Source organism: Helianthus annuus, chromosome 1 (assembly GCF_002127325.2).
Source record: "Helianthus annuus cultivar XRQ/B chromosome 1, HanXRQr2.0-SUNRISE, whole genome shotgun sequence".
NCBI classification, from domain to species: Eukaryota; Viridiplantae; Streptophyta; class Magnoliopsida; order Asterales; family Asteraceae; genus Helianthus; species Helianthus annuus.
In genome coordinates, this window is record NC_035433.2 from 130,239,342 (window position 1) to 130,311,430 (window position 72,089).

The 72,089-nt window shown below is 38.5% G+C and overlaps 5 protein-coding genes across 7 annotated transcripts in view; 3 read left to right on the forward strand and 2 right to left on the reverse strand.

Moving 5' to 3' along the window:
• Positions 1 to 1,069: 1,069 nt before the first annotated feature.
• LOC118491425 (glutathione S-transferase T3-like) lies at positions 1,070 to 2,414 on the forward strand. The gene is made up of 2 exons (XM_035989206.1): positions 1,070 to 1,516; positions 1,639 to 2,414. The coding sequence occupies exons 1-2, from the start codon at positions 1,135 to 1,137 to the stop codon at positions 2,412 to 2,414; spliced, it is 1,158 nt and encodes a 385-aa protein (XP_035845099.1). The 5' UTR covers positions 1,070 to 1,134.
• Positions 2,415 to 14,478: 12,064 nt separating this feature from the next.
• On the reverse strand, positions 14,479 to 31,427 carry LOC110931392. Its single transcript, XM_022174791.1, has 2 exons — positions 31,197 to 31,427; positions 14,479 to 15,609 (listed from the first exon to the last, which is right to left on the reverse strand). The coding sequence occupies exons 1-2, from the start codon at positions 31,425 to 31,427 to the stop codon at positions 14,479 to 14,481; spliced, it is 1,362 nt and encodes a 453-aa protein (XP_022030483.1).
• A 1,062-nt stretch (positions 31,428 to 32,489) lies between these two features.
• On the forward strand, positions 32,490 to 35,900 carry LOC110878019. 2 transcript variants are annotated; one of them, XM_022126272.2, is made up of 6 exons: positions 32,490 to 33,004; positions 34,589 to 34,761; positions 35,039 to 35,120; positions 35,237 to 35,308; positions 35,407 to 35,579; positions 35,686 to 35,900. In XM_022126272.2, exons 1-6 carry the CDS (start codon positions 32,753 to 32,755, stop codon positions 35,756 to 35,758), a joined length of 825 nt encoding a protein of 274 aa, XP_021981964.1. In that variant the 5' UTR covers positions 32,490 to 32,752; the 3' UTR covers positions 35,759 to 35,900. The 2 variants fall into 2 exon arrangements, with proteins under 2 accessions (XP_021981964.1, XP_021981973.1); XM_022126281.2 differs by lacking the exon at positions 35,237 to 35,308 and having other exon boundaries at positions 32,500 to 33,004.
• Positions 35,880 to 39,212, reverse strand: LOC110878005 (nuclear transport factor 2). 2 transcript variants are annotated; one of them, XM_022126265.2, is made up of 10 exons: positions 39,101 to 39,212; positions 38,912 to 38,999; positions 38,653 to 38,787; positions 38,117 to 38,423; positions 37,755 to 38,014; positions 37,490 to 37,655; positions 37,273 to 37,394; positions 37,126 to 37,191; positions 36,395 to 36,470; positions 35,880 to 36,318 (listed from the first exon to the last, which is right to left on the reverse strand). In XM_022126265.2, exons 2-10 carry the CDS (start codon positions 38,948 to 38,950, stop codon positions 36,092 to 36,094), a joined length of 1,398 nt encoding a protein of 465 aa, XP_021981957.1. In that variant the 5' UTR covers positions 38,951 to 38,999; positions 39,101 to 39,212; the 3' UTR covers positions 35,880 to 36,091. The 2 variants fall into 2 exon arrangements, with proteins under 2 accessions (XP_021981957.1, XP_021981951.1); XM_022126259.2 differs by having other exon boundaries at positions 36,389 to 36,470.
• Positions 39,213 to 71,377: 32,165 nt separating this feature from the next.
• The window catches only part of LOC110877997 (oxidation resistance protein 1), a 4,942-nt gene continuing 4,230 nt past the window's right edge, over positions 71,378 to 72,089 (forward strand). Inside the window, exon 1 of the mRNA XM_022126247.2 lies at positions 71,378 to 71,602. Within this exon, the coding sequence (XP_021981939.1) occupies positions 71,504 to 71,602 (99 nt within the window). The 5' untranslated portion in view covers positions 71,378 to 71,503. The remainder of the gene's footprint in view (positions 71,603 to 72,089) is intronic.

Sequence of the window (72,089 nt, forward strand, 5' to 3'; positions counted from 1 at the left end):
GTCTGCTGTTGGTACCAGGAGTGTAAGTCCACGCCTGGTGGGAGCACAGTTGGGGCCTGTGATAAATCGTGTCCGAATGCAAAGGATGGGATCCTTTGGGTGGACGTGCCAATGTGTCCGGGTTGGGGGGTCGAAGGGTGGACCCCTGTTGGGACCGGGGGATTTGGATTATCCGCATTGGTGTTTTGGTTATCAGTCATGATCTTGAGAGGGAGAGGGATGGATTAAAAAGTGCTAAGAGTAGCGGTGGGCGCCAATGATGAAACAATGGTTAACCGGGCAGGGTTAACACACTGGTCTCGTCAAGAAGGGTTAATCCCTTCCTCTCGGAGATCGCTGGCTGGGTCGCCGGTGGATGATCTCCTGCACAAGGAAACAAGCCGTGACTCGTAACAAGGAGGATGGGGTGGGGGGTGCTCCTTGTTACCACTCTCCGGCGTGAGAATCAGTAGTTTGCCCTTGGGAAGCAAAGTAAGATAGTAGTAGTAGTGAGAGAGTTGTGAAGAGATACCTCAAACCTGGTTTGGGGTCGGTATTTATAGCCGAGGAGTGAAGGAGGAGATTGATGGATGGGCTGACGACGAGCTGCACCGTTGCAGGTGTGTCAGTCTCGCCGGCCGTGGGGGTTACGCCACGTCAGCCCATTGCTTTAATAGCTCTGACAGGGGACTGTCGCCGGCGCCACTTGCCTCGTGGTGTCAGCCACTTGCATGGCGTGTCAGTCCACTTGTTGGATATGCAGGATGCGGTGCGAGCCGCATCGCTGCATGCGGTAACGTCTGAAGTTACCGCGTCTCCTACTTGTGATCAAGAAATACGCGAGATGCGGTGTTGGCCGCGTCATCGCATGTGGAGACTATTTGCTCGCTTCCCTTGTCGTGACGAAAATGGCCATATGATGCGGTGCCAGCCGCATCGATATGTTCATCTTCTTTTGTACTTAGGTCAAGCTATTCATCTTCGGACCGAATGGGTTCGAAGGATGTGACCGCGTGGGTGCGGTTTGCTTACTGGTAGGGGTTTGTTTGATGCGGGTAATGGTCGTTTTGGGACCATACCCCTTCAAACCCCAACCCGAATAATCCCAATCCGAACCAACCTAATTTTTTTTCGAGTCCCGCTTACACTCCGACTATGGATCCTTCGTGGGGGACTTCGCAATTTCCGTTTTCGGGTTTCCAACAAGTTCAACAAACACCCAACGCCTTCTCACAAATGTCTCAACTTCAACAACTTCAACAATATCAAGCGCTCCAACAATTCATGCAACGCAACACGTTTGAACAACTCCAATCGCAATCGCAACCCCCGGTTCAACTTGAAGATGATGATGAAGAAGTCGTCCCCGAATCACCACCGCAAGAGCTCACGCGTAAAAAAAACAAGGGGAAGGGAAAGAAGGTTGTTGAACCCGAAACCGCGGAAAAACTGAAACGAAGTGGGAGACCTTGGACGAAAGTAGAAGAGGAGGCGCTAGCTATGGCGTATGTTAAGGCTTCTACTTGCCCGATAGTCGGTATAATTTTTTTTATTTTTATTTTCGGTTTCTATTTTTTTATTTTTATTTTCGGTTTATATTTTTTTATTTTTATTTTCGGTTTCTTTTTTTTTACTAATGTACTATTTTTTAAAATTTAGGAAACAACCAATCGGGTACTAGTTTTTGGAGGAAGACAACGGCGAGGTTTAACGCGATTATGGAGCATGGTCCGGCTCGTGATATCGAATCCGTCTCGGCCAAATGGCGAAAAATGATCAAGGTCGTCAACGCCTTTAATCAAATTTATAACCAAATTTACCTTAATCCTCCAAGCGGGAGTAACGAGGCGGACATTCTTAACCTTGCTATCGCCAAGTGGGACTCTGAAAATTCAACGCCTTTCCCGCACTTCCGAGCATGGAAAGTTGTAAGTAAAGAACAAAAATGGAAGCCGATTCCAAATGAGGTCGCAACGGCCAAACGCACTAAAACTTCCGAGTCCGGAAGTTATAGTGCGGGAGGCTCCACCGCTCGATGTCAAATCGACATAAACGACGACCCGGAAGATGACGAGGATGTCTTGCCCGTTCACGAGTCGGAACGTCCCCCCGGGAGGGACAAAGCAAAAAAAGAAGCGGCCGCAAAGCGAAAAGTGGCCGGCTCGAGTGGAGGTGGCGGCTCGAGTGGAGGTGGCGGCTCGAGTGGAGGTAGGGGCGAAAAGGCATCGTCAAAAATGGACGACTTGATAAGCGAATTCCGTTCGTTCAAACAGTTCGCGGCCGAAAAGTATTCTCACAAGAAAAACGTGTCGTCCGACTATGCTCGAGCGGAAGATTTTAGGATTATGCGATTGGATCTCGACTCGGTTCCGGAGGATGAACGCGAGGTTTATCGGAGGATGAAAGAAGAGGTGAAAAAAAAATGGACGTCGTAGATTTTATTGTTTATTTTTTATATTCGGTTTCTTTTTTTTTTTTAGGAAATGTAATTTTTTTTATTTTTTTATTTTCGGTTTCTTTTTTTTAGGGAATGTAATTTTTTTTTATGTTATGAAATGAAATTATTTATGTTTTTTTATGTTGTGTTTTTTAAATTTTATAAAGTTTATTAACTTGGTTATTAAATTAAACAATAAAAAATATGTGGTGGGGCCCCATCCTCCATCCCCCTCCATCTTCATTTTGGCTCATCCCATGCTAGCCGCCTACGTGGCGCCTACGTGGAGGCTCATCCCCGTGGGGATGAGCCAAACCATACCTTCCAGCCTAATAATAACACATGACTAACTATGTGTATAAAATCAGTGATGGATCCATAAATTATTTTCTAGGGTGCAAACGAGGGGTTCAATAAAATTTTCAAGGGTATTGGCCTTACAAAACAATCTGAAAAGAAAAAAAATAAAAAAAAAAAGATTCAGGATGCATAATTTTTAGCTATTTAACGACATAAATAAACCAATACATAATAATTTGAGTTATATTTTTATTTATATTAACCTTGTTTCTATTTATATTAACTTTCTAAGAATATTTTTTTAATATTATTAAATTATGTTTTTTTAATTATCACTTATATTAACTTTCTAAGAATATTTTTTTAATATTATTAAATTATGTTTTTTAATTATCACTTAGACGGATAATGTGTGTATATTTTTTCAATAATATTATAATTTAAGAAAAATCAAAGGAAAGCAGTTATAATTTATTATCTTTTGTCCAGCGTTCACAATACATTCGCCATAAAACAATGCCTGGGAAAGTAGACTCCTACTCATTTAATAACAGCTGTCTCAATCGATAACCTCGTTTGTATGCTCCACCAACCTATTTACATAAATTTATTAATGGAAAATGTAACTAAAATTTTTACAATTTGATAATTTAAGATTAAATTAAAAAAAAAAACTTTAGATTTTATAAATGAAGGTGATTTGTGAATGACAAAATTAGTCTATAAATTTATAAAACGCGAGTTTGTTATTTATAATTTTATTTGTTGTATAATTTTTCAGAAAAAGAAATGAGGATATTTGTTGAGGGGAAGTTAAAGATGATACATTATAGAATAAATTGCGTTTATTGTAAATAGGGGCGTGAATTTCTGACACGACCCGAAAACCCGACACGAACCTAACACGAAATTTGCGGGTTTAGGTTTAGTCTAAACGGGTTTGGGTCAGTTTCAGGTTGAACCCGCGAACTCGTTTAGGCTAACGGGTCGGGTTCGGGTCAACCTGGTCGGGTTGGCGGGTTGACCCATTTAACACATTTATACTATATTATATTTTTTACAATATATTTTATGTCATAAATTAAATGGGATGTGTATTTTATGCAATGATTATAACTTAAAAATAGAAATTAACATAGATTTTATAATTTAAATATGATATTATACATTTGTGTTTTTTAAGTAAATTTTAATTTCAATATATTAATTTCAGAAAAAAATAAAAAAATTCGGGTTGAACGGGTCGTGTTCGGGTCAACCCACGAAACTTCGGGTCGTGTTCGGGTTCTTATGTATGATACGATTTTCGGGTTCGGGTCGGGTTCGGGTTTGTGTAAAATTTTCGGGTTCGGGTCGGGTTGAACCCGCCAACCTGCGAACACGACCCGTTTAGCACCCCTAATTGTAAATGGTTTTAGATATTTATACCTAATAAATAAGTAAGTAACTGTGTCATGTATATCAATTATGTGATTCTAACATTATTCTTTTCGCTTCTTACTTCACCCCTTCGTATTAAAAATTAGAAATTTAAACAAAACTCAACTAAAAAAAGCAAGGACGTGACCCGGAAACCCAACTCAACAAAGCTAAGACCAATAACAATCGCAACAAGTAACAAAGAGAAAAGACATAAACTACAAACGAGAAGCCGAAAGCCAGAAGCTCCCGGCAGGAAGTTGATACATCAATAGCTGACGACCAGAAGCTAAAGTTACCGTACACGTTTGAACTTGAACTCAACGGATCAAAAGTGACAGGACTTTGCCCAAAAGCACATAAAGGTGACCTCGAGACACACAAACCTGAACATTACCCAAAGAGGCAAGGCTAATCTGCAAGCAGCATCAAATAAGAATAAGCTTTACCAAGTCAGGAAGATATGAGCTGGCACAGGCTTCCTTGGGCAGAACACTCTGTCTATAAAAGGAGAGTCTTGTCTAGCTCCAAGTAAATTCTCTCATTCTACTCACTTATTATCCTTTACCATTTCGCTTAGACTCTCAAAGATATATCGACTGATTCTCACGTTGGAGTCCAAACGCGGGAGACCATCTCTCGCGTTAAGACTAACGGTGTTCTTTGATTGCAGATCACAGCCAAGGAGCTGTCTTTTGAAGTTGATCCTAAACCTTTCACTGCCATACTCTTGTTGCTTTAACAGGTAATAAAACATATAATATATTAATTTATTGGTTATTAACTTATATGAGATACTAGGTTAGAATCTCGTGTATTACACGGGTTGAATAAATGTAATTTATATATTAAATAATAAAAAGTTATATTTTTATAAACCCTGTATATTGTACGGGTTAAATAAATGTAATTTTATATATCAAATAATAAAAAAAAGTTATATCTTTAAAAACCATGTGTATCACACAGATTAAATAAATGTAATTTTGTATACTAGATGCTAAAAACGTCGTATATTTAAAAAAACCCCGTGTATAATCGGGTTGAATAAATCTACAAAATAATAAAAAATTACATCCTTAAAAACCCCGTATGTTACACGTGTTGAATAGATCTGAAAAAGAGTTATATCTTTAAAAACCATGTGTATTACACATATTAAATAAATGTAATTTTGTATATTAAATACTAAAAACGTCGTATCTTTAAAAAACTCGTGTATAGTTGGGTTGAAGAATCAAACAAATAATAAAAGAATTATATTCTTAAAAACCCTGTGTATTACACGTGTTAAATAAATCTAATTTTACATAGCAAATGATAAAAAAGTTATATCTTTAAAAACTTCGTGTATTACACGGGTTATAGAAATGTAACTTTATATAGTATAGATAATAAAAGAAGTTATATTTTTCAAAACCCCGCATTTTACACGAGTTGAATAAATATAATTTTGTATACCAAATAATAAAAAACGTTATATTTTTAATAAATTAGGATAACATTTAATATTAGTTTATTATTTATATGTATATTTAATATAAGATAAGTAGGAGAGAGAAGTATTTGTTTTAAAAATATATTAAATTAATAATTTAGATTTGAGGATAATATTTTATTAAAGTATGATAAGATTTAATATAATTTATTTTTTATTTAGTTAATATAAGATAAATATCGGTTTGAGGATACCTTCAATAGATGGCACATATATTTAAGTTTTGAATTAATATTTATCCGCTTAGTTTAATTGTTCCATTAGTACACATAAAAATATACGCTTAGTGTGATCATATTTACTAAGCTCTATTTATCGATTATATTCTATTTAATTAATATATTGTGCATACTTATCTAATTTGCCCTGGAAATATCTTTGAATTTTCAGCAGTTAAAAAAAACTTACATTAAAAAAATACTAACAAATACTTGATATGAACTTTAATTTAAAAATTTGGTATTGTTTCAGAAACGATATTTAATCAAGATCATGTTCCGTGTATTTGTAACTTTCTCCACATCTATAATAAGCTAATTAGTATGGAGATAATTATGTAATTTTTCAAATTTCAAATCAAAATTAAATCCATAAATTATAGATTAGATTTAAAACACATTTTAGACTTTAGATTTACAATCAAAATAAAATTCAAATATAATATTTATTTGAGTTAATTACATAGTTAGTCCCTGTGGTTTGCACAAAATAATATACTTAGGTACTAATAGTTTAAAATTACCTTCTAGGGTATTAACTTTTCATTTTGCAACGTTTGGGGGTATTAAGTTCTTGGGTATTAACATAGTTAGTCCCTATGGTTTGCACAAAATAACATATTTAGATACTAATAGAATGTGATTTTAAGCCTACAAATAACGTTAATACCTCCAAACGTTAAAAAATGAAAAGTTAATACCCTAGAATGTGATTTTAAACTATTAATACCTAAGTATGTTACTTTGTGCAAACCACGAGGACTAACTATGTAATTAACTCTAATTTACTCTTCTTTTTAATTTAAAATTTAAAATTTATCTATAAATTATTGATGCCCTCATTGAATGATATGTGTCCCAAATCAGGTTTCTTTTATTATATAGTATAGATAGATTTTTGACTTCCAATATATTACTTTTTTATTATTTGACTTTATTTTATAATTCCTAAATCTTTATTACTAAGTACTAACTGTTTAATATTTTTCTTTATTCAGTCCGTCCGTGTAATACACATGTATATAATACAGTGATACAATAATGGTGAAATATATACTTCTAGTTAATTTTGCAAATAGAATGGTATTTTTTATAAATTTATAAAAGGTATTAAATTTTTTTGAAGACTACATAAACAAAACTGTGTTATATGTCATTTATGATGATACCCACAAAATATCCATGTTGAGAAAAAGTGAAACTCCTCTTACACTTATCATTTTTTGGTGAGTGTAACCTAACCAAGAAAAAGACTATTGGGTTAAATTTGATGCTATGAGACTTTGATCATTAGATATTGGAGAGATAAATTTCAAGAGTAAGGAAGGTTTGATAAGGCATATTTAGGGGTTGATGCTTTGATTTTTTGGTATAAGATGTGAGCAGACATTTTTTTGATAGTATGTAAATCATTACTTGCTAATAGGTAATGGACGTGACGCTCGTATCTATCCTAACTAGCATGCTTTCGAGATGTATGCTTCAAGTCTTAACGATGATATCGTCATTTGAAGTCATTCCTTCCCTCTTTCCAGTGTCGCCTTCTGAGTTCTAACCCTTTTTTAGGCATTGAGCCCCATCAGTCATTATCGGGATAGATTCTTCTAAAGCATCAGAAACTTATTCTAAGGAATAATAATCATCGTTCTATATTTAGAATATCGGAAGATGTAAATGTTTAACAATGTATTTTGTAGGGTGATTGGAGGGTTACAAATTAAGATTATACCCTACAGTTATGATGAAATTGGCCCAAGACATGTATGGGTCACTAATCAAAATGTTAGCATGCACTATATTCTTGAAAGCTAATATTATTTTGAGAATGATAGGTGTCACCAAAGGTATGGGGTGCATATAGTTCATTGTTATCATAAGGAAATAGTTGGCGTGGGGCACACGTAATCACCTTGTTATGTTGATTGTTGTACGGTAAATAACTTTTGTATCGAAGAAACTACCTAGCAAATAAATATTATATATTTTCAATATTGTTTATTATTTGATATTGATATTGTGTCGATTTCTTATACTAACCCATAAAACTCACTTTATGAAACACTTTTTAATACTAGGTTATCCCAGTTCGTCGTCTCGTGAAGTAAATGTTCAATCTCTTCCTTCACTCGTCGTTAGCTGAATCTCCCGCAAAACAGAACACCAGTGACTCGCTACAAGGAGGGGAATGGGGGGGGGGTGGGTTCTCCTTTGTGACCACCCTCCAGCGTGAGAATAAGTACTGTTCTGAGGAATATCATTAAACCTGAAAAGTGAGAAAACCGATCCTTAAACCTGAAGGTGGAGTCCTCTATTTATAGCCGGAGAATGAAGGAGGATGAGGAGGAGGCCTGCCAACTAGCCAGTGCTCGCCAGCTGTCCGACCAAGGGGAATATCATTTCTGTCCCCTCTGCCATTGCCAGTCTCGTGGGTGACGTGGCGCGCGCTTACTCGTTCCAGCTGGGCACCTGCTGGTACTGGCTGTCAGCCTGTCCTCCACAGATCTTGGTTTCGTGGCTGTTGTCCATCCATTGGTGCCACGTATTGTCCTTTTTGTCGCCAGGAGCATCTTCTTTGCTGCCATGTGATTCCTTCCAGAAGATTCCAGAAGCTTCTGGAAGCACCTGGATGATGTGGACGCCATGTTGAAAAAGTGGTGTGGTCCCTGTGACATGTGTGCACTGATTTGGGACCATACCTCTTCACTTTACTTGTAGATAAAACATGTATGGTGTGTGTTGTGTGTCCTTAGGGTATACGGGGCGCAATCGGGGAGGGAAGCGGTGAACCATTTCCCCGATCGGGAACACCGCCGCCATCCCCGCGGGGTCCCGAATCGGGGGTGAAGATGGGTGTGAGGTTACCGACGGAGAGAGGGGAAAGGTGGTGGGGCCAGCTTTGTTTCAACCAATCAATGCTTTCCTTTTTTTTTTTTTTTTTTTTTTTAAAAAAAAAAAACCCAATTCACCTAATAGGGGAGTGGCGCCATCAAATGGGGGTGTTAGGGGAGTTTAAGAGGGGAGTTGATGTGGCACACGGGGATTGGTTTGGCGTAAGAGAGTGCACTCACCTATTAGGTGTGCACCCCCTTCACCCTTATGAGTAGGATTGAACTCCATCCAAGCTTAATACTATTCTCACTCGTACTTAACTCGATCCAACTCGTAAACTGACTAGTTTCTTTTTTTTTTTTTTTTTTAATTATGGTTCCCAATTAACAAGCTAACAACAATATGAAGTTATACAAACGTAAGAAAAAGTACGAAACTATCAACAAGGATGAAAATCTATTTGAGTGCTACATTTAGCTTGACCCAACTCAAAAGTATATACGAGCAACATAGCTTGATCCAAATCAGCTCGAGCTAAGTTACGAGTACGTTCATCTTGACCCAGCTTAAAAGTTTATACGGGCAAACATAGCTTGAACCAAATCAGCGAGAGCTAAATTATGAGTGAGTTTTGTTGAAGATGATAACGAGCAACCTGTGAACGCAATAGAAATCACAAGTCAGTTAGAAAACCCAGTGAAGGAAGTCATGTAAAATGAATTGATTTTGAAGATGAGACAAAGAGGGATTTACATATAACTCAGACTAACATAGGGAAATATAGTGGTGCATAAAAAACCAGAACCCGAAAAAAACCCGGATCCGAGCACTAAAAAGCCGGGTATTTTAAACCCAAACCCGAGGTATGGTATTTCAGCCGAGTACCTGAACTTGAACCCGGGTTTTTTTTATACCCGCTTTATACCTGGGTTTTTTGTATACCCGGGTTTTAGGAATACCCGCACCGGGTTTTATGAATACCCGATACTAGGTTTCAGGAATGTATGCACTTTGACTATTCTAGTTCCTAGTAACATGTAATCTTGTTAAATTAAAATTTTATATTATTAAAGTTCATATTCATAAACCAAAAAAGATGTTGGGAGCAAAAAAACTACAAAGAAATAATGAAACAGAAAAAGACCACCAGTGATTTCGTGTTTTTTATACCCAGTCTGGGTTTTTTTTCATACACGAACCTGAAAATAGGGTATTTTAATACTCTGGTATAGAAAACCCGAACCTGAGTATACCAGGTATGGTTTTCCTGGCTAATACCCGAACCTGAACCCGACCCGGGTATTGAAAATACCCAGAAAAACAATACCCGGTTATACCTGTACCTGGGTATATACCCAAACCCGGGCATTAAAAAAACCCGGTTTTATGCACCTCTATAGAATATTCTCGACTAGGACCAGCTGAAAAAACAAAATAAAAAAGTTGAAAATACAAACAAAACTATGTGCACGAGTAAAAAAAACGAAATAAAAAACTTAAAATACAAACAAAACTATACATGGCCCAATCTTTAAATGACGGGCCAGCAGCAGGCTCACCTCGTGGGCCTAACCCATCTTCATGGTCCATATGTGTCATTTTATCACCAACACAATGGAGCCCCATTCCACAAACACTCCCAAAGCACGAAAACAGACCCGGTCCACCGTATACCGCCGCACTTTGACCTGAAGCTACTTGAGCCGCCGAATTTATTGAACCGGTGGGTGGCGGCTGTGGAGGCACAAAGTCAAAGTCAAACTCATGGGTTTAATATTAGCGGTGTAAACGAGCCGGGCCGAGCCCAACCAGGCTCGAGCTCGGCCTGTCATACTTTTATGAAGCTCGAGTTTGTCTCAGTTTGAGCCTACTTATTTGAGTTCTAGCTCTTCAAGTTACTTTGAGAACAACCTCAAATGAGCTAAAAGCTCGGCTCGAGCTCACTCCAACATCGCTTAATGAGACAAAACTCGGTTCACCAATGTTAGCATCAGTATTGTTATTTTATTATATTATATATAAAAAACTAATTTTGTTTAGGCTCGCAAGCCTAAACGTGTTGTTTTGAACGAACAAGAAGGGGAAAATTTCTCTAATGATCTTATTGAATACAGGAAACAAAATATATACAACCCTAAAACAAACTAACGGAAAAGTAACAAAACTAACTAACTAACAAAACGTCGTTAAATAACTATCTACAAATATAACCAACCCCCCCCCCCCCCCCTCAAGTTGGAGGGTATGACAACCCCAACTTGGTAATAAGAGCATGATGATGATGACTGGGAAGACTTTTTGTGAACATATCAGCCGGCTGCTCCTTTGTAGAAATATGAGATAAACTGATAAGACCTTCTTGTAATTTTTCACGGACAAAATGGCAATCTAAATCAATATGTTTCGTCCGTTCATGATAAACTGGGTTCTTAGCAATGTGAATAGCAACTTGACTATCACATTTTAAAGAAATTGGTGTAATGGAGGACACAGAAAATTCATTCAGTAATCTAGTTAACAAAGTAAGCTCAGCTGTAAGCCTGTAACCCTTCGCATAGATCTATACTCAGCCTCAGCAGAACTTAAAGAAACCGTTGACTGCTTCTTTGACTTCCATGAAATGGGGCTCCCTCCAAGTAAAATGAAATAACCAGATACAGACCGTCTTGTATTAGGACAAGATGCCCAATCCGAATCACAAAAGGCTTCTAAAGTAAAATCTTGAGAATCATTAAAGAATAGCCCTTGATCATATGACCCTTTTACATAACTAAGAGTATGCAAAGCAGCCTCCCAATGAGGAAAATGAGGAGTTTGCATAAACTGGCTAAGGAACTGGACAGCAAAAGAAAGATCCGGTCTTGTGTGAGTCAAGTAGTTTAACTTTCCAACAAGGCGCCTATATTTCAAGGGGTCATAAATAAAAGACCGAGATCAGATTTGAGCTGTAAATTTGCAGGAAGAGGACAAGATTTATTGAGATCAGTATTGAACTCACTAAATTCTTGTATAAGATCTTTGGCAAACTTTCGTTGTGTCATTATTGTACCATTTGGAACTTTCAAAACCTCAATTCCTAAAAAATAGTTGAGATAACCCAGGTCTTGATTTTGAAAGTACTATCCAAAAAAAAATTTAAAGCATCCATTTCCTTGGAATCATTCCCTGTTAGAAGAATATCATCAACATACACTGCAATATGTACAATTGAATCACCCATGTATTTGGAGAAAAAGGAGTGATCATCAGGAGACCGAACATAACCTCTTGATTTCAAAGCATCAGACAGCTTTCCATACCATTGCCTGGATGCTTGTTTAAGGCCATAAAGAGATTTTTGCAGCTTTAAAACTTGAGAAGAATCGGTCAAGATCATACCAGCAGGAGGACACATATAGATTTCTTCATCAAGATCACCGTGAAGAAAAGCACTATTTACATCCAATTGATGTAAAGGCCAATGCTTTTTAGTAGCTACAACAATCAGACTTCTAATGGTTGTCATCTTGACTACTGGAGAAAAAGTTTCAGTATAGTCAATGCCTGCTTTTTGAGTATCTCCTCTAACAACAGCCTTGCTTTAAATCTCTCAACGGTTCCATCAGCTTTGAATTTGACTTTATAAACCCACTTGCATTTTATTGGCTTCTTTCCTTTAGGCAAAGAAGTAACAAGCCAAGTATGATTAGCATGTAGAGCATCAAGTTCCAATTGCATAGCAGCCTGCCATTCAGGAGAAATAACTACCTCTTTATAAGAATTTGGCTCCATTATGATATTCAAATTCTGAAACAAGGTTTTGCTAGAGGTTGAAATATGAGAAGATTGAACATGATTTACTAAAGAAATATCAGTAAGAGTGTGAGGACAGGATGTTGCAGAATTACATTGATAATCATCGAGATAAGAAGGGGGTTTGGAGTGTCTAGATGATTTTCTTAACGGTTGAGGAACATTTGAAGAATGAATTAAACTAGAAGAAGGAGGAACCGGACTAGACGAAGGAATAGAACTGTTAGAAGGATTGAGAATAGGTTCAAGAAAATCAAAAGGGACATCAATGGCGGGAAATAAAACGGAAGAAGAGGAATTAGGAATGGATGGAAATAATGTTTCAAAAAATATAACATCTCTTGAAACCAGAATTTTATTGTTCTTTAAATCATATAGTTTGTATCCTTTCTTACCCATTGGATAACCAATAAACACACAAGGAATGGCTCTAGGTTGAAACTTGTCTCTGCCTTGTTTTAATGTTGAAGCATAACACAAGCAACCAAAGGCTTTGAGATGATTGTAAGAAGGGGCCTTACCAAACAAAACCTCATGAGGTGATTTATCATAAAGAATATCAGTGGGAAACAAATTTATAAGATGAGTGGCAGTTAAAAGACATTCTCCCCAAAATTTAATTGGTAACTTGGATTGAAAAAGAAGAGCTCTAGCAGTTTCTAACAAGTGTTTATGCTTTCTTTCTACGATTCCATTTTGTTGTGGAGTGGCCACACAAGAAGTTTGATGTATAATGCATTTTGAAAGAAGGTATTGAGTATGGGTAGCAGAGGATCCTAACTCAAAGGCATTATCAGTTCTCAAGCATTTTATCTTTGCTTGAAACTGTGTTTCAATCATATTTATGAAACTTTGTAATACATCAAAAGCATTACTTTTAGTAGAAAGAAGATGAGTCCAAGTAACTCTAGTAAAATCATCCACAATGGTCAAAAAGTATCGAAAACCATTATGTGTAGATGCATTGTATGGACCCCACACTTCCACATGAACAAGATCAAAAGGATGAGATGTTTCAGTACTACTAGTAGTGAAAGGAAGTCTGTGTTGTCTGGCCAAAGGACAAATCTCACAACAATCAAGTTGATCATCTTTAGAAAATGAAAATACAGACAACTTTTTCAATTTGTACAAAGGTAAATGGCCAAGTCTGTTATGTCATGTTCTGCCACTAACACTAGCATTACAATATGATTGCCTTATTCTAGAATCAGAAACAACACTAGACTGCTATGCAGTTAATCTCGGCGCTATAGCGTCGATATCTCGGTTATCGGTGGTAGCCCAAAATATCGTTTTGTAATATCGGTATTATATCGGCCAGCGATAATATCGGCGATAAACACTGATATCTCGCTGATATTTTGTATAATCTGTAGCGGTTGTCTCGCCGATATCTCGGCCTGGGTCAAAATTTCGCATTTTTTATACAAATATGCATTTCACAGCAAAAAAAAACAGAAAAAAAAACGAACAGAAGGAGTGTTTTGAATGGTGCAAAAACTGCCTCACACAGGCCCGGTTTTTCGGAGCTGCATTCGCGTCCGCGGGACGTGCGGGCACGCACGAGTTCAACCAAATTCCAGCTCAGAAACTCACATTTTGCACCCCCCCTGAGTGCGGGTAGGACTTGTGATAAAACATGTCATAAAGCTACAATGAAGTAGTAAAGGCTTTACCTTGTAAACAACCACTCACTTTGTTCCCACACCAATGCGGGACAAAGTATTTACCACCTTTTGAGACTTTCATTCACGCACCCAAAACTTCCAACATATATGTCCTAAACTTTTGCTACTAATATTATATAGGTTCTAGACTTCTACCACCTCTTGGTGAACACTTCTTTATTTTGCTATTAATATAATATAGGTTATAGACTTCTAGTATATATATATATATATATATATATATATATATACTCTAGATATGAATATATATCATATAGGGTCTAGATATATATATTTATGCATGATATTATAAATTACCGACATCTCACCGATATCTCACTGCGATAAACGATATCTCAAATATCGGTCCTTGACTGATAACCGATATTTTTCCGCATTAACTGCATAGCTAGACTGTGAAACTATCTCATTAGTTTTGAGAAGATACAATCCGTCAAGCAGTTTACCAAGAACCACTGGCCTCTTCAGAGAAGGGGCCTGCAACATACAAGCTTTGTTAGAAAAGAAAACAAGTCCATTGGTGTCAATACATAATCTGGGTATTGATAACAGATTATTTTTGAACTTTGGAACCAAAAGAACATGTTTAAGAGTAAGATTAGGAAGCAAGTTCATTGTTCCAGATTGTGTAGCTGTTAAAACATCACCGTTAGGAAGAAAAATGGAAACAGGTTTGGAAAGAGTTTTTATATTAGTGAGTAATCTAGGATCATAGCACATGTGATCATTAGCACCTGTGTCTATGATCCATCTGGACTTTGGATTAGAAATAGAATTACATGCCATTATACCTGCGAAATTGGCATATTTGATTTCATTTACAGATTCTTCATCTTGAGTATCAGATTGAGAAAAGGTCTTGAGCTGAGTATTATGAAGGAATTGAATTAGTTGTTGACACTGCTCTGGAGTAAGACAAGAACCAGAACTCATAGCATGAACAGGTGAATCATTAGCACAAGCATTAGCAGCCACATGTTTTGGTTTATTAAACTTGAAGTCTTTAGGAAAACCAATCAACCTATAGCACTTATTCACAGAATGACCAGGTTTCTTGCAATGACTACAAACAGGCTTCTTGGAATCACTTCTTGTCTGAACATTCATTGACGACACATCAGGAAAAGCTTGACTAACAGGATGAATCTCCTTTTGGTTTTCATCTTGAACTAAAAGAGAATAAGCCTTGTTTATTGAAGGGAGAGGCTGCATCATTAGAATATTTGCCCTGACATTATCATAATTATCATAACTGGAATTTAGGCCCATAAGAAATTGAATCAACTTTTCTTCTTCTTCTTTCTTAGCAATTACTGCATAAGCACCACAAGAACAAGCTGGAACCTCCGATAATGAACTAAGTTCATCCCTAATACTTTTGATTTTTGTGAAATAGGTAGCAATGTCACTACTACCTTGTGAAATTTCACAAATACTTTTCTGCAACTGATAGTGTTTTGTGTTGGAAAAATAGTTGAAAATAACATTTTTCACAAATATAGGAAAATGATTTTTTCCTATTTTGGACTAGAAATAAATATAATAAAATGAGCGGGTTTTATATATTTATTTGTGGGTTTGTGTTCTATGTTGCAAGAGCTTCGCAACGAACTAAACCACGTCCAAAACGGAGCTAAGATGAATGAGATATCGATGCTCAAAGTTGGGTGTTTGAAACAATGAATGCTGAAACAAAAGGGAAAATAGCACCTTGTCCCACATCAGAGGATAGATGGAACTTAAATGGGTATTTAAGGTGGAACTCTCCATCTTTATTGTTTCATGGAAGCACACACTAGTGTCCTCGCGAAGGGTGCGGAGCACCCTAACTCGCACTCGCACGCGCGCGCGCGCGCGCACGCGTGGCGTGGGCGATGAGGCGCAATGTGGCGCTTTGATGGCGCACTTTGCACTTCGCCCGCTTGAGAGCCGCCTTTGTATTTTTGACCACGTGCGCGTGGTGGATCATAGAGGCTGCAAGGACCAAGTAGTGAAATGGCGTGCGGGTTCGAAGCGTGTGACGTGGCAGTCCGCGCGCGAGTACACGTGGCATGGAGGCGTGCGGTTGCGCGCATGGTGCTTGGGTCCTGATGTGTCGTGCGCGTCGCACCAGAGTGAGCCAATACGGCGCGACTGTGTGGCGTGCTCGTATAGGCTCACAGGTGACGTGGCGCACGAGCGCATGGACCTGGGATAGTGTGGCGCACGCGCGCATGGCAGTGAGCCAAGAGGACGCACCGCGCATGAGCGTGCAGACCTGCGCGCGCAAGGACGCGCGCGCACCAGTGTGTCTTGCGCGCGCGCGCGCAAAATCTTCCAGCATTGAATGACAATGCAGTTTCACTCCAGCTTCGTAACTGACGAGTTAACAGGCTTTGACTGAGAATTAAATGACGTATTAAATTGCATTGAAGACGTTTAATGCAGTTTAAACCTCTCATTTAATTCGTTTTTGGCTGTTTCAAACCGGGAGCTGTATAAATACAGCTCCATACCTTGCTGTAGAGGATACTACGAAAACCCAGCAATACAACAGCACTTGCAATTCTCTCCACACATCCTACTAATCTTCTTCTTACATTCATCAAGGTAACCTTTGGGTTGTAGGCGAACTCCGGCAGTACTACTGCTCCGGCTGTTGTACCCTGGGAAACAAAACGAGTACTCTTGGGAGACTCGGAATTTGTTTTAAGGGAAGCGTGAGTACACGTGACTCAGCCCCCCTTTCTTGTATTGTCTTTTATTTCAATTGTAATAGTTGTTAGCTTTCTAATTTCTGTATTGTAATCAGTTAATAAAATTTGTTTATTTTATTTATTATTACGCGAACGGTTCATAGAATCTTAAAACAAATTTTTAAAACCGTTCGTGTAATCAAAACCATTATGTTTGTGATTCAAACTAGTTTTGTTTTCACTCAGTTTGTGTTTTAAAAACAGATTTTTTTTGGTTCTCATCTTCAAAGGAGCGACTTTGGTTGAAAACCATTTTGGTTACATTCAGATTGTCCTTAAATTTGCTAAAACTTTCTGATTTGGTCTTCAAAGTTGGACTTAGAAGCCAATCAGTAAGTTCTAATTATTAAAAATTTTCTGTTTTTGGTCTTCAAAGTTGGACTTAGAAGCCTAAACAGTAAATTTGTGGTAAAATTAAAATTTAATAGTTTACTTCTGGTTTTTGCGTAAATCAGATTTTTTGACTAAACTTTAAAATTTTAATTTTCTGCATGTTGAACGAAAACGTCAAAGTTAACAACACGAATGTTGTGACGGGAACCCCCCTCAACGCCACCACTGTGGGAGCGTCCACAGTGGCCAATCACGCTGAACGACCCGAGAAGTTCTCGGGTCTACACTTTAAGAGGTGGCAACAGAAGATGTTCTTCTACCTGACCACCATGAACCTTGCGAGGTTCTTAACGGAAACCGCTCCCCAACCTGCGGAAGGGGAGACCGACACACAAAGATAGTGTGCGGTAGATGCGTGGAAGCATTCAGATTTCGTATGTCGTGGCTATGTGTTAAACGGCTTGTCGGATGCGTTGTATAATGTGTACTACAACGTCAAGACTTCCAAAGACCTTTGGGATGCCTTAGACAAGAAGTACAAAACGGAGGATGCTGGCACAAAGAAATTTGTGGTAGCCCGTTTTTTGGATTTCAAAATGGTTGATTCTAAAACAGTTATGAATCAAGTCTAAGAATTCCAAATTATACTTCATGACATCCCTGCGGAAGGCATGACACTTAGCGAGACATTCCAAGTGGCAGCGATGATTGAAAAGTTACCTCCTAGTTGGGTTGATTTTAAGAATTATCTTAAACACAAACGGAAGGAGATGACTATAGAGGACCTTATTGTTCGTCTTCGGATTGAAGGGGACAACAGAATTGCCCTAAAAGGCAGCCTTGCACAGACTAGTGCTAGCGCAAATTTGGTTGAACATGGGTAATCCTCTAAGGGCGCGAAGGGCAAGGGGAAAAAGGACAAAGGGAAAGCAAAGGCTAGCAACCTTGGACCAAAGAAAGGGGTTGTGAAAAAGAAACCTCAGACGTTCCAAGGGACTTGTTACAACTGTGACGAGCCGGGGTGTCGGGCTAACCAATGCAAGAAACCAAAGCGTGAGCGTGCGCACATGGTGGATGAAGACGGAATGCCTTTGGTGGCAATGATTTCCGAAAAAAGCGCAATGATGGATGAGGTCAATACTGTGACCAACACTCCAAAAGGATGGTGGGTTGATACGGGCGCGACCCGTCATGTTTGCGCAGACAAAAGCCTCTTTACCACCTTCAAGGCGCTTTCTGGAGAAGAGAAGCTGTATATGGGAAATGCAGCCACCACTGACATCATGGGTGAAGGAACGGTGATCTTGAAGTGGACTTCGGGGAAGGAGCTCACTCTAAGCAACGTGTTGTATGTCCCGGACTTGCGCAAGAATCTAGTCTCGGGTTGGTTGCTTAACAAGTTTGGATTTCGTTTAGTTTTTGAGAGCGATCAGTTTGTACTAACTAAACGAGGAATGTATGTGGGTAAGGGCTATGCCCAAAACGGCATGTTCAAATTAAATGTAATGGCTGTCAAGAACATGAATAAAATTGCTACTACTTCTACTTATATGCTTGAGTTTTCTTATTCGAATAAATGGCATGGTAGATTAGGTCACGTAAATTTTAATTCAATACGTCGTTTAATCAATTTAAATTGTATACCTACATTCCATATTGATTCACACTATAAATGTGAAACATGCGTTGAATCCAAACTTACAAGATCATCATCGAAATCGGTTGAACGAATAACCGAACCCCTTGATTTAATTCACACTGATATTTGTGATTTAAAAGCGGTACCCACAAGAGGTGGAAATAAGTACTTCATCACGTTTATTGACGATAGTACTAAATATTGCGATGTATATTTACTAAAAAGTAAAGATGAAGCAATAAGTAAGTTTATCTTGTACAAAAATGAAGTTGAGAATCAACTTCAAAAGAAGATAAAAGCTTTGCGAAGCGATCGAGGAGGCGAATATGTTGCACCTTTTGCCGATTTATGCGCAAAAAGTGGCACTATACATGAGTGTACACCTCCTTATTCTCCACAATCAAATGGCGTGGCAGAACGAAAGAACCGCACATTGAAAGAAATGATGAACGCCATGTTGATAAGTTCTGGGGTGAGCCAGGAAATGTGGGGGGAAGCCATTCTCTCGGCTAATTATCTTTTGAACAAGATACCACTCAAAAAGAGAGACGAAACTCCATATGAGTTATGGAAAAGGAAGAAGCCTTCATACAAATACTTGAAAGTGTGGGGGTGCCTAGCAAAGGTGATTGTACCACCTCCTAAGGCTCTTAGGATAGGACCCAAAACTGTTGATTGCATATTTATTGGGTATGCACATCAGAGTAGTGCACATCGATTTCTTGTACATGAGCCAAGAATCCTGATGTACACGTAAACACTATCATGGAGGTGAATCCTAACGTTGTGTCTTACTTTGAAAATGTGTTTCCTTTGAGAAGACAAACACATGCAATGTCATCAACACCTAATTTTGAAGTAGGTGAAAGTTCATCTACACCAGTTGATGAGGTAGTTCATGATAAGACACATGAACGACCTGAGGTTGAAGAAAGTGATTGTAGGCGAAGTAAAAGGCCAAGGGTAGAAAAATCCTTCGGTCCAGACTTCGTTAGCTATATGGTTGAGGGCGAGCCCAATACATATCGCGAAGCGGTTTCCTCTTCAGAAGGACCTCAATGGAAAGAAGCAATAAGAAATGAAATAGATTCTATATTGCAAAATCATACTTGGGAGTTAGTAGATCTTCCACCTGGTTGCAAACCACTTGGATATCGTTGGATATTCAAAAGGAAGATGAAAACTGATGGAAGTATTGATAAATACAAGGCTAGGTTGGTGATTAAAGGATTTAGACAAAAGGAAGGTCTAGATTACTTTGATACCTACTCGCCTGTGACGCGCATAACCTCGATTAGATTGGTTCTTGCTATAGCGGCTTTAAGAAATTTGGAAGTTCACCAAATGGACGTTAAAACTGCATTTCTAAATGGCGATTTAGAAGAAGAGATTTACATGGAGCAACCTGAAGGTTTCTCCGCCCCAGGTCAAGAGGGTAAAGTATGTAAACTCATCAAGTCTTTGTATGGCTTGAAGCAAGCACCAAAACAGTAGCACCAAAAGTTTGATCATGTCATGATTGACAATGGTTTCAAAATAAATGAGTGCGACAAGTGTGTTTATTTCAAAGACACAAATGAAGATTATGTGATTTTATGCCTTTATATAGACGATATGCTTATCATTGGGAGTAATGATAAAATTATCAAAGCTACTAAAAGCATGTTGAAAGCGAGATTTGACATGAAAGACATGGGTTTAGCGGATGTGATTCTTGGAGTAAAGATCATAAGAACCCAAGATGGTCTTGTGTTAAGTCAATCTCACTATGTGGAAAAATTCTTGAAAAATTCAACTCGGGAGATACGAGTGTAGCTCGAACTCCAGTTGATACCTCCCAACATCTCAAGAAAAATAAAGGAGATGGAGTTGCTCAGTTAGAGTATTCAAGAATTATTGGCAGTCTCATGTATCTAATGACATGTACTAGACCCGACTTGGCTTACGCGGTGAGTAGACTAAGTAGATACACCAGCAATCCGTGCGCGAATCATTGGAAGGCTATCACGAGGGTGCTTAGATACATAAGATACACAAGAGATTATGGACTGCATTATACCCGACAACCAGCAGTGATCGAAGGATACACTGATGCAAACTGGATATCGGATAATAAAGATTCCAAATCAACAAGTGGTTACGTGTTTACACTTGGAGGAGCTGCTATTGCTTGGAAGTCTTCTAAGCAAACGGTAATAGCAAGATCCACAATGGAATCCGAATTTATCGCCTTGGATAAGTCAGGCGAGGAGGCGGAATGGCTGCGTCAATTCGTGGAATATATTCCAAGATGGCCAAAGCCTTTGCCAGCCATATGTGTACATTGTGATAGTCAATCAGCGATTGGTAGAGCTCAAAGCTTGATGTACAATGGCAGATCAAGGCATATGCGACGTAGACATAACACGGTACGACAACTACTCTCAACGGGTGTTATCACAATTGATTATGTGAGATCAAAGGATAACATTGCAGACCCGTTTACAAAAGGCTTAAGCAGAGAGTTAGTAGAAACGTCGTCAAGAGGAATGGGACTAAAGCCCGTGGTAAATGGGAATATGAGGGAAACCTAACTTAGTTGACTGGAGATCCCAAGATCTAAGTTCAATAGGACAACTTAATCATATTACCAAAACGGAGTCACTGTGGGGGAGTACCCCAAACTAAATAAAAGGGAGTTATATATACTTCCTAGTCCATTCCAATCAGTGACATGAAGTGAGGTTAAGCATATTAAGGTTAATGATTTCGGGAAATCAAATAACCATGATGCTTTTAATGATTCATGGGAATCACCTATGTTAGACAGAAGTGGGGTCGCTTCAAATGGATTTGTGGGGTGCGCAAATCCTAGAGCTCTCGCAGAACCAGGCTAGTGTTCTAGGACCATAATAGGACACGACAATGAGGAGTTGGCCAAACCAGGGAGAGTATTGTGTGAAGTGTATTGTCGTTTACACAAATGGGGGTATGTTCAAGGACATCGCTGTCACACCCCAACCAATGGCGGAAACATCGGGATGAGACGAAGTGTGAAGATTGCTCGAGACATCATAACGCTATTTGTGACAATAATTTAATAATCCAAATTTCATTTCCAAAATAAATGTCAAAACATTACAAGAAAAGCAAATAACAACATTGTTCAACCTAACATAAACAAAATTGATACAACACTTTAAACCTAAACGTCTAAGTGAGTATTTAGGCATCTTTGCTATCCGTTTTCATTTCATCATCATCAACCTGTAACATGTTTAAAAATACAATTCAATGCAAAAGCAAAGGCGAGTATACAAGTTTGGTACGTACATAGCATAAGTTAAAAAGTGTGATCAATTCCTCATTGCAAGCATATGATTCAAGATAAACCTTAAATATGGCATGTGTCTAACATATCAAACCAAGAAAACGCAATATGCTCAAGACATAACCTCAAGTTTACGGGCGGGTCGTTAATCCTATAGCGCTACATATGTCAAGGTTTGGCTCGTACGAAGTTAATGATAAGTTCAACACATAAGAATAACCCAAGTTTAAAGTATCAAGTCATCACGTATACAAGCATGTTATAGGAACGTTCATGTGTTTAACAAAGTGTTCATGTGTAAGTTAATAGGTAAACATGTTACACCCCAAAAGTGGTAAAAGTAAAAAGGGGGAAATACGAGTATACTCACGGTTTACAAGTGGTGACTTGAAATTCCGAGAGCAAGTTTGTAGATGAATTAGTTCGGAGCACCTTGTCCTTCTACACAAGGAAACGTAGGTGTGTGAGTTTGGCGTATAACGGAAGATTATAGATTCGGAGTTTTTAATATATAGAAAGTAACATAGGTGAAAATAATCATCTTGTACGCATAACTCTTGTTCTTGACACTATTGAAACTCAAAAGAGTTAGTATGATTTCATGGATTCTAAGATCCATTAGAGTCGTAACAAGGGCATGGTCATAGATGATGTAACGTCCACTTAACAAATAACTATTAAGTCATCATCAAGTCTTAGTTACTTAGATGTATACATATAGAATAACTTAGATATTATATAGTTTACAAGTCTTATGATTCAAGCATGAGGTAGGAGATTAATGTCTCCATTTAGGTACCTCTTTGTGTCATAGAATACATACATGAGGTAGGAAGAACAAGCTTCCATTTAGGCACCTCTATTGTTCACCACTACACTTGTTGTTATAAACAACAAGGAGGGTCATGAACATACAAGTATCAAGGTATTAACAACAACTAATCTATAGCAAAACATCAAGTAATGAGTGGATTCTTATGAAGGATAGCCCAAGCTAATCCAACCATCACACATTCAACAAGTTTCACACTTGAACATTACTTGTGGGTAAAACCCTAATTAAAAACAGAAAGTTTATGAGGTTTTAACCTCTGATTTAGATGTCTCAACCTTGTTTTTAAGCTTAACCAACCATGGGATAAGTTGTAAGCATTAGGACATAGGTATGAGATGTGTTGGACACAAGTTGCATAGATTTAAACAAGTTTTTGATGAACATAAAAACAAACAGAAAGTTTATGGACTATTTCGGGGCATTTCCAGGTCTGATTTCTCCAAGGAGAAGTCTAGGAATCGAACCCCATGATTATACAAGCAAGTAGGAAAAAGAATCGAGTGAATCGGATAAGAATTGAGTGAGTTATGCTCATTTTCGTGAAGGGGTGTCAATCTACTCGAACCCTTGCTTTCAGCTACGGTTTGGTGGATGTTTTGTGAGTTTTTAGGGTTGCAAAAGTGGTAGGGAGGCTGGTTATAAGTGGTATATATAGGGGGAAGGATTAGGGTTTCAATGGGTTGGGCTTTGGAAGTGTTTAGAAGGGGTTACACCTTGAAACTAGCCCACAAAACCCAACTATATGGGGCTGAATTTGGCTGAAATTGGGCTGCCATATTTCTTTATTTTTTTATTTTTTTAAAACATTATAATGAGTAATTTTGTTAGTTAAGTTGTGTAATAATATGCAACAATGTTTCCCCTAACTTGTAACAAGGTGAAATATGAAATAAAACATGATTTAACTAGGTAAAAAGTGTAATGTACAAGTTTTATTTACGAAGCAAGTTCCGTATTTTACAACGATTACGATGAAAGAATGGTTATAAGAACACAAGATTTCCAAAGATAGAATTTCACGTAAGGTTTCTAAATGTAGGATGTTTGAAAATGTAGGGCGTTACAGTCTCCCCTCCTTTAGGAAATTTCGTCCCGAAATTTATTCAAGAGGAAGGCTTGAAAGAGTCTTTGGCATAAAGGTGATCATTAAGAATTGAAATTTGGGAAGTTTGAAAGTTTTGAAAAGTACCAAATTTTGGAGAACGTCAAGGTAGATTTGCAAGGGGAAGTTTTTAAGGATAGTATAAAAAAAATCATACTTTCGTAAAACCTGTTTATTGGGAGGAACGAAAAGGTTTGTTACTTTAAATAAAACAATAGAGGTATACTAAGTATCGTTTCACAAGAATCAAGAATAGGGAGACTATTTTATAGGTAACGAGGTAAGTTAGGACTCAAATGTTTAAACAAGCTGGATTGCGAACGAGTTTTGTATAGAATAATACGAGTATAGAATGAACGAATGACTCTTAAGGAGTACAAGTATGTGAATAGCATAAGTGTTGGATAGATGAACGTAGTGTGTTAAGGATGAAGTCTCGTCATGAATAATCGGATATAATGCGTTTATGAGTTGCGTGAAGTTGTATTAGGTCCAAAAGGTCTGCAACACACTGAATTTCTCATGGCACGTTTTACGAAAGTTTGGTAACATGGTGAAAACACTTATATATAGGAAGTACCAGCGGCGTATCCACCATGTTTTAACCACATTACGTCCGTTTCATTACTCGGGGTCATGTTACGTTCCGTGTCTTACCATACACAGTAGTACACTCTATGGTTCTCATACGCCTATCACTATAATCTCGTGTGCACCCGCGATCATACTGATTGTCGCATGATCCACATAGCTTGTACTAGTTATGTATGAATCAAGGTATACATGAATTTGAAAATAAGAATGTGTACGTAGAAGAATGTCGTATGTAAGCATGTTTATGTTTAAGCATGTATGGGACCCACGTAAGCGAATCCCTCGGATTACGCTCGCGTATAGGTACGAATGTACGAATCATGAGTAAGGATGAAAGTATGAGCATAAGTTTAAGTATGAATACGCATGTATGTATGAGCATAAACGTAAAACGTGTAAGTAGTATGTGTACAAGCAGAAGCGTAAAACGTATAAGTAGTATGTGTATGAGTACAAGCATAAAACGTATGAACATAGGTGTAGTTATAAAAAAATAAATATTGCGTATATAGTGTACGTTGAGGCATTGCGGATTAGAAAGGCTAAGTATGTAGATACGAACGATATAAATGGTGTTATCGCGAGATATCGACTAAAACGTGTATGACGATGTGCATGTATAGTTGTTCCAACAAAACGTTGAGTTTATCGAATCAAAATTAGATTGAGCCTGGTTTGAAAGGTAGAATATAGTTTGTATATGTAAAGGAACATAAAGTACTCGTTGGTTATGCAAAACGTATTTTGTAACAAATAGAAATGCTAATTTTGTTTAAAAGGGTTTACGTAATCCGAAAAAAAATGGTCGGTCCCTATGAAGTCTTCTTGCGCACGTGTTTTGTAAATTGGTGTAGGAAAAAGGTTTTCGTTAAAAAGTAAGTTCGTTTCATCAAAGAAGAAATTATGAATTTAGGAGGTTCTTGTGAAAACTAGGATCCTTAGAAGAGAAATTTAGCAAAAGGACTTAGTGATTAAAAAAATTAACAAATGATTTGTTGATGTTGAAAAGGGTATTTGGTAAAACAATCATATAACTTCTATAAGATCTTATAAGTATTTGAGAAAGGTTGGTTGGATTTTGATTAAAAGTAGAAGGTGAGCATGTTTTAGTGATTAAGTCGAATATGAAGTTCATGGGCAAGAGTTTCATTGAGCCGATTAAATTGATAGGTAGCATTTCGTAAGGTTTTGAAGTTCGAGCAATAAAACGTTTTAAGACATGATTATGAATTTCGCGTATATGAGTTGAGTGAAAATAGATTGTAGAATAAGAAGTACGTTTGATAAAACAATGCATTTTGAAATCGGTATGAGTGGGTATTTTGAATAATCATAAACAATTTGGGTATAAAATATGATCGAGTTTGCATAATAAGATATTTTTGAAGAGATGTTTTGGTAACGATCACCTAGGTAAGGGAATCACCCCTAACTCGTTGGTGAGGTCGTTTTAAGGGAAGAGGGGTGGAGTCAATCGTCAAGGTAAGGAAGTCACTCCAATCTCGATGATACCTCTCCACTAGTTGTTACAAGGAATATGAATTTAAATTATATGAAAATCATGCATATATAAATGTATCGAAAAGGTTCGATATGTTGTGCGTGTGAAAAGAGAAATCAAAGGTAAACTCGAGGTTGAAAGATTGCATCGTATAAAATGAACAATAGAAACACATGTTTGACCAAAGTTTGGAGTGTTCCAAAACGAAACTTTGACTAACCAAAGTGGTCGAAAAGTCTTTTGAATTTGAGGAGCATGTTTTGGCCTAATAGGTAAAATACTCTCGCCGACAAGTCGGTTAACGGTATTTACCCTTCCAGTTACTACATGTCCCAAATCAATCGAAATTTCGAGACTTGGCGGGATTTATGAAAAAATTGCCAAGGAGTGGAACTAGTCGACAAGGTGCGGGTTTCACCCCTAACTTAACGATTTCGTATCCTAAGTGTGGTTGGTACTCGTCGGGTCAAAATTTAATTTCGACGTGTTGACGAGGGTCCACTAGGACTTGAAATTTGAGATTTACCATTAAGATGTGGATTTCACTCCTAGCTTAATCGCGATATCTCGTGTAAAAAAAAGAATAGGTAGATTGAGAGTCGTTCACCAAATTGTGGGTTTCACGCCTATTTTGGTGAATTCGTCTCATTTGTACAATATGAGTGTTGTCGGATTTAGAATAATCGAGTAAAATGCATGAGGGAAGTGTATGTCGAAGGAGATACACAAACAAGTATAAACACATAAGAAAGCATATCAAGGATGATACTTAAATAATGAAATAAAACAAGTATTAACACATAGAGAAATATGTCAAGAATAACACATAAAGAATCGAACAACGAAACAAGTGTTAACACATAATAAAACAAGCATTAATGCGTAAGAATAACATGTCGAATATTACACATGAGTAACATACATGTTTAAAAGAGCATAAATAAGTAACAAATAAAGTATCATGTAGTAGTCCAAGCAAAGCATACGAATAAGGTTCTAAAACTATAGACTAGGCTAAAGCATTCCTACTTTTCCTAATTCCCTATAGTTATGGCTCTGATACCAATCTGTCACACCCCAACCAATGGCGGAAACATCGGGATGAGACGAAGTGTGAAGATTGCTCGAGACATCATAACGCTATTTGTGACAATAATTTAATAATCCAAATTTCATTTCCAAAATAAATGTCAAAACATTACAAGAAAAGCAAATAACAACATTGTTCAACCTAACATAAACAAAATTGATACAACACTTTAAACCTAAACGTCTAAGTGAGTATTTAGGCATCTTTGCTATCCGTTTTCATTTCATCATCATCAACCTGTAACATGTTTAAAAATACAATTCAATGCAAAAGCAAAGGCGAGTATACAAGTTTGGTACGTACATAGCATAAGTTAAAAAGTGTGATCAATTCCTCATTGCAAGCATATGATTCAAGATAAACCTTAAATATGGCATGTGTCTAACATATCAAACCAAGAAAACGCAATATGCTCAAGACATAACCTCAAGTTTACGGGCGGGTCGTTAATCCTATAGCGCTACATATGTCAAGGTTTGGCTCGTACGAAGTTAATGATAAGTTCAACACATAAGAATAACCCAAGTTTAAAGTATCAAGTCATCACGTATACAAGCATGTTATAGGAACGTTCATGTGTTTAACAAAGTGTTCATGTGTAAGTTAATAGGTAAACATGTTACACCCCAAAAGTGGTAAAAGTAAAAAGGGGGAAATACGAGTATACTCACGGTTTACAAGTGGTGACTTGAAATTCCGAGAGCAAGTTTGTAGATGAATTAGTTCGGAGCACCTTGTCCTTCTACACAAGGAAACGTAGGTGTGTGAGTTTGGCGTATAACGGAAGATTATAGATTCGGAGTTTTTAATATATAGAAAGTAACATAGGTGAAAATAATCATCTTGTACGCATAACTCTTGTTCTTGACACTATTGAAACTCAAAAGAGTTAGTATGATTTCATGGATTCTAAGATCCATTAGAGTCGTAACAAGGGCATGGTCATAGATGATGTAACGTCCACTTAACAAATAACTATTAAGTCATCATCAAGTCTTAGTTACTTAGATGTATACATATAGAATAACTTAGATATTATATAGTTTACAAGTCTTATGATTCAAGCATGAGGTAGGAGATTAATGTCTCCATTTAGGTACCTCTTTGTGTCATAGAATACATACATGAGGTAGGAAGAACAAGCTTCCATTTAGGCACCTCTATTGTTCACCACTACACTTGTTGTTATAAACAACAAAGAGGGTCATGAACATACAAGTATCAAGGTATTAACAACAACTAATCTATAGCAAAACATCAAGTAATGAGTGGATTCTTATGAAGGATAGCCCAAGCTAATCCAACCATCACACATTCAACAAGTTTCACACTTGAACATTACTTGTGGGTAAAACCCTAATTAAAAACAGAAAGTTTATGAGGTTTTAACCTCTGATTTAGATGTCTCAACCTTGTTTTTAAGCTTAACCAACCATGGGATAAGTTGTAAGCATTAGGACATAGGTATGAGATGTGTTGGACACAAGTTGCATAGATTTAAACAAGTTTTTGATGAACATAAAAACAAACAGAAAGTTTATGGACTATTTCGGGGCATTTCCAGGTCTGATTTCTCCAAGGAGAAGTCTAGGAATCGAACCCCATGATTATACAAGCAAGTAGGAAAAAGAATCGAGTGAATCGGATAAGAATTGAGTGAGTTATGCTCATTTTCGTGAAGGGGTGTCAATCTACTCGAACCCTTGCTTTCAGCTACGGTTTGGTGGATGTTTTGTGAGTTTTTAGGGTTGCAAAAGTGGTAGGGAGGCTGGTTATAAGTGGTATATATAGGGGGAAGGATTAGGGTTTCAATGGGTTGGGCTTTGGAAGTGTTTAGAAGGGGTTACACCTTGAAACTAGCCCACAAAACCCAACTATATGGGGCTGAATTTGGCTGAAATTGGGCTGCCATATTTCTTTATTTTTTTATTTTTTTAAAACATTATAATGAGTAATTTTGTTAGTTAAGTTGTGTAATAATATGCAACAATGTTTCCCCTAACTTGTAACAAGGTGAAATATGAAATAAAACATGATTTAACTAGGTAAAAAGTGTAATGTACAAGTTTTATTTACGAAGCAAGTTCCGTATTTTACAACGATTACGATGAAAGAATGGTTATAAGAACACAAGATTTCCAAAGATAGAATTTCACGTAAGGTTTCTAAATGTACGATGTTTGAAAATGTAGGGCGTTACAATCGCGTCTACACACCGCTAGTAAGCTAACTACGCTTCACAAAAGAAGGTTCAAAGGTGACAACCTACCTATCTTGCAATACTCAACTGTCGAAGTTTATCGTTGAAAAGTGTAAGGAAAAGATCCATTTCCATACATGTGAGGGGTTGTTGGAAATTTGATGAAAATAGCATTTTTCATGTGGGGGATTGTTGGAAAAATAGGTGAAAATAGCATTTTTCACAAATATAGTAAAATGATTTTTTCCTATTTTGGACTAGAAATAAATATAATAAAATGAGCGGGTTTTATATATTTATTTGTGGGTTTGTGTTCTATGTTGCAAGAGCTTTGCAACGAACTAAACCACGTCCAAAACGGAGCTAAGATGAATGAGATATCGATGCTCAAAGTTGGGTGTTTGAAACATTGAATGCTGAAACAAAAGGGAAAGTAGCACCTTGTCCCACATCGGAGGTGAGATGGAACTTAAATGGGTATTTAAGGTGGAACTCTCCATCCTTATTGTTTCATGGAAGCACACACTAGTGTCCTCGCGAAGGGTGCGGAGCACCCTAACTCGCGCTCGCGCTCGCGCTCGCGTGGCGTGGGCGATGAGGCGCAATGTGGCGCTTTGATGGCGCACTTTGCACTTCGCACGCTCGCATCGCCGCGAGCAACTTGAGAGTCGCCTTTGTATTTTTTACCACCTGCGCGTGGTGGATCACAGAGGCTGCAAGGACCAAGTAGTGAAATGGCGTGCGGGTTCGAAGCGCGTGACGTGGCAGTCCGCGCGCGAGTACACGTGGCATGGAGGCGCGCGGTTGCGCGCATGGTGCTTGGGTCCTGATGTGTCGTGCGCGGCGCACCAGAGTGAGCCAATACGGCGCGACTGTGTGGCGTGCTCGTATAGGCTCACAGGTGACGTGGCGCACGCGCGCATGGACCTGGGACAGTGTGGGGCGCACGCGCGCATGGCAGTGAGCCAAGAGGACGCACCGCGCATGAGCGTGCAGACCTGCGCGCGCACCAGTGTTTTTTGCGCGCGCTCGCGCAGAAGCTTCCAGCATTGAATGACAGTGCAGTTTCAGTCCAGCTTCGTAACTGACGAGTTAACAGGCTTTGACTGAGAATTAAATGACGTATTAAATTGCATTGAAGACGTTTAATGCAATTTAAACCTCTCATTTAATTCGTTTTTGGCTGTTTCAAACCGAGCTGTATAAATACAGCTCCATACCTTGCTGTAGCGGATACTACGAAAACCCAGCAATACAACAGCACTTGCAATTCTCTCCACACATCCTACTAATCTTCTTCTTACATTCATCAAGGTAACCTTCGGGTTGTAGGCGAACTCCGACAGTACTACTGCTCCGGCTGTTGTACCCTGGGAAACAAAACGAGTACTCTTGGGAGACTCGGAATTTATTTTAAGGGAAGCGTGAGTACACATGACTCAGCCCCCCTTTCTTGTATTGTCTTTTATTTCAGTTGTAATTGTAATAGTTGTTAGCTTTCTAATTTCTGTATTGTAATCAGTTAATAAAATTTGTTTATTTTATTTATTATTACGCGAAAGGTTCATACATTTTGCACCATTAATTTGCCCAAATCTATCATTCAATTCTTTCCACAATTGACTAGCTGTTTTAACGTACAAAACACTCTCTCCGATCTTTCTTGATAAAGTGTTAATAATCCATGAGATTACCATGTCGTTACATCGACTCCACAGGCTAGGGTTTGTAGAAATTGTGACAGATCCATCAACAAATCCGAATTTGTTCTTCGCAGATAGTGCAATAGACATCGCTCTTTTCCAAGATCCAAATCCAGTGCCATCGAATTGTTTGGAGACAAGAATCATCCCTGGATGATCAGAGGGATGAAGAAACAGAGGATTCGAAGAATCCATTGGAGGAATCAGTTGAGAATTCGCCATAAGAACAAGACGAACGAATCAAAATAAGAACGAAGATGAAAGGAACGATTGAAGAATGCGGAAACGAAAGAAATGAAGATTCAAGCACAGAATCGAGAGCAAATTTGCTCTGATACCATGTTGTTTTGAACGAACAAGAAGGGGAAAATTTCTCTGATGATCTTATTGAATACAGGAAACAAAATATATACAGCCCTAAAACAGACTAACGGAAAAGTAACAAAACTAACTAACTAACAAAACGTCGTTAAATAACTATCTACAAATATAACCAACAAAATGAGCCTTGTATTCCAGGTTCGAGCTTGGGCTCAATAACTAAACGAGCTCTATTTCAGGCTGGAGCTCGGGCTCGTTAAAGTTCGGATCGTTCGAGCTTTTAACCGAGCCAATCATCTCGAGTAGCACTCGAGTCTCTGAGATTGTTTACACCCCTATTATATATGAATTATTGTTGTTTTTTAAGAAATAAATACTTGAAATATAGAATAAAAAATTAGAATATATCTTAATAAACAGTCATAAATTAAAAACTAAACTTATTTACTGGGCTTGACGTGTTTGTAGGTAGAATCCGATATGAATCCAAAAATCTGACAAGAATACCTTATGTACATTTTCATATTTTTGTAACTAAAAAATAGTCGGTTGGTTTAAGTTATGACAGATCATATTTCTTTTTTTTTTCTATAGAAGTTTATAAAAACAAAAATGAACCGTTAAATAGGTCCATCTATAAACATCACGAACATCAGGGGCGTAGCTTTCAAAGGGCCAGGAGGCGCCCGACCCTCCGAACTTTTTGCTCAATAATGTTATGTATGTATGTTTCGTATAGAATTTTTTAGGTATATACGTTTTCGACCCTCGGTTTTATAAAAAAAATTACTTATATAGAATTTTTAGGTTAAGTGACTTCCGACCCCTGATAGAAATTTTTAAGCTTCGCCACTGAGTAACATGACATGTTATATGGATTTTTTAAGAGAGGCCTAAATTCAAGATTTTGAATTTACACTTTAAAACTTCAATAACTTAAAATAGAAAACTAGTGAAAGTCTCCATTTGTAGCTTTTTTTCTGGATCTCCCATTTCTTTATTTTCTTGGAAATAAAAATTACTTAAAAAATAATCAAAGATCACTTCTCAGAAAGAAGCTCCCAACACCACACACACACACCCTCTTCAGTCTTCTCTAAAAGCCACACCACATATATTTCATTCAAACATAATCTTTTTTCTGGTATCTTGATTAGTTTCTTTCAATCTCACTTTGTGGAACCCAATTTGATTGCTCTCACTTTCTGTCCAATAAATCAAGATTAATGTTGCACACAGAGCCATCATTCTCTGTTTATGCAGATGAAGAGGGGTTGATCAATATTGAGAAAGTGGATTTGAAGGTTGAAAAAGGGAGTGATGAGTTCACTTTTGCAAAGAATTTGAGTGAATTTGACAAGTTGGCTATTATTGTGGGAAAAGAAGAAGATGAAGATGTTGTGGATGATTATAAGAAGATGGTTGATCAAGATCCTTCAAACCCTGTGTTCCTGAAGAACTATGCTCATCTTTTGCAGGTAATAATATTATCACAATTAAAAAAAAACAAAGTTGTCACTTGTTGGTAGGGCCGGCTCAACATTTTTCGGGTTGTAAAATGAATCTTAAAGTTGTGGTTTACAAAAGTAATTATTTTGCTTATAATAATAAGGATAAATTACACTTTTCGTCCTTTATGTTTGTAGCGGGTTGCAATGGACTTAAAATTTAAAATGAGCATCATTACTCGATTTAAAATGAGCATGATCTGCAAGTAAACTTCTCTCATTGGAGTCTTAATTAACTTTACTGTATAGCAACTTGAATATAAATGCGAATTTGAAAATAAGTGAAATTATTGTGTAGCACCTTGAATATAAATGCAAATTGTAAATCAACAAATGGTAGTTATTGCTATTTCAAGAATGAGATAATAATTGTATAATTAAAGTCAGTTTACAATATTAAAACTATAATCCATTTTGCCCATCTAAAACACCCTCTTCAGGGCCTTTTTCAACGTTTTTGGAGGCCCTAAGCGAACTACAAAGTTGGGGCCCTATTGAATTGGTGTAAAGAAAATCAACAATTTACATTTGAGACATTGAATAACCATAGCGATGATTTTTCCTAATGTTCGCCCTAATTTTGCCCAATCCGTAATCAGTTTCACATTGGTTACTCAAAAGACGCCCCAAGTAACGAGGGTTGGTATGTTGCGGCTAGGGCTGGCATAACGGGTTAACCCGATCTGTTAAGACACGAACACACGAACCCGAAATATGTAAACACGAACACGACAAGAAATCTTATCGTGTCAGATTTTCGAAATACGAACACGACCCTGTTAATAAAATAAACAGGTTACACGAAACGACCTGTTAAGACACGAAAAAATTACCAACGTATCATATGATCTGTTTAAGACACGAACACGACCGAATAGGGGAATCTATGAACCAAATTGGGAATGGTGGTGTTTGTGAGAGAGATTTAAAAATTAGGGTTTGGAATTTGGATTGTGGAAAAAGAACCACAAGTGTTTGTGTGTAATTTATCCCATCTCCCACGACGACGGATGACCCTATTTCCACACGCACATATGATATTTTTTATTTTTTAATTATTAACATGTACTTAACAGGTCTTAACAGGTTAACGGGATTTAACTTGTTTAGACACGAAACCTGTTAAGGTCAAACACAAAACATGATAACTTCATGTAGGTTTGTGTCGTGTTATCGTGTTCGTGTCAGAATTGCCGGCCCTAGTTGCGGCGCTGCTTTTGGATTCTGGAATAAAGCGTTCGCAGACAGAGTGGACCCCTGGAGTAAAATCCTAAATTATGGGCCTAGAAACGTTGTTTAAATGGGACAAAAACAAGTCTAAAAATATGAAAGGAAAAAAAATTGGAGGCGCTTGTTTTTTGGTGGCCCTAAGCCTTAGCCTAGGTTGATAAGTCTAACAGGCCGACCCTGACCCTCTTGGAAGCCATGTTTGTTTACAACTGTCAAGATGTTGCATATAAAAGAAGCATATTGGGCTATTGGCCTTTTAGGAGTCATTTTACAGTAAGTTATTCTAGAGTGATTTAAGGCATTTATACTTCATTGTCATGGCAGTCGAACGGAGATCTTGACGGGGCAGAAGAATACTACTTTCGCGCTACACAGGCCGATCCTAAAGATGGTGAAAGTCTTATGCAATATGCTAAGTTGGTATGGGAGCTTCATCATGATCAAGATAGAGCCTTGGGTTATTTTGAGGCTGCTGTTCTTGCTGCCCCGGAAGATTCGTGAGTAGTTTTGTGCAATATGGACTGGTTAGAGGGGTTGGATAACAAATCAAAACGAACAAATCGTTTAGCAACTTTTTATAAACCGTTCAATAGGAAATTTGTTTCTTTTCATGTATTTATTAAATGATCGAACATGAACAAAATTTTATGCACAAGTTGCATACACACACACACATAACTCTAATACTAAATTTATATATGAACAATTATGTATGTTCTAACTATAATATTGTTGAACATGCCTAACATATTGATTCAAACATATTGTTTGCAGGAATATTCATGCAGCATATGCAAGCTTCATGTGGGAAATAGATGAAGACGACAACGAGAACAATGAAACTTCACCCGTCGAGGTACTTTTACACATCTTTCTGTTTTACTGTGTGTATGCAGTGGAACATTTTGTTGAACAGATACTTGTATTCTAGTTTGAATGATGATTTGACATTATAATTGCAATAAACTAAAGGAATCTTTGGAGATGGATGAAAAATGTTGCGACCCGTTGGTTCTTAGAAACCATGCCCAATTTCTTCGACAGGTTATCATCTTTGCATAACTTGATAATTATGAACCAATTTTAGAAAACAAAAGTGCAGATTTCTATAAATTTATTGATCTATATTTGGTTTTCGACAGACCAAGGGAGACCTTGCAGGAGCTGAAGAGTATTACCTGCGTGCATTACAAGCAGACCCCGCAGATGGTGAAGTCGCTTCACAATGCGCACAATTGGCGTGGGAGCTTCATCATGATAAAGACAAAGCATCCGATTACTTTGGGCAAGCACTCGCAGCTGCTCCGACTGATAGGTAACCTTTAAACGGTTCTATTTGTAAAACATTTTGTTTTTAGCCAGTCCATCTTGCCACCTATACAACCGTTCAAGCTTACTGATTGTCGTTTTATTTGTTTCAGTCATGTTCTTGCCGCATACGCCAAGTTTCTTTGGGAAGCAGAAGATGAAGACCAACATCCAGATAAATTGTAACCGCCGTATCTAGTCAATGATGCACACTTTATACATGTGTTTTATTGTATCGAAATATCACATTCAGAACTATGAACATATGACAGTATTTAAAAGTTAAGGGTAAAAGAAGCCAAAGAGCTGCATAAACCATTGTGTCTGATATTTGAATATTATTTCTGTAGGTCAAAAATTTATAACTGAGAATGAAGTCCCGATGTAAATAAATCGGGATGCATACACCCACAGCATAACTGAACTTTAAAAAAAAACACCTCACTACATGTTGCTTTCTTTCAAGACTATATAATGAACCAGTACAGACATAATAACCCAAAAAGGGGGTTCAATACTTCAATCAGATGAGATGTGACCGTTTTTGGAAACATGGTGCGAGTTGGAATGGGGCCGGTTCTCTTGACCTTGACGACGATAATAGCCATTGCCTCTTGGTCGGTTGTAATCATTACCATCATGACCGTGCCCGTTTCCTCGGTTGTTGTAGTTTCTGTTTCCAAAACGCGCTCCTCTTCCATTTCCTTCGTTTTGATACCCACCCCTGCCTCTTCCTCGTCCACCTCCTACATCAATTACATGTGCTTTAGTATCACATATAATGGTCAGTTATTAATAAAAAGTATAGACACGTACTTCCACCTCGATATATATTGATTCTATTTGCTCGCCTTCCTTCGATAGTGACCTGCTGCCCACCGATCTCAACAGTAGATGCCTACACAATTGATGGTATTTTGTCAAGAGATATCAAATATTTAAATAAGGACAATTTCATATATACCCCTGCAAAATATCATATATACCCATGCAAAATTATAATTATCATATATACCCAATTCATTAAAAACAATTTAATAAATGACTATTTACCCTTATTTTTCTAAAACTTTGAAATCTCTTATACTTTAACTTCAAATATTATATTTACTCATTTCTAGCTTAATTTATTTAGCTAAAATATAATATATATGGAGTACACTATTGTTTATGGGTAATAATAAATTCAAGTTAAAAATGTGTTATATAAAAATATGAAGTTAAAAATGAGCATATATGAAAACTTGAAATTAAAAAAATAAGGGTAAAATGATCATTTATTATATTTTTTTAATAAACTGGGTATGTTTGATATTTTAACTACTTTGTAAGGGCATATATGATATTTTTAGATTTGGTTGGTATATCTGAAACTTTTCAAGTTTGTAAGGGTATATATGAAATTAATCCATTTAAATAAACCAACGCAATGTATTAAATAATTCATTTTTCAATAACACAATTGTTGTACACTTAAATAGACAATGCAGAACATTAACTCTACTTTAAAACAAGATTACTATAATCAAATAAAGTAATAAACAGAGTCAAACCTTGATTGCATTGTGAACACCAGTGATGTCTTCAAACTCAACAAACGCATAGCAGACATCTAGATCCTGAGTTGAGATAAATTACTCATCGTTAGTCTTTTAAGGCTAAAAAAACAAGTTACCGATAAAGATGTCAAAAGAACTAACCTTTCGGGTTCTGATTGCAACACCATCTTGTCTGATCTTACCAAATTTCTTAAACTCTTCCTCGATATCAGACGCAGTTGCAGTGGATGGCACGTTTTTCACATAAACAGACTTCACCTCAGCTAAAGAAGTCAATATACACAACTAATAAGAAAATCGACTTTAAAACACATTAAACACCCCATTAAAGAGAAGATAAAAGTTATAAAAAACGTACCTTCATCATCGACAACAGATGGGTCCTCAACCGCCTCCGTTAATGCTGCAGCGGACTGTTGCGCAGGTGACTCAGACACATGGTTTAACTCTGAAACGGATGTACTCTTCTTGAACGACTGTTCTCTAGGTGCCGATGGTGCCGAATGCCCTTTGGCTACTTGCAGCTTCCAGAAACAAAAACAGTGGAAAGTCAGTTTATGAACAACCACACATGGAAAAACGTAAAACGTATTAATTATAGCTTGCGAAAATGAAATGCATACGATGGAAGCATAAGTATGCTTTTGGGGCTCTTCAACAACTTCCTCGACAGGAGTCATATGATTTTGAAGTGCGTTAACTGAGTTTTGAACTGAACCATTTGTCTGCACAGCGTAACTGTCTTCAAGAATACTTTCAGCCACAGGAGCTTGCAACTGTTGCTCTTGAAAACCGTAATTGTTCGCGGTACCGTTTTCCACAACCACAGCAGGCTGCACAAAATCCCTTGCATGGATATCACTGCCCGACATGTAGCTTGACGCTGAATAAATTATATTAATTCGTAAGTTATATAAAATAGTTTCCCTAAAAGAAGATGCACAGTTAATGGTGTATGGTAACGCAACACAATAAGCCACAATACCTTGTTCCCGAAGTGCAGTTGAAGCATTCATTTTGGATACCAAATCGTTCTGCGTCATAAACGCAACAGGATGATGATAATTTGGCTGGTCATCGATAAAGTGAAAGATATCATTCAAAACAAAGTATCCTTTCTCCTGAGGCGCGAGGAAAAACGTCTGCACGAAATTCCTCTTCACGCTAAAATCTTTAACGTGCACAGAACCTGAAACCAACACAAGAACACCTCTATCCCACGACTCGAGCGCGTGCACCGTCTTGATTTCTATTCCCGTATAGTTAAGCGACATAACAAGCGCGTGTATTTGCTGCAATATACGCAACCGTGAAACGCGTGAGCACAAACACAATGTATCACAAATAATCATATCACAAACCGACAACCGCATAACACTAAACGCGTAATTATTATTTACTAAATGCAACACACACACATAAAATAACTCATGAAAAGAGTCTCAAACCTAATAATCAATAAACAAACAAATAATAATCAAGTTATACTGTAACCTAATAATGAATAATCAAACAAATTACCAGCATTGAAGTGGCAGTTTCTCTGTTATGACCATCAACACGAAGCAAGGTGCTCCTGTCACTGTAAAACTGGTGAACATAATCCGGTTGCGTTTGAAGCACCTGATAATAATGTCCAACAAAGTATGTTCCCACCTGTACACACCAAAACCCTAATTAACCCTAATTAACTTCACTCTGTGTATACATACAACATACATATACACACCGATACACTAACAGTATATATATATATATATATATATACAGATATACGTACCTGAGCGGCGGTTACGGGTAAATGAGACGGTGTCGTCATCGGAACTGGAACCCTAGTAAAACCCTAGATCTGCAATGCTGCTGAAGATCTGAAAACAAAATTTTCGAAAACTCCGATTAGGAATAGACAATCAGCAATAATGAAATGATAAATAGAAATGATTGTGTGAGATTATTGAGAGATTTAGACCTGTTGAACCTCTGTTGAGAGGGGGAAGAAGAAGAAGAAGGGTTTTGTGTGTGTGTGTGTCGTTGCGGCTTGATTTAGCCGACACAAATATTTAGGCGTTGCCGCGTCATGTTATCGTATATCGTGTAAACCCACCTTATTCCAGGGCTGTGTCTAAGGTCGACTTCTCGACCGTACCTGTGATGCCCCGAAACCGGATGAAATTCGTAAACCCTCACCCTCCGTCAGGTGCGAATCCGGGATTAAAACCTAGATTCGTTCCTTCACTCAGATGTCCATCTAAATGGTCAGGAATCAAACATGCGTCTCTCTAGTGAGAGGGCAGACATCTTTGCCACTGGACCAAATTCTTAGGAGTGTTGTAATTTTCTTAATTTCTGAATTTCTTGTTTTTCTGGCTTCTTTCTTAAATTGTTTAAACTATCAATATCAATTAATGGTTAAAAAATTGTTGCGAACCAAGCTGATCTTTATAGGAAAAAAAATGATGTGGGTAAATGTGTTGAGTTGAGTCGAGCTCATCTAATCTCAAGTTTGGCTTGTCTAACTTAACATAGATTGAGTTTGAGTTCAATTCGTGAAAGCTTTTTCAAGCAAGAGTCAATTGGTTTACCTTTTGCTACCTTGACCCTTGTAACGTGCTTGATCCTTGTTGTGATGTCCGCTTGAATAGAATATCTTCATATGTTTAGGGATAGGGACGATTCAATCACTTTGAAGGTCTATAGTGATTTGAAATTTAAGAACTCTTAATAAAGTGAATGGTTCAATCGTAAATTTCATTACTTCTTTTAATATTCTTCTATAAATATGCAAGCAATATGTTTCATTACTTTTGTAGTTCTATTTAAAGGGAAACAAAATATATTCAAATAAATCAATGTAAGACATTTGGTTCTTTCTTTTGTTGTGTATTAAGCAAATCATAGTTTGGGCATAAGCAATTATTATGTGAGCAGAATATTCACATATTAGTATTACAACATCTAAGCATCTAATGGAAAAGACATGGCACACCTCAACTAATGACGTAAACATCGGAGTGAAACGAACGAGATTGCTCGAGACTTCATAATACTAATTGTGACAAGTATTTAATAAACAAGTTTCATTTCATTGATAATAGTTGTCTAATGCAATACATGGAAAATTCAAAGTACAACATTTGATAAACGAAATACAACAAATTTAAAGGATCAAAATACAATGACATCATTAATAGTCTAAGTGTGTATTAAGCATATCCTACTAGATTCTATATGCATCAACATCAACAACATGCAACATGTTTAAAAGCATAGTTCAATACGAAATATTGGCGAGTATACAAGTTTGATACATAGCATACATATAAAAATGAATGAAACAAATCCACATGACACACCTAGTTATCAAGATTAACGTCAAACTGGCATGCGAATAACAAATCAACCATCTAATTACCGCAAGTATAAATAAATGAATAACTTAACATGACCTCACGTTCACGAGTGGTGTGTTACTCCTATAGCGTTATACATGTTAAAGGGAGGCTCGTACGAAGTTAATGACAAGGTTATCACATAAGAATCACCCAGAAACACGAATCAGGTATAACGTATTAGTATGCATGTATTGGATTGTTTGTGTGATTACATAAAAGTATAAGTGATTGTGTAAGTTGAATAAGTAAACATATTGCACCCAAAAGTGTAAAATGAAAAAGGGTGTTCGAGTATACTCACGGTTTGTGAAGAAATTTTCACTTAGTGAGTTTGACGAGACTTGAGTTGTTGGAACACCGAAATTACCAATTTTGGTTCTTGAACTTTTTGCCCAAAGTTGAAAATCTTGGAGATTTGAGAGGGTTTGGAAGTAATTTGGATGTGGTGCAAGTGTTTAGAAAGTGTCAGGGTTGGTATTTATAAGAGGGTTAAGTGGTTGGGGTTTAAATGAAGGTGGTTGGGGTTTAAATGAAGGTGGTTGGGAGTTAGGAGTGGTATTAAATGAGTTGGTTGGAGGTTAGACTATGGGATATGGGGCTTGGGTTGGGGCGTGGGTTGGGGGAAAACGCCCAAGACATCACCCCGGGTGGGCTTGGGTTGGGTCGTGGCCCAAGGGGCGGGGGTTTGAAGCCGGGCGTGGGGCGGGTCTAGCAAGGTGACATGGCGGGCTATCAATGGCCAATTAAACTAGTCGTTGGGCTAGCTGTTGGGGGCATGTTTAAAATAAAAATCCTTTATAAATACCTTACCATATTTAACATTTTTCTCACACAATATCAAACACATAAAATACAATCTTGCCATAAGTTCTTCAAGTTCAAGTGTATCGTCATCATCATCTGACGATGGTGCGGAAATATTTCTACAAACGATCGCGGCGGTTGTGAAAGCTATCATGGAAGACGAAGACGATGAGGAAGAGACTTTGCAACCTAAACGGAGGAAAAGGTACATCGCTCGTGAACGACACACCGCTAACAATTTGTTGGTAAGCGATTACTTCTCAGCGGAACCTAAGTATGATGAAAAAATGTTTAGGCGTCGTTTGCGTATGAGTAGAAACTTAATTTTAAGGATATCTAGAGATATTGAGGAGAAGTATGTTTATTTCCAACAAAAACCGGATGTAACCGGGCAATTAGGATTTAGTACGTGGCAAAAGGTCACGGCCGCACTTAGGCAGTTAGCTTACGACAATAGTTCGGACATTATGGATGACTAAATGTCTGCACGTGTAGCTAGAGAAAGTCTTCACAACTTTTGTTCGTGTATTCTAGAACTTTATAGGAAAAGATATTTGAGAAAACCCTCATTTAGTGACATGCAACAAATATTGGAACATCACGCAGATTATCATGGGCTACCCGGGATGCTAGGTTGTTTAGATTGTATGAAATGGCCTTGGGAACTTTGTCCTACCGCATGGCAAGGCACTCACATGAGTGGATTTCACGGGATGCCAGCCATCATGCTTGAAGCGGTTGCATCCCAAGATCTTTGGATATGGCATGCGTTCTTCGGTATGCCAACTTCACATAATGATATTACCATCATAAACCACTCGCCCCTTTTCAATGATCGGGTAAATGGTATAGGACCCAAAGGAACTTTATTTGTAAACGGGGTTGAGTACGTGTATGGGTACTACGTAGTTGATGGGATTTACCCAGAGTGGGGGGTTTTCGTAAAATCGTTCACAAGACACGGTACCACAGATCCAAAGAGATTAAAGTTTAACAGGGTTCAGATGGCTGCACGTAAAGACGTCGAGCGAGCATTCAGTGCTTTGAATAAAAGGTGGCGAATATTGGCAATGCCTTGTTGACTATGGGACAAGGATCAGATTGGAAACGTGATGTACGCATGTATCATTCTTCACAACATGATTTTAGAGGATGAAGGTAGAGCGGTCGTTACCTACTATGATGACTATGACCCCCAACCAGGTAACGTAACAGACGAAGATAAAGCGGCAAATGAATTTTTGATCAAGTCAAGGGATATACATCACAACCTTCGATCTGATTTGGTGGATCATGTTTCAACGATTCCTGGGTTCGAAACCGACGAAGAATGATAGTTTTTTATTTTGATAATTATTTTGTATGTTATGTAGTTTTTAATGGTTATATATATATATATATATATATATTAAAAAAAACCTATGTGGCTTGGCCACGCCAGCCAAGCCACGCCCACCATACCCCATATAAAATGGGTTTGTGAATTGAGTTTTCAAATTACACGTGTCAACCCATGCCCGAAACCCCCGCCCCACCATACCCCACGTTCTTAGAAAGTGAGTTTGGGTATTAAATGAGTTGGTTGGAGGTTATGACATTAAAGAAAATGTTGTTTGGGAAATGAAAATTTTCATTTTTAGTCCTTACACTTGTATTGTTGGTTATTTTATATTATAAAGGTGTATGCAGGTATGTTATAAGTATGATACATGTATGAATGTGATTCTGAGAAAATATAATCTCGATGTATGTCTCGGTTTTAAATTAAAACATGTATTTCGCGACTGATTACATAATATGCATGTATGATTAAGCAAAGCTGATTAAAAATACAATTTCCATTATGATCAAAGTCTCGAGATTACAAGGATTGAAATGAAGTAAGAATACAAGTTTCTAAAAACAAAAATGTGAATACAACTTTCTAAATATGGAAAGTACAGAAAACACGGAGCGTTACAGTCTCCCCTACTTAAGAAATTTTGTCCCGAAATTTATCCAAGAAGAAGACTTTGGGAAAAGGAATTTTGGTTAAAACAGTTGGCTAAAATCGCAATTTTGAAGTTTAAAGTCTACGTGAAGTTCATGTATAAGTGTGTTAAAAATGCATGAAAAATTTGAGGGATGAAAAGGGGTAGTTTTGTAAAAGTAGTCCGTTTGACTAAGGTGATTTAAGGCACCCATCGTAAGTAAAACGTGCATTTGTGTGTAAGAAAGTGAGTTTGACCAAGTTGAATAACTCGATGGGAAAAGTATTTTAAAAGGATGTTACCTAAGAAGAAAAGTTTTCGTATAAAATAGAATAAATTTTGATAAAAAGTGTGGCCCGCACCGTATGTTGTAAGAAAAGTTTTATCGATTTTAAGGCGTATTAGTAGAATCACGTGTTTGTAGAAAAATTGCTTATTTATGGAAAAACTGGAATGGTATGATTTATGTTTCAAAAAGGCTTTGGTGGTAATGGGTCGACTACGTAAAGTTTGGGCGTAATAAAGTATGGAGGGTAGCCTTAAAAGTAGAGAAATGTTTCAAGGGATGGTACGTTAGGCCGATTTATTGTAAATAAGGTTTGGATAAAATAAGGCCGATTTATCACAAACAAGCATCATCAAGGACTCATCATCGATGCATGTTTAAAAATAACTTTGATTCAACTGTCAAAATGTCACACCCCGAATTTCCACGTGTCACCGGTGGGCCCGGTGGGGGATTAACGTGACGTAGTTGATATCATCATAGTCAAACAACACAAATTATAATGCACAGCGGAAGCAAAAGGAATAGATTTATTTCAACCATCAAATGTAATATTTAAGTATCACAAGTAGTCGAAATAGATCCACAGGCGGATCGGAATAAAAGGAGAAAATTGTTCAACAGATAAATGCATCCCAAAGCTTGCGAGACTCTATGATGCTAAGGAGAGACTAGCCTATTTCGTATAGCACCTGCACTTAATCTTTTTGGGGAAAATACGTCAGTTTACACTGGTAAATACAATTTAACTGACTCATTTTGAAAAGGTTTTAAAAATTGATTTAAATGCTCAAGGCACAAAACATTTTTATAACTTGGGAATAATTAATCAAAGTTAAACTTGTAAAAGATTTACATGTTTGTTGTGCGTTCAGTCGCCCGAGTCGTGTCGGGTTTAAGATTAATTGACACACCACTTAGTATAAGTTCGCGGCGGGAAGCCAACGTTTATACCTTAATAATGGACATAATACCGGGTGTACGCCTACACCCGGGTGTCAAGGTCGTGGCCAAAAATGATGCCAAGGATATCCGGGACATGATCAATAAGCTCCCAAAGGCGTAAAAGCAAACAAAACCAAGTTTTCAAACGGGTCACATTGATAATACCCAACTACTAATGAGTTGGGGTCAATTGCCCGACCAAGCGGTATTTTATATACCGTACCCCCAAGCCCGTATAGGGAAAATAAGTTAAAAGTATTTACCTGAGCAAGTATAAACCACAAAAGCAAAAAAAACTGCAAGTGTCTTTTACTGGGCTCCTATTCTGGAACGAAGGTTTATAATAACCTATTAGAATCCTAACGGGTCTTTTAACATAGCCTAAGCTTAGACCGGTTAGTTTCAAAGAATAAATATGGTTTAATCGCGAGGAAGGCGAACAACCGAATAGGAATGTGACTTAGACCCTACAAGCTTGGATACTTGTATTACATGGGTAAACTAAACACATTCTGGATTTAGAGACTAAGATGTTACGGTTTGACCCGCTTCGGCTAACGTGCGTAGACTAGTCACATAAGCCGATCCGAACGCGAAAGTGCGTAACGGGTAACCATATAAGTCATATGCAAGTTTCCTGAGATTATATGCACCAAATGTGTTGTAATATTAGTAAGGCATGTCCCATTATGCCCCGAATGATTTTAAATTCAATTTACGCATTATAAGGGCATTTTGGTCATTTTAAAGGGTATGAAAGAGTTAAACTAAGATTCTGAGTCTTATTTCTGAATAAATCAGTAATTATACTTAGTTTATCATGTTATAACAGTAGGGTATCATATATATGTGAATTTTATTGATTACAACCATCTTATGTACCAAAAGGGCATTTTGGTAATTTCACATAAGCTTAAAGGGTCAAAACTGGGAATCTGAGTTTCTAACTCTGGTTTACTGTTATAATATAAATTTTTATAAAATATATCAGTAGGTATTAGACCTTTTATATAAAAACTAGTTTTGACATATACTATGTCGTAAAAATGCCTAAAAAGGCGATTTGGAGCCATTTCCGGGTTTTAAAAGAAAAGCTGATATTTTTATAATTCCAGAAGGTTCAAAATATTATATTTAACATAATAAATCAGTAGGAAAAAGTTTGGGGTCAAAAGGTTTTGTAAAACTCATTCTATGGCCGAAGAGGGCAAAACCGGCATAAGCCGAATTAAGCTTGAAACCTCTAGTTATGCTCATTCTAAAAATAAATGAAAATCTTTAAAATTCCCAAAATATTATTATATAACAGTGGGTATAAAGTTTTTGTATAAAATCTAAGTTTAAATAGGTTATGCGTTAATTACGCTAATTATTCACTAAGAAGGCTTCTAATTACGCTAATGAGCATAACTCTTAATCTAGACCTCAAACTGATGTCAAATTTTGGGAACAAGTTTATATTTCAGTAACTAACATGTCTACCCTTTTATTTTTCAAAAATCATGATTTTTAGACCTTTGGGCATAATGGTCAACATATGTGCATTTAACGGAATCATGCATATGAACAAGATATCTAATGAACCGAGTTGTATAATCACTGGAGGATATACTAACATGTTATTAGGTTCAAAAGAAGCTCTAAGGCAATCTTAATCTTGACTAAAACGGGTCAGAACTGAAAGTCAAAGCGAAAGTCAAACTATGCGACTTTCGGTTCCGAACCGGGTCTAAATTAAGCATCCTACATTGCTAATTATGTATTAATTTGAAATTAAGCATCCTGTTGACTTTTTATAGTTAGCTTTGATTCGACAATTGACATGCTTAGAGTGGGAATCTGGAAGTACCCTTTTAAGAATTTGTTACCCACTTAATTACCTACTTAGAGGTATCTTTAATTCGTGATTTGACAGAGCACATTATGATTAATCACGAAGTCAAACCTTAACTACGACGGTTTGACTTTTGCTTAATTAACTAAGCTAGAATGGATTAAGGGAGGTTAAGGACACTTACAAGAGTCCTAAGAAGGATTATGGAGCCTAAGAAAACTTGGTGATATCCAGAGAAGCTCCAAGAGTGCCCTTGAGTGAAGTGTGAATGAGCAAGTCCTAAATGGTCACCACTCAAGTCCCTTTTATAGTGAACTAAGAGGCTTTAGATCATGCCAAGATAGTCTAGGATAGTTAGGAGATGATCCCAGGCGTCCCTAGAGAGCTATTTACTGCCTAGCAAGCCCATGGTTTCAAAATTTTACGTTTTAAGTCGGTTAACAGGCTGAACAGGCAGCTGTCCATTTTCTGCTGCCAGCGACCTCCTTACGGACCGTAAGCACAAGGTCTTGCGGTCCGTATGCTCCTCTTACGGACCGTAAGCTTAAACCTTTACGGTCCGTAACCGACCCTTGCGGAACATGCCCAGGTACCCTGCTTACGGACCGTAAGCCAAAGGCCTTGCGGTCCGTATCCGATGACCAGAGACAAAAGTTTGAAAACTTTTAGGTCTTGACCATGCAACCAATAATATCCGAAACATGCTATCTCTTTTCAGTTTGTGGGACCTCTTGCACAGCCATTGCATGGAAGAAGAGCTCTTACATGTCCCCTTTCTCATAGTGGATTCTTGTGGGAGTAATTTGACGGAAAAACCAAGGAAGTTTGAATTTAACAAGATTAATCAATATCTCCCAAATAGATTAGGATTACAATTAGATTTTCTTGTAGTAACATTATTAATAGTCCATTTTCCATATAAAGATGGAAATTTTATTTATTCGGAAATCAACCGGTTAGAACATAAGATGTTTATCAAATGATTTATGGATCTTGGGATTTTTAATTCGGGTCGCTCAGAGGTGCTTTCATAACATGTCACCCTTGGGTCGTTCAGAGGTATTTTAATAACATGACGCCCTCTTTAAAATCCTACCATACATCTTTTTATTTGATCCGGGTTCCTGACACGTGTCTTTATTCTATTGGATAGGAATTTTCGAGGTGTTACATCCTCACCCCCTTAAAAGAAATCTCGATCTCGAGATTTACTGAAACAATTGAGGGTATTTCTCTGTCATCGTGGATTCTAATTCCCACGTATAATCAGGACCTCTGCGGCCCTCCCATTTGACCTTGACAATGGGTATATACTTCCTTCGAAGCTTCTTTACCTGTCGGTCCTCAATCGACACAGGTTTTTCTATAAACTTTAAGCTTTTGTCTATATGCACATCCGTATGCGGTATGACTAGCGATTCATCAGCTAGACATTTCTTCAGATTGTAGATGTGGAACACGTTATGAATACCACTAAGCTCCTCTGGTAAGTTCAACTTGTAAGCCACCGATCCTACACATTCGATGATCTCGAATGGTCCGATATACCTCGGGCTTAACTTACCTTTCTTGCCAAATCTCATTACCCCTTTCCATGGTGATACCTTGAGCAAAACTTTATCGCCAACCTCGAACTTGAGGGATTTTCGCTTACCATCCGCATAGCTCTTTTGCCTATCACGGGCAACTTTTAGGTGCTCACTAATCTGGGTAATCTTGTCCGTTGTCTCCAGGACTAATTCTGGTCCTGATAACTGAACGTCTCCTACCTCTGCCCAACAAATGGGTGTTCTGCACTTTCTACCATATAATGCCTCAAAAGGCGCAGCCTTAATGCTGGTGTGGTAGCTATTATTGTAGGAAAATTCGATCAGAGGTAAGTGTCTATCCCAACTTCCTCCTAGGTCAATCACGCATGCACGAAGCATGTCCTCCAAGGTTTGAATAGTACGCTCACTTTGCCCATCCGTCTGGGGATGATAAGCTGTACTAAAATTCAATTGCGTACCCAGGGACTTTTGGAAACTCTTCCAGAAATGAGATGTGTATCTGGTATCCCTATCGGAGATGATAGATACTGGTACGCCATGCAGGGATACAATCTTATCCACGTACAGTTGGGCTAGCATGTCGGAACTGAAGGTTTCTCTAATGGGTAGGAAATGTGCTGACTTGGTCAGTCGATCAACTATCACCCAAATAGTGTAATTTCCTTTCTGCGTCTTAGGCAACTTGGTGATGAAATCCATTGTTACCATTTCCCATTTCCAAGTGGGAATTTCAGGCTGTTGTAGCAAACCTGACGGTTTCTGATGCTCGGCCTTAACTTGAGCGCACGTCAGACATTTAGCCACATGGGTGGCTATAGACTTTTTCAAGCCTATCCACCAATAATTTGCCTTTACATCCTGGTACATCTTATCCGCCCCAGGATGGACGGAATATCTGGAGCTGTGGGCTTCCTTAAGGATGACGTCTCGAAGTCCTCCATAAACAGGAACCCATATTCTTCCATTTAGTATCAGGATTCCGTCTTTACCATAGGATAACTGCTCTTCAGTTACTCCTAGCTTTTCATTAGGGTAGTTAGCTTCTAATACTGCCTCTTTCTGTGCGGCTAACAACCTTTCATTTAGACTGTTCCTGATCTCAATGCTTTTGGCATTGATCCTGATTGGTTTTACCCTTTCCTTTCTGCTCAAGGCATCTGCGACTACATTAGCCTTGCCTGGATGGTATCTGATTTCACAATCATAATCATTCAGAGTTTCCATCCAACGTCGCTGTTTCATGTTCAATTCTTTCTGGTTGAACAGGTGTTGGAGGCTTTTGTGATCGGAATAGATCACACATTTGGTACCATACAAATAGTGTCTCCACAATTTTAGTGCAAATACAACGGCACCCAACTCCATATCATGGGTGGTGTAATTCTTCTCATGCACCTTCAACTGTCGTGAAGCATAGGCAATGACCTTGCCTTTCTGCATTAACACACAACCCATCCCGGTGTGTGATGCATCACAGTAGACTACAAATTCATCAATCCCATCAGGTAACGTCAACACGGGAGCGTTACTCAATTTCTGCTTCAAAATGTCGAATGACTCTTGCTGCTTAGGTCCCCAATTGAACTTGCTATTCTTGCGAGTCAGCAAAGTTAGGGGTGCTGCAATTCTTGAGAAATTCTCGATGAATTTCCTGTAGTAGCCTGCTAAACCTAGGAAACTGCGGATTTCCGTAGGTGTCTTTGGCTCTTGCCAATTCATGACAGCTTCAACTTTAGCGGGATCCACCTGAATACCGCGCTCACTGGCCACATGTCCAAGAAATTGGACTTCTCTCAACCAAAATTCACATTTTGAAAATTTTGCATATAGCTTTTCTTGATGAAGCAATTTCAAAATGCAACGGAGGTGCTTCTCGTGGTCAGCTTGATTCTTGGAATAAATGAGAATGTCGTCGATGAAGACGATGACAAATTTGTCCAAATATGGCTTACAGACGCGATTCATGAGATCCATGAATGCGGCAGGTGCGTTAGTGAGCCCGAAAGGCATCACTAGGAACTCGTAGTGACCATAACGAGTCCTAAACGCAGTCTTGTGCACATCTTCATCCTTAACCTTCAACTGATGATATCCCGACCTCAGATCTATCTTGGAGAAATAGCTTGCCCCTTGAAGTTGATCAAACAAATCGTCGATCCTGGGCAAAGGATACCTATTCTTGATAGTAACCTTGTTAAGTTCTCGGTAATCGATACATAATCGCATCGAACCGTCTTTCTTCTTGACAAATAAGATCGGCGCTCCCCAAGGAGACGAACTAGGTCTAATGAAACCCTTGGCTAGCAAATCGTCTAGCTGTGTTCTTAATTCCTTCATCTCCGTAGGTGCTAGTCTATAAGGTGCTTTAGCGATAGGTGCAGCTCCAGGAATGATATCGATCCTGAATTCCACTTGCCTGTCTGGTGGCAAACCAGGCAGTTCTTCTGGAAAAACTTCAGGGTACTCCGAGATAACGGGAATGTCCTCAATCTTGGGCTTCTGTTCATCAATGGTCACTTGTGCCATATAGATAACACAACCATTCTTCAAACATTTGGATGCTTTGAGCATAGACACTTGCTCCGGCAATCCATGATGTGTATCTCCCTGAATGGTGAGAGGCTCACCGGATGGAGTCTTGATTACTACTTGCTTCCTATTGCATACAATCTGGGCTTGGTTATGCGATAACCAATCCATGCCCAATACTACATCGAAACCGGCTAACTTAAAGGGTAGCAGGGAAAGAGGAAAAGAGTGGTTCCTAATGGATATAGCACATCCATCTAACACAGTCGAGACGGTTTCTAAAGTTCCATCTGCCAACTCTACCTCATAATTTGCACTTAAGGCTTTAACAGGCAATCCTAACAGCTCACAGAATTTACTATCCACAAAAGATTTATCTGCTCCAGAATCAAACAATACTCTTGCGTAAACGTCATTAATGAGAAACGTACCAGTTATGACGTTATCGTTTTGGATGGCCTCCTGCACATTCATCTGATAGACCCTGGCATTGGTCTTCTTCCCATCTTCAGTCTTCTTGACATTCTTTGGGTAGTTGGTCTTGATGTGCCCCTTTTCATTGCAACTGTAACAAGCTGCGTCTTTCAACTTCTTGCACTCAAGAGTTCTGTGCTCAGAAGACTTACATATCCCACACATCTTGGGTTGGGATTTCTGTTCGAACCTGCACCTCCCAAAATGGTGCTTCCTACAAACCTTGCACTTGGGCCTATCGCCCGACTGTTGCTCGCTCCTCCTGGCCTCAGATCCCTTCTTACTGTCACGGTTTCCCCTATGTTTCTTGCTCGATCGACGTGAATTATCATCTTCACGTTTCCTCTTGTCAGAATCCGCATTCTTCAAGGTTCTTAGTCTCACTGCATCTTGAGTGAGGGACAGAGATAAATCGGTTACAGATCTGAATGTGATAGGTCTAGAGGCCTTCACACTAGCCTTGATTTCTGGGGCTAAACCCCCAATAAAATGCGCGATTCTCTTGGGTTCAGGGGTTACCAGGTAAGGAACCATTCTGGACAAGGTGTTGAAACTGGTGAGGTATGCCTGGCAGTCTAGGTTTTTCATAACCAGAGATAGGAATTCAGATTCTATTCGTTCAACCTCATGCTGAGGGCAGTAGTTATCCTTGACAAGAGCAACAAATTGCTTCCAAGACATATTGTACAAGGCAACCTTTCCAGAAGCCTGGATCAACGCTCCCCACCAAGCTAGAGCCTCACCCTTGAAAGACTGGGATGCAAACTTAACCATATCCCTTTCAGCACAACCACTGATGTCTACCACTGTCTCTATCTCATCAAGCCATGTCATGCAGTCTACTGCCCCTTTTTCTCCAGTAAACTCCCGAGGTTTACAAGATACAAAATACTTATACGTGCAACCCTTAGCACGTGGGGCTTCATCAAACACAATCTTCTTGGGGTGAATACTATTTTCATTCGAGGAGTGTCGGTCATCATCTTTCTTAGATTTGGGTGGAGTAGGTGGTGGTTTGTTGTGAGCTTCAGAATGATTCTTTGGTTTAGCCTGCGGTGTAGGTAAGGTTCTACTACGGGTCTCACTGTACTCACTGTACTGTCGTTCTAAGGCTTTTGCAACCGCATCATTCACAATTGCTTTTAACTCAGCACCAGTTACTAGGAATTTTGCATCATCACGGTTCCCTACCGGATGGCTATTGACTTCCTCTGATCCAGCCATGTAGCTTCAATTGCTACATATAAATGATGGACAAGGTTTTAACTCAAAGGCTCTTATAGTATTTTATGTTTTATTAACCAAGGTTTTAAATTGTCATTTTAGGTTAGTTCGTTAAAACATTAGGATTTTACTATTATCCTATGATACTTTATTATTGGCACATAAGGCCTAGTCACAAGGACAGTTAAAATAAATAATTAAGATTTTATAGTATCTAGGTGTGTTAGGTTGAATCATAGTTCATTTCCATTTAATAACAGGGAGTCCTAAGCTACCACTGTCCTTAGTCACGGAGGACATTTAATTATTGCCCACAGGCACTTCACTTCAAAGAAGTGGTTAAATAATTAAGGGAATTTAAAATTAACCCTTTATGAGAGATGGCCTGTGTGACTTTACTGATTCACAGTTTGCCAAAATCATTAACATACTAACAGATGTTTAATAATCGGAATCTATTGTGTGGGTTGTACCATCTTGGCCAGGTTTGCAATAACACAAAGGCTAGGTTTTACCTCCAAGATTCTTTAATAATCAACGCAGAATAGTCCTAAATTGAGATGTTAATTATGGATCTTAACCTAATTATGGAACTACCATCTTGACCTTGTTTTATAAACCAAAAGGCCAGGTCTTGGTTCTCTTTAGATTTTACCAAATTTAATATAATGGCAGATCTTTTTAATTTTCATTAATTTTCATATTTCATGCAGATAATTGATCAAAATGAAAACTTAATTAAACCATCTCATAAATTGTCTTAAACAAGTACAACATTTGCCCAAAACGGGACTTCTACAAAAACAAATGCCCAGGCAGGGGCGAATTCAAGAACAAACCCACGCAGGGGTTAACTAACCAAACATGCTCACGCAGGAGCAGAGTACAAAATAACAAGCTCACGCAGGAGCTGAATACTGAAGCAAAAAGTCCACGCAGAGACTGAATTACAACTAAATAAAAATAACAAGGATCTTCAATAGTCCCTCCTTTTGGACTTTCCCTTGATCAGATCTGATAGTCCTTTGAAGAATCCTCTGTTGTGTCTGCGCTCAGTCTGAATTTCCCATTCACAACGGTCTAGTCTCTCAAGGACTTCCTGCTGGCGCTCAGGTGGAATAATCTGTGGCTGTGGCGGCTGGTACACCGGTGGAGGAGGTGGCGGATGTTGGTACCCAAAAGTCGGGTAACCAGTAGTCCAGAGTCCTCCATAAGGCCCTTCAGGGTGACTGGCATTGTAGTCCCATGCCTCTTGGTACGGGTCCACACTAGCATAATTGTAGTTGTAGTGGGTATGCGCCGGCTGCTCGAAGGGGTTATACGCCGCTGAACCGGCGTAAGCAGGGATTGGGTTATCGAAACCCAACGGTGGTGCCACAGGTACAGAGTTGATTTCTGGAACGGGGCTTGATGGACCCCCCAATTGTGGTTCTTCTTCTTCCTCCTTAAGTGGCGGATAATGGCTGCCACTTGATGGTTGGGGTGTGCTGATGCGGACACCCCCTCGCACGGACATCCGTGCGTTCGACCTCCTCCGCCTCGGTGGCTCTGGAGGCGGCTGCTATTCCGCTGGTGGTGGTGGTGGCGGAGTAACTGCCACGAAACGAGAGTCCTGAGAAGGATCCTGTTGCTGTTGCTGCTGCTGGTAGGGGGACGAGTGGTGTGAGGGGGTAAAATACCAGTCGATGTTTCGGAACCTCTCCTCGTAGCTGTCTGGACCGCGATAAGGCGATCCGTGGAAAGATGATCCGTCAGAGATCTCTATCGGGTGGTTGGGCGTCCCCGTAGCAGGCTCCATAGGGTCAGTATCCTCGTCCATATCGTTATCCCCATAGAAGTGGTCTTCCGGTCCAAGTGGGTTAAAACCCACGGGTTCTGGAAAAACGTTGGCCGGGTTGAACCGGCTCTGGAAGGTTGGGGTTGGGTCACCAAAGGAGTGATGAGAGTTGGATCTCTGCAGAGGTATGAAAGAGGGTGGTTGGTCGTTGGGCTCGTTTTCTGATTGGGGCCCAAAGGAGTGCTGGTAAGAAGGTGAAGAGCTGAGGGAAACTGACCGTCTCCCGGGTTCAACATAGAGCCTCCATGGCTCTTGCGGGCTGGTGCTCATAGTAATGGATGGGGTTCGCCGGTGCGAAGGCCCGGCTTCGTGATCATGACCCGTGACGGGTCCCTTGCCTCGACCGCGAAGAAATCTTGGTGGCATGATGACCTGCATACATGATTTAAATAACAACCACAATATAATTATAAAAGACTCAAAATAAAACAAAACAGAGTTTGTCCTATGTTCGATGTCTAGACTCGGAACTTGAAAAATGTGCAATTTCTGCACTGAGATTAAACACAAAAGGCTAGTGTTTAATTCACTCAGTGTCCGCTCTGATACCAACCTGTCACACCCCGAATTTCCACGTGTCACCGGTGGGCCCGGTGGGGGATTAACGTGACGTAGTTGATATCATCATAGTCAAACAACACAAATTATAATGCACAGCTGAAGAAAAAGGAATAGATTTATTTCAACCATCAAATGTAATATTTAAGTATCACAAGTAGTCGAAATAGATCCACAGGCGGATCGGAATAAAAGGAGAAAATTGTTCAACAGATAAATGCATCCCAAAGCTTGCGAGACTCTATGATGCTAAGGAGAGACCAGCCTATTTCGTATAGCACCTGCACTTAATCTTTTTGGGGAAAATACGTCAGTTTACACTGGTAAATACAATTTAACTGACTCATTTTGAAAAGGTTTTAAAAATTGATTTAAATGCTCAAGGCACAAAACATTTTTATAACTTGGGAATAATTAATCAAATTTAAACTTGTAAAAGATTTACATGTTTGTTGTGCGTTCAGTCGCCCGAGTCGTGTCGGGTTTAAGATTAATTGACACACCACTTAGTATAAGTTCACGGCGGGAAGCCAACGTTTATACCTTAATAATGGACATAATACCGGGTGTACGCCTACACCCGGGTGTCAAGGTCGTGGCCAAAAATGATGCCAAGGATATCCGGGACATGGTCAATAAGCTCCCAAAGGCGTAAAAACAAACAAAACCAAGTTTTCAAACGGGTCACATTGATAATACCCAACTACTAATGAGTTGGGGTCAATTGCCCGACCAAGCGGTATTTTATATACCGTACCCCCAAGCCCGTATAGGGAAAATAAGTTAAAAGTATTTACCTGAGCAAGTATAAACCACAAAAGCAAAAAAAACTGCAAGTGTCTTTTACTGGGCTCCTATTCTGGAACGAAGGTTTATAATAACCTATTAGAATCCTAACGGGTCTTTTAACATAGCCTAAGCTTAGACCGGTTAGTTTCAAAGAATAAATATGGTTTAATCGCGAGGAAGGCGAACAACCGAATAGGAATGTGACTTAGACCCTACAAGCTTGGATACTTGTATTACATGGGTAAACTAAACACATTCTGGATTTAGAGACTAAGATGTTACGATTTGACCCGCTTCGGCTAACGTGCGTAGACTAGTCACATAAGCCGATCCGAACGCGAAAGTGCGTAACGGGTAACCATATAAGTCATATGCAAGTTTCCTGAGATTATATGCACCAAATGTGTTGTAATATTAGTAAGGCATGTCCCATTATGCCCCGAATGATTTTAAATTCAATTTACGCCTTATAAGGGCATTTTGGTCATTTTAAAGGGTATGAAAGAGTTAAACTAAGATTCTGAGTCTTATTTCTGAATAAATCAGTAATTATACTTAGTTTATCATGTTATAACAGTAGGGTATCATATATATGTGAATTTTATTGATTACAACCATCTTATGTACCAAAAGGGCATTTTGGTAATTTCACATAAGCTTAAAGGGTCAAAACTGGGAATCTGAGTTTCTAACTCTGGTTTACTGTTATAATATAAATTTTTATAAAATATATCAGTAGGTATTAGACCTTTTATATAAAAACTAGTTTTGACATATACTATGTCGTAAAAATGCCTAAAAAGGCGATTTGGAGCCATTTCCGGGTTTTAAAAGAAAAGCTGATATTTTTATAATTCCAGAAGGTTCAAAATATTATATTTAACATAATAAATCAGTAGGAAAAAGTTTGGGGTCAAAAGGTTTTGTAAAACTCATTCTATGGCCGAAGAGGGCAAAACCGGCATAAGCCGAATTAAGCTTGAAACCTCTAGTTATGCTCATTCTAAAAATAAATGAAAATCTTTAAAATTCCCAAAATATTATTATATAACAGTGGGTATAAAGTTTTTGTATAAAATCTAAGTTTAAATAGGTTATGCGTTAATTACGCTAATTATTCACTAAGAAGGCTTCTAATTACGCTAATGAGCATAACTCTTAATCTAGACCTCAAACTGATGTCAAATTTTGGGAACAAGTTTATATTTCAGTAACTAACATGTCTACCCTTTTATTTTTCAAAAATCATGATTTTTAGACCTTTGGGCATAATGGTCAACATATGTGCATTTAACGGAATCATGCATATGAACAAGATATCTAATGAACCGAGTTGTATAATCACTGGAGGATATACTAACATGTTATTAGGTTCAAAAGAAGCTCTAAGGAAATCTTAATCTTGACTAAAACGGGTCAGAACTGAAAGTCAAAGCGAAAGTCAAACTATGCGACTTTCGGTTCCGAACCGGGTCTAAACAGAAAATTGTCGAGTTGAACATGTTGGAACATATTCTTATACTTATTACCAAGTTATATTAATGTTCAAACAGGTTACATGCAACCTACATTGCTAATTATGTATTAATTTGAAATTAAGCATCCTGTTGACTTTTTATAGTTAGCTTTGACTCGACAATTGACATGCTTAGAGTGGGAATCTGGAAGTACCCTTTTAAGAATTTGTTACCCACTTAATTACCTACTTAGAGGTATCTTTAATTCATGATTTGACAGAGCACATTATGATTAATCACGAAGTCAAACCTTAACTACGACGGTTTGACTTTTGCTTAATTAACTAAGCTAGAATGGATTAAGGGAGGTTAAGGACACTTACAAGAGTCCTAAGAAGGATTATGGAGCCTAAGAAAACTTGGTGATATCCAGAGAAGCTCCAAGAGTGCCCTTGAGTGAAGTGTGAATGAGCAAGTCCTAAATGGTCACCACTCAAGTTCCTTTTATAGTGAACTAAGAGGCTTTAGATCATGCCAAGATAGTCTAGGATAGTTAGGAGATGATCCCAGGCGTCCCTAGAGAGCTATTTACTGCCTAGCAAGCCCATGGTTTCAAAATTTTACGTTTTAAGTCGGTTAACAGGCTGAACAGGCAGCTGTCCATTTTCTGCTGCCAGCGACCTCCTTACGGACCGTAAGCACAAGGTCTTGCGGTCCGTATGCTCCTCTTACGGACCGTAAGCTTAAACCTTTACGGTCCGTAACCGACCCTTGCGGAACATGCCCAGGTACCCTGCTTACGGACCGTAAGCCAAAGGCCTTGCGGTCCGTATCCGATGACCAGAGACAAAAGTTTGAAAACTTTTAGGTCTTGACCATGCAACCAATAATATCCGAAACATGCTATCTCTTTTCAGTTTGTGGGACCTCTTGCACAGCCATTGCATGGAAGAATAGCTCTTACATGTCCCCTTTCTCATAGTGGATTCTTGTGGGAGTAATTTGACGGAAAAACCAAGGAAGTTTGAATTTAACAAGATTAATCAATATCTCCCAAATAGATTAGGATTACAATTAGATTTTCTTGTAGTAACATTATCAATAGTCCATTTTCCATATAAAGATGGAAATTTTATTTATTCGGAAATCAACCGGTTAGAACATAAGATGTTTATCAAATGATTTATGGATCTTGGGATTTTTAATTCGGGTCGCTTAGAGGTGCTTTAATAACATGTCACCCTTGGGTCGTTCAGAGGTATTTTAATAACATGACGCCCTCTTTAAAATCCTACCATACATCTTTTTATTTGATCCGGGTTCCTGACACGTGTCTTTATTCTATTGGATAGGAATTTTCGAGGTGTTACACAAAATAACCCAAAAAGGGAATACCAAGCAATCCAAACCATAAGTGAACATCGATGACAGATCGAAACACCCATTCAAATAATATTAAGGCTCACAAATAGATCATTGCCTACACACCTTCAGAAATCTATCAGATTCAAACATCAAAATAACTACCCAATAGCCAAACAATTGAACAAACGACATGGAGATAAGAAGCAAATCACCATGTTAAGGCTCACCAATAACTCATCACTTATACATCTTCAAAGATATATCAAATTCAAGCATAAAAATAACAACCCAAAAATATAGGGTTAAAAATAAACCCTAACAAAAAAAGGAATACAGTCTAGTAATCGACCAAATAACACGAATATAAAAATCACCTTAACTTGATCTTAAATTAGACAGTCAGTAGCTGACCACAAAAGTGCAGCTTACAGAGAGAGAAAGAGAGAGACGAAGAGAGAAAGAGAGCAAAATGTATAGGGATAAAGACATGGTGTGATGATAATGAAATGAGTCAAGTACAATTTCGGTCCCTGGGGTTTACACCCAGTCGAACATACAACCCTCATTTGAAAAAAATTGAATGGCCATTTCAGTCGTTATGGTTGTCGATTGGAATCAATAAAGTCCATATGGCAAAGTTTCGTTAGTTGATCATTCCATTATTTAACGGTGTGAAGGGCAATTTGGTCATTTCACCCAAAGCTGACCTTTTCACACCTTTTTAATCCTCGAGATTCCATGAGAAGCACCATTTCAATCCCTTTCTCCCCAAAACCCTGCCCACCTTCAAGAAAACCTCCGTTCATCCCAAAGCTCCAGCAATCCCTTCAACAACAGGTCCGATCATCCAAAAGATGAGGCAATACGCGATAATTATGATAACTTTCCATGTTATTGGTACGACATTGTGTTAATTTTACTTAATGTCGTTGATTTCGTTATGCGTGCCATGTATATAATCTGAAATGTGGTTTGGTTTTAATGGAAATCTAGTTGGAATTCAGGTTCAGGTGACCCGATGTCTTATCCGGATCCAATACCAGGTCCTGCTGAGGACGGGAAGGGGGTTCAGGATTGAGCTTTGTTTTAGCCATCGAGCATAAAGAAGGGGGGGTGCTTGGTTGGTTGTACATATTATATCTAACTATTAGGTTAAGTATAACACTTTAAAAGGGTTATTTTTTGACTGATCCTGATCAATTTATGGGTTTTTGAAGTTAATGATTAGGATTTACGCTTTTTTGTTATATACTTATGGTCATTAGGATGCTTATTAAACTGTGATTGAAGTTATTAACAGGGTTTGACTTAAAAAGTGGATGATAATAGTGGTCTTTAGTGGTGAAATTAAAGTATTAATGATTCCTATTATACTATGTTTGAAGTTATTAAACATGGTTTGACCTATAAAGTGGATGATACTGACTTTGATGTGCTTAGGATCAATTGTAGGATTTGATTAACTATTTTTGGGTGTCAAACAACATTCTGGATCAATTGTAGCATTTGATTAATTGTGATTGGGTGTCAAAGAGCATTCTAAAGTTGGCTTAGGATCAATTGTGCTTTCACTGCTGTGCATTAGGATCAAATGACTTTGGGTGCTGCACATTAGGATTAAATCACTTTGATGTGTCCATAGCGTTTTGATGTACTTAGATTCAGTTGATTATTACTGCTACACATTAGCTATTGAATGCACATAAGCCTTTCACCATGAAATGTTGGTTGGTTCTTTTCTTATTGTATGCACAATGGGTCCTACTTATACGTTAAACATGGATAATAGACTTTGTTTTAATTGGATTTAGCAATCTATGGAACACGGATGATAGACTTTGTTATACATGGTACGATTTAACAATCATCTGAACAGGGAGCATACACTTTGCTAGGGATAAGATGAACTGTTTGACTAGATAAACATGTCAAATATGTGATAGTGAAGCCAGTTCAAGTTCTGAAAGTAAAAGTCAGTTGAAGTTGTGAAGGTGAAACCCAATTCAAATTCTAAAAGTCAAAACAATTTCAACTTCTAAAGGTCTAACATAGTTCAAGGGGTAAAAGTCAAACCCAACCTAACTCCAAAAAGTCAAACTAGTTCAAGTTATAATCTGCATTTCAATTCTGGTTACATGTGTTAATCTCTTGTTGTTGTTGTTGTTGTCGTTAGTACCATCATATTGGTGATTAATTGATGGCTAAAGGTGGTTAAGTACTAGATTAGGAAAGAGTTTTGAATATGGATGGAATATATGAAATATACTTGTAGGGACCGAAATGGTAATCAAAGTTGTGGGGGTATTTTTTTTCACAAAATTATAAATGACCCGTTAGGATAAGGACTTGACTGATTCCAATGACAACCACAGGACTGGAATGCCTTTTTTTAGTAAATTACAAGTTTTGTCCTTTATGTTTATCCCAAATTTCAGGCGCTGTCCTTTACCTTTAAAATTGACGCGTTTTGTCCTTAACGTTTCAAAATCCTGCACGTTATGTCCTTTAGCCCTAACCTAGTTAGATTTTTTGGTTAAATCGGATTACACAAGGGCATTTTAGTCTTTTTACCCATTTATTTAATATTATTTTAAAAAAGAAAAGAAAACAAAATATTTATAAAAATTATTATATCAGCTCTCTCTCCTACTCTCTCTCTAGCAAGACCACCACCAACAACCCATCATCACCATCATCTCTCTCTCGACTTCACCCACTGCCCCTCACACAACCACCGCCGCCGCCCCTAATCACCTCCCACAACCACCGTAGCTGACCTCGATCTTCAGCCACACACCCGTCACCATCCCACCACCAACCACCCACTTCCACCGCCGCTAACAACCACCATCAACCACCACATTCAATATAATCCACCACCATCATCGATCCCGTCACTATCCCGCCACTGCCATCTCTAAATCAAAAGTCAAAAATCAAAAACCAAAAATCCCCAGATCCCCCAATAAACTCAATAACCAAAAATCCACAAATTCACAATCGTTTCAATGTTGGCAACTTTAAGGATTGAAAGATTTGTGCAAATCAGAACAAAAATATACAAATGGGGTTTTAAAGAGATAGAGATAGAAAAAAAATCAAACAAATTCATTTCTGATTCATTCGTTCGTAGTGTCGTTGCCGATTCAGCTTCAAGTACTCAACGTTTCAGGTTCATTCGTTGTGCCGTTGCCGATTTCCGAGCCGGTTTCGATCGATGGATGTGAGGTTTCGTTGATTGATTCGAATCATTGTCCCGGTGCGGTGTTGTAATGATATTTCATAAAACAGAGAGATGACCCCAATCACCTCCCACAACCACTCTTGTTTCATAAAACAGAGAGATGATGCTGTAATGGAATTTCAGTGAGAGAGAGAGAGAAGAAAACCTTTTTGCTGTAATGATCGATGGATGTGAGGTTTCAGTGAGAGAAAGAGAAGAAAACCTTTTATTTTTTGATTTTGTACAAAGAGTCCCTCATTAAAAAGTTGTTTATACAATACCCCCTAAGAAGGTAAAAAGACTAAAAATGCCCTTATGCAATCTGATTTAACAAAAAAAATCTGACTGAGTTAGGGCTAAAGGACATAACGTGCAGGATTTTGAAACGTTAAGGACAAAACTCGTCAATTTTAAAGGTAAAGGACAACGCTTGAAATTTGGGACAAACATAAAGGACAAAACTTGTAATTTACTCTTTTTTTTCAATTGGGTGTAAACCTCATGGACTGAAATTGCATTTTACTCTAATGAACTATGTTGAAGATGAGAAGCAAAATGCGTGTCAAGAACAAAGACAATACAAACACGTGTAGGACAGACTACTAGCCCACACAACTTAAACAAACACAAAAGCCCACCATATGACACAACCAAGCCAAATAAAGTAATAATCTAAAGAGTACAACTACATGATGCACAATCATGTTTATAATTGATGGTATAAAAGCTAATGATATCTTGATCAAGTGGTGGAAGACTTGCATTTTTCTTGGGAGATGTAGGTTTAACTCCCACTTGATGTAGAGTGAGGCACATATGAGCAATGATAGGTGACACAGGGAAACTTGGGTCCGATCCTTGAGCCAAACGGGTTTTACCGGTAATTTAACTGTCGTGCCTACTGGCGGGTGGGTTAGCGGGTTTTCCCCGGAATTGGTGGTGGACCCGGGATACTCTCGGAGGACTTCGTTTGGTCCAGTGGGTGCCCCGAGAGTGCTTGAGATTGATTTTGTTGATCGTTCAAAGAATATTGATAGTAAAAAAATTGTATTCATTCATTATATTATTATACTCATATAAGAAAATCCATATTTTGCGAATAATGATGTTGTGCTAAAATGCGCCATTTCTAATATGCTAAAATGTGCGTCTTGTACTCTTTGCCTACGCTAGAACGAGACGGATTTTTTCTTTTTAAGAAAAAAGGTTGCGAAAAGTTGCCTTATGTATATATACGAGTTAACTCTAACCCGCGCGTTGCGGCGGGTTGTTGATAATGAATGTTTTAGTATCACTATATTAGATGCGAAAATTCATAAGGTTATTTAAGACGTTCTTTTATTTTGTTGCTTTATCACCCCTGATTGGAAACAAATCATGAGACAACTTTGATCACATGCATGTTTGTGTTTCGATCAATTGTACATTACTATTCGCAACTCTCTTTTAAGTAAATCTATATCAAAACGTATAAAAAATAAGCACAACGCAACAACATACTCAAATTTTTATAAACATCATATTTTAAAAGTTATAAGAGAAAAACAACCCAAAAAAATTTGTATAGTGATAAAATGATAAAAAATAAAATAAATGAACATATATTTGTTTATCACTCCACGGTTATTAATATATATAGACAATATTAAGTTTAAAATATTTAAATTTACCATTTCTTTGAAATTAAGTGTAACAAATAAAAAAGAAAGTTAAGAACATAAAAAAAGTAACACGAAAACAAATATATTATATATCGTAAGAATATTGTAAGATGCAAAATGGGATTTGAGGATTTCGCTGGAGAAAAATAAAAGCATGAAGCGGTACGATATTACGACTCGCGTGTCGGTTTAGTTGATTTTTTTCCAAACGTTGGGACGGTTACTTTCCGGCCGGAGATAATATAAGTTTTTTTTATATAACCGTCACATGAATGTTTGTGTTTAAACAATATTTATGTAATCCTCTTTTCATTAAACAATATTTAGATGCAATACTCTTTTTCTTTAACTCATGCATTTCTTGCATTTGATACTTCAGAACCAAACAGATCAAGAGCTGTGTGTAAAATTCAGAACCAAACAGATCTGAGAGATGGAATGAGGAAGAACAAGGTGTGATTCTTCACCCTCATGTAGAACGCGGTCCAGTCATCCCGGTGGTGAACCCGTGTTTCTTCATTGGCGCCCACCATGAGGAGCATTAATGAGATCTTATTTTTAATATTTATTATCAATCCTTTTTATAAGAATTTTACCTAACTGTGCATACAAACAAAATGGTACTATCAAGGCCAGAGCCTTTACAGCTGTAAACACATGGTCACATTTTTCAAAACCTTTACAGTTGTATGCAATTAATATAGTTGTCAGAACAAGCCGACTTCAACTTTAAAAGGAGGTGGTCACCTATAGTCCCTTTTTCATTATACAAAGCCATGGTTGGAATTTTTCACAATTCCTCAAATGTTTCGCCATGTTTTACGAGACATACAACCCGAAATCTCGCAAGGACCTCACTACACGGGTGCGCGAGTACACACCCGCTTGCCGGACACACGCGCAGCTTCGCGAGCACACGCCCGTCTGCTGGATACGTTCCGCCGCCGCGCAAGTGCACCTTGCCTGTCCGTGCATAGTGAGCAAGCTCCAACGACTCGCGCGACATACATACTTTACACCTTGTGCGCACTGAACAAGCTTCACCGGTTCGCGCACTGAACAAGCTTCACCGGTTCGCGCACCATACATTCTTTACACCTTGCGCGCTCCGAACAAGCTTCACCGGCTCGCGCGACATACATTCTTTTACACCTTGCGCGTACCGAACAAGCTTCGCCGGCTCGCGCGCCATACGTACTTTACACCTTGTGCGCACTGAACAAGCTTCACCGGTTCGCGCACTGAACAAGCTTCACCGGTTCGCGCACTGAACAAGCTTCGCCGGTTCGCGCACCATACATTCTTTTACACCTTGCGCGTACCGAACAAGCTTCGCCGGCTCGCGCGCCATACGTACTTACACCTTGTGCGCAGTTAATAAGCTCCGCTGACTCTTAGTTTATAGCTCGCGCGCTATACGTACTTCACCGGCTCGCACAATAAACTCTTAGTTTATAGCTCGCGCGCCATACACACTTTACATCTGATTTGCTTGGCTCCAGCTTCAAACGAATTCCCACATGGGTTTTCATAGAAATCAGTTTTTTGAAATGATGAAAAGCAACCATGACACTTACTGAAGTCATGTTTTCATAGTTATCTTCAAATTTATTTACTTTTTATTATTTTTTCAAGAGGGCTGTTGACTCTTTGACATGAAGAGTTGATAGGTCGCATGTGCCTTCAGAGCAACCTGACATTTTGAATGAAATACGTGTAATTTGGAGTTGATGATTTTCTTTTTCTTTTTAAAAAAAAAACTACATCAAAAGACTCACGAGCCATTAACTCTAACATATGGGGTTTTTACTTGTATTTCCTGCTTGGAAGCATACACCTGAATTAAAGTATCGTAATAATACAATTTTCAATAAACCAAGCGGGCCAAAGTTGAACAAATGTAATCGATCAACGACCCGGTCAGGACTTTATTGTAAAAAGAATCTTGAGATTTATCGTTAACGTTTTTCAAGCAAAATATTAACATTTGGATCTGTCACAAGTAAAGGCTACTATAAAGGCCTATGTTGTCTTTTGTTTTAGCAGTCACAGGACTCGCCAAGCGGATATCTCAGCTGCGGGAGGATACTTCATCGCGCGAGTAATCTCCGCCGCCGCGAGTAATCTTACACGCGCGAGTAAACTCCACCTCTTCCAACAATACCGGGCGTGAGCAACTACAGCTACGCGGGACATACTCCGTTACGCGCCCAAGTTCCACACGTGACAGATACTTTTTCTGTCTTTCCACCTCCGATAACCGGGTCACTTATTTTTATCACGGCCTACGCTGGCACATCATTTAAAATGCTAGACTTAAATTTTTGAAGTGCTACATTGATAAATCACTTTGAAAAGTCAAAAGCAATCATGATCCACATTTTGGTGACAGAAATACATATAAATGAGAATTATTGGCAAGTGACCTCTCTGACATGCCATTGTTTAGTATATGGATCTCATTTACATGAGTTCCCTGATTGGAAACACCTGAATTATCTAGTAGGCAAAAGATCAAATACAAATAATCTTAACATACTAAACATACAAATTGAAGGAAAACCCAAAAAGACAAGGTGGCATTTTTGTAATTACCACCAACTATCAAAGTTACAACAAAAAATACCTAAAAAAACACAATTTTTTTTAACATTTTTTATTAAAAAATCGCTACATTTCGTTAGCAAAAAAAAAAAAAAAAAAAAATTTTTTTTTTTTTGTTGCTGCTACTAAAAGTAGCGATTTTTTAATAAAAAATGTTAAAAAAATAAAATAAAATAATTTGTGTGTTTTTTTTATTTTTTTAGATTTTTTAGGTTTTTTGGGGGTTTAGTTTTTAGCATTTTAGCTTGGGTGGGGGGGGGGGTTTAGGTTTTTTTTTGGGGGGGGGGGGGTTAGGTTTTTTAGGTTTTTGGGGGTGGGGGGGGGGTTAGGTTTTTTTTAAGGTTTTTTGGGGGTTTAGTTTTTAGCATTTTAGCTTGGGTGGGGGGGGGGTTAGGTTTTTGGGGGTGGGGGGGGGTTAGGTTTTTTTTTAGGTTTTTGGGGGGTGGGGGGGGTGGGGGGTTTAGGTTTTTTTGGGGGTGGGGGGAGTGGTTAGGTTTTTTTAGAGGTATTTGTAGAGTAACTTTGATAGTTATTGATAATTACAAAAATGCCACCTTGTCTTTTTGAGTTTTCCTTCAATTTGTATGTTTAGTATGTTAAGATTATTTGTACAAGAACTTTACCCTTATCTAGTAAGGTATAATCATAATACAATGTAATAACAAGTTGGTTATACCCTAGCACATGAAATCAATCTAACGACGTGATTAGTAGTTAAACGTTTTAGCAATTCATAACCATATGATATTTATTACACATACATGTATCATTGCTTATTATTATTCAAATTCAATATTACTAATGTTTATTCAGCCGTAATAAACCGTCATAGCGTAACCCCCAATAAAATCAAGACCGGTCATCTACTTCAAAAATAGACATGCGTCGAACGTCCAACCGGGGGATTTTACAGGTATTATCTTCCAATACAACCTTTTACATACAAACACGCAGCCTCCATGCGAGCCTGCTACCTTACATATGAGCACATAAGTCGCCAGGTGGCGCACGCTCTTTTACATACGAGCACGTAAGTCGCCACGCGCGCATGCTCCTTCACATATGAGCACATAAGTCGCCAGCTGGCGCATGCTCTTTTACATACGAGTACGTAAGTCGCCACACGCGCATGCTCCTTTATTTATGAGCACGTAAGTCGTCACGCGCGCATGCTCTTTTACATACGAGCACGTAAGTCGCTGGCTGGCGCATGCTCCTTTACATACGAGCACGTAAGTCGTCGGCTGGCGCATGCTCCTTTACATACGAGCACGTAAGTCGCCGGCTGGCGCATGCTCCTTTACATACGAGCACGTAAGTCGCCGGCTGGCGCATGCTCCTTTACATACGAGCACGTAAGTCGCCGGCTGGCGCATGCTCCTTTACATACGAGCACGTAAGTCGCCGGCTGGCGCATGCTCCTTTACATACGAGCACGTAAGTCGCCGGCTGGCGCATGCTCCTTTACATACTAGCTCGTAAGTCGCCATGCGCGCATACTTTTTTACATACGAGCGTGTGTGTCTCCCGTGAGCGCATGCTTAGCCATATATGAGAACGCTTATAAAACGTAAACTGTGCTACAAATGCACGCACCACTTTGGGTATACGCAAAAACACATTGGCTAAAATAAAGTTTCGCTTACACCAACAATCTTCAAGACAAGCCACGTCTCCTTGCTTCATGCCACATCGTTGTTATGTCACACCAGAGGATTAGCACAGGCTCGGGTCTCCGCTTCATTATTCCTGACGCAACTTTATGCCAATTCTCATTCGCGATAACCTGTTCAAAGTGGATTAACACGTGCAACTATTGTAGACAGCAGTTTACAAAGATTCAAACACTATAAATACATACGCTTCAGGGCTTAAGACAAGCGCGCACCTTGCGCTAACCAACAGAAGTCACACCATAGGGTCAATATTTTACAATAGCCACACGACTGTGTGCACACTGCTAGAGCTTAGCCTCACTCGCCCGACAAAAGACGAACCGTCAGGGTCAGCATGATGATCGTCGTGTCAGTAGTCAACTCAAGGGTCGCCATCAAACGACATTTGCACCAACCGATCAGAATTCAAAATTCGAAGAATTTCCCGCTTAAAAACTTTACAAAGAGACTTCATACTAAAGCTAGCAAGGGTTGCGCCGCTTGCATCATCAGTTGATAATCACGCGCGCCAACCCTCAAAAGCAACACCTATCAGTAAGTAAGCCTGCCGGCCACGCCGTAGTAATTGACAAACACTTACACGCGCGTCGGCTACCATAACCTAACAAATGCTTCAAAGACCAATACGCTCTTTTTTCTTAGTCCAGAGCTCCAACCATTTACTTCGCGCATGGAAGCAGCACTGGACTGGGGGGACTTGAAGGGTTATGGTCCCAAAATGCCGCGCTGACCAATCAGGTCGCACGCAGGACCATACTACTTATATATTAATTTGACTAATCAAGAAACACCCTGAATGAAGGCCCTCAGCCCATCTCCTAAACTACTCCGACTAAAGATAAGGTCCTTCATACACAGGAAGGACCGTAGCTAAGCTCAGGAAGGATTAAGAAGATTAACCCTTATGGTCGAAACACGGGTTACTTAACTAACAAACCTAAAACTAGTTACGTATGCGCAACCTTGACAAGCTCATGGCAATGCGCCAATAGCAACTACCCGCAATCAGACAGCGTGCGCCAGGTTTGCCCAATCAATTTCCATGATGAACAACCAGGGGATATTCATCATCCCATTTATCTCTACTTACAGTGAAAGACAGACGCAACAAGCATGGACAACAACTTTCCCGCACCTAGGCGACAGGTAAGCCTAAAACTCAATCTACTTTCGAGCACTCCTAACAAGTCTAGTACTCCTACCACGCTTGCACGCGGAGCAGCACTAGACTGGGGGACTTGATGGGGTACGGTACTAGACCCGACCCGAGCAGTCGAGCTTCCTGTTATTTGTTGTTTTTATATTAACTATTTATTATTGTTGCTTGCTAACCCAACCGCGAGGCCCAACGCGATGTAGTTTACACTACTTTGGGTCGGGGCTTGTAGAGATAACCCCTAACTGGGCCTGGCCCATTGAGGTTAGGGGAGGCCCATATCCCCCTATATAAGAGGTGTTCACCTCATTATTAGGGGAGAGCATATGGAGCCGCCACACTTTTGGTAGCTGGAAACAGGAGAATCTTCTCCTACCGGCAATCTCTACAGCTCCACTTTCTTCTCTTCTCCATTGCAGATCTAGGTTCAAGAGGAAGAACAAGGTGTGATTCTTCACCCTCATGTAGAACGCGGTCCAGTCATCCCGGTGGTGAACCCGTGTTTCTTCAATACATGATCCGTATCTTTATGATGCTGCGTGTTTTTGTTATCAGTGTGAACCATTCATGACATACCACTTCAGGCGGTTTTACGCATTAGAGTCACGTCTTTTAATAGACCACTTTAATAATAAAAGGAAACAACGCATCCTTTCGGTAAAAAATACATATTTTATTGTTAAAGGGTGTGTCGATTGGTAAATTTTTAAAGGGTGTGTCGATTAGTAAATTTTATATTAAAAGTTGTGATATTTGAAGAGGTGTGATGCATTTAAATGTGGTTTGAGGGGTTGTCTTTTTGAAGAGGTATGATCCAAATTATTGTGTCTTTAATTACTTCTTATATTTTGAAAAGGTATGATCCAAATTATTGTGTCTTAATTACTTCTTATATGTATATAGTTTGAAAGGTTGTGACTTTTTGAAAATGTGTGATCTAAATCATGGTGTCTTAAGTTACCATATATATGGGTTGTGACTTTTTGTAAGGGTATGATATATATAAAAGTAGTTTGAAGGGTTGTGACTTTTTGAAGATGTATGATCCAAACCATCATACCTTAATATGTAGTTTGAAGGGTGGTGACTTTTTGAAAAGGTGTTATCCAAACTATCATACCTTAAGTTACTTTTTGTAGGGTTATATAATTATCCCTTTATTTTGTTACAGTTTTGTTTTTTGTATTTATTTTTAATATTTTAGTTTCACATATCTGTTTTCTTTTTTTAAGTTTTTGTTTTTTCATTATGTTTCCTAGCCAGTATCATGATGAACCATATCAACACTGATCAAATTAGGTGTCCCGTTGCAACACGGTTTGATACCTCTGGTTCGTAACAAAATGCAATTTCTTTAAATAGCGGTGCACAAGTATCGTAGTACAAGTGTTTAAAGCATTGTCACCTTTTTTTTTAAGGGTCTGTTTGGTATGGGGTAATGGAATGGACGAGAGAATGGAATGGACGAGGTAATGGAATGGACAAAGGAATGAAATGGATCATTCCATTCCATGGTCTTGTTTGGTTACCATGTGGTAATGGAATGAATCATTACCTTGTAGTGTTTGGTAGGCAGGAAAAGAAGAAGGAATAAAATTGGTGATGGGTGGCGGTAGTGGATAGCGGCGGTGGGTGGCGGCGACGGTTGGTGGCAGCGGTGGTGTTAGTGGCGGTGGTAGGTTGTGGCGGCAATGATGTTGGTGTTCGGTGGCGGAGGGTGGCGATGGTCGGAACTGGTGCTAATGTTGTGGCTAAGGGTGGTGGTGGCAGGTAGGCGGTGTGAGTGGTGGTGGCCGGTGGTGGCGCCGTTGTTCGGTGGCGGAGGGTGGCGACGGTGGTGGCTTGTGGTGGCGATGGTCGGTGATGTTTAGTGGTTGATGGTGGTGTTGGTGCCAAAGTTCGGTGGCGGAGGGGGTGGTTGCGGCGGCGGATGGTGGCGGTGGCGCCGGTGTTTGGTGGCGGTGGTCGGCGGTGGCACGACGGGTGGCGGCGCCGGTATAAGTTGGTGACGGCGGGTGGTGGTAGCATTTGTGGGTGGCTAGTGGTGGAGGTGGTGAGAGGTGTTGGTGATGATTGTGGGAGAGGGAATGGAATGGAAAAAAAACAAGGGGTGTGGATGGAATGAATTTGAGGGAATGGAATGGCAAATGTAATGGGTGATTCCATTACCTTGACCAACCAAACACATTTTTCCCCATTCCCTCGTAATAGTCCATTCCATTCCCTCACTCATTCCTACATACCAAACACTACCTAAGTTTCAAGTTCACTTCCTATTCTATAAAAATATACATTTTTAACTAATTTAATTTAATATATTTCATTTATCATTTTATTATATATTTTCTAGTAACTTGTGTCTGTTAACTTAAAAAACAACTAAATACATAGATGTGTTTAGTTTTTGTCCTCAAAAATTCGATATAACCTTTATTAAAAACCAAGTTGTAATGAAGATGATGTATTTTTTAGTATCGCAAATTATACCAAGTAGCAATACTATATAACAAACCAAACTGGTATTAACCGAACAACAGTAGTATCTAAGACCAGGGGCGGATCTACCTTATGACAAAAGGGTAGTGTAAATTTTAGAAAAAAATGACTTTTTTGACGTTTTTTCAATTTCGTTATTCTTTTTGTAAAACGTTACCCCTATGAAGATTTTCTAGATTCGAAACTATCTGGTATCTACAGATCACTTACGTAAATGGCGGAAAGAAATTCCATTCATGAATTTTTTTTGTAGCCACCTACTAGAAGTTGATACGCAAAAGCAAACGTAGACCATGATAATTAGGCAAAATAATATTCTTTTTAATTAAATAAACGACCATGGCAAAAAAAAAATATTGTTTTTTAATTAAATAAATAAATAGCTGGCATACATACCAATTAGCATTCCTGTGGGTCTCTCCTTTCGCTGTTCACCGACGAAACGCCTTTCTTTCTTTCTTTGATTCTTTTCGAATCATCACCTACATTCTCTCCGTTTCTAGGGTTTCCAAATCCACCGTCGATCAATTATCGGAATCGCTATGCATTCATGGAAAGACAAAGTTACCGACAAACTCACAAATCTTTTCTCCCATTCTCCTTCTTCCTCACCTCCTCACGGATCTCCATCTCCTCATAAGGTACATTCTTTGATTTCGTAACTGTAAACCTCTGATCCACTTTTTATTATTTGTTATATTGATTTTATGGTGTTTGAGATGGTGATGATGGATGATCTCATGTTCTTAATTGAAATTCTGTGTGTTTGGTGAGACACTAGATCAATCTAGTTTAGATATTGATTAGTTTTTTTAACTGTTAGTTAATCATGACTCATGCCTTTGGTATTCTTAATTGGATTGGATTAGAGAATGGCAATATTTGGTTATGATATTTTTAGTTTCTGTAGACAAGTCTCAAGTGGAATAGTTTTTTTACCTGCACATGCTGATCCTGATCCACTCAACACCAGATTTGGATGATGAGTAATTAGAAAGTAGTACAGGGGTGTTCTGAATCCAGATTGAATTATAGGACATTACCACATTGTATGGTTTTAGAAAGCGAGAAGCGCAGGGTTTAAAACCGAGGTGCGAAGCACAAAAGTGAACTGCTTTTCGTACGCGA

Bases quoted from the DNA above. Each gene is read 5' to 3' on its own strand.
- LOC110931392 (XM_022174791.1), bottom strand. From the start codon at position 31,427: ATGGCGAATTCTCAACTGATTCCTCCAATGGATTCTTCGAATCCTCTG. The intron at 15,610-31,196 runs GTAATCTCATGG...AAACACTATCAG, and splicing joins GGAGTCGATGTAACGACATG to TTGCAGAAAAGTATTTGTGA.
- LOC110878019 (XM_022126272.2), top strand. From the start codon at position 32,753: ATGTTGCACACAGAGCCATCATTCTCTGTTTATGCAGATGAAGAGGGG. The intron at 35,121-35,236 runs GTACTTTTACAC...AATAAACTAAAG, and splicing joins ATGAAACTTCACCCGTCGAG to GAATCTTTGGAGATGGATGA. The intron at 35,580-35,685 runs GTAACCTTTAAA...TATTTGTTTCAG, and splicing joins GCAGCTGCTCCGACTGATAG to TCATGTTCTTGCCGCATACG.
- LOC110878005 (XM_022126259.2), bottom strand. From the start codon at position 38,950: ATGACGACACCGTCTCATTTACCCGTAACCGCCGCTCAG. The intron at 36,471-37,125 runs GTTTGACTCTGT...TCAATTGTGTAG, and splicing joins GTGTTCACAATGCAATCAAG to GCATCTACTGTTGAGATCGG. The intron at 36,319-36,388 runs GTACGTGTCTAT...TAATTGATGTAG, and splicing joins CAATATATATCGAGGTGGAA to GAGGTGGACGAGGAAGAGGC.
- LOC118491425 (XM_035989206.1), top strand. From the start codon at position 1,135: ATGGATCCTTCGTGGGGGACTTCGCAATTTCCGTTTTCGGGTTTCCAA. The intron at 1,517-1,638 runs GTATAATTTTTT...TTTAAAATTTAG, and splicing joins TTCTACTTGCCCGATAGTCG to GAAACAACCAATCGGGTACT.